General features: G+C 38.1%; 4 protein-coding genes across 4 annotated transcripts; 1 reads left to right on the plus strand and 3 right to left on the minus strand.

Annotated features, from left to right (window-relative positions):
• Nucleotides 1-15,171: 15,171 nt before the first annotated feature.
• Nucleotides 15,172-16,234, plus strand: LOC100770886 (olfactory receptor 8D1). The gene has a single exon (XM_027412295.2). It carries the CDS (start codon nt 15,172-15,174, stop codon nt 16,102-16,104), a length of 933 nt encoding a protein of 310 aa, XP_027268096.1. The 3' UTR covers nt 16,105-16,234.
• Nucleotides 16,235-28,529: 12,295 nt separating this feature from the next.
• LOC100770596 (putative olfactory receptor 10D4) lies at nt 28,530-29,489 on the minus strand. Its single transcript, XM_027412296.1, has one exon. The coding sequence runs from the start codon at nt 29,466-29,468 to the stop codon at nt 28,530-28,532; it is 939 nt and encodes a 312-aa protein (XP_027268097.1). The 5' UTR covers nt 29,469-29,489.
• A 6,932-nt stretch (nt 29,490-36,421) lies between these two features.
• LOC100769448 (olfactory receptor 958) lies at nt 36,422-37,354 on the minus strand. The gene has a single exon (XM_027412298.2). It carries the CDS (start codon nt 37,352-37,354, stop codon nt 36,422-36,424), a length of 933 nt encoding a protein of 310 aa, XP_027268099.1.
• Nucleotides 37,355-57,002: 19,648 nt separating this feature from the next.
• LOC100761918 (olfactory receptor 958) lies at nt 57,003-57,962 on the minus strand. Its single transcript, XM_027412299.1, has one exon. The coding sequence runs from the start codon at nt 57,945-57,947 to the stop codon at nt 57,003-57,005; it is 945 nt and encodes a 314-aa protein (XP_027268100.1). The 5' UTR covers nt 57,948-57,962.
• Nucleotides 57,963-60,948: the final 2,986 nt, after the last annotated feature.

A 60,948-nucleotide genomic window follows, 5' to 3' on the forward strand; every position in this document is an offset into this window, starting at 1 on the left:
ATCATTTGGAGCAGGTCCTAGGACCTCCCTTGTGTGTGTAGGCTGAGAGAGTATTCCTGTATGTGGAGTGGGCTTGCAAAGTCCATTCATGTACTAGGGATAAATACTGATCCACCACTAGAGGCCCCATAGATTAACTAGACCTCCAAACTGACATCCACATTCAGAAGGTCTGGAACACTCCTATGCTGGTTTCCCAGCTATCAGTCTGGAGTCCATGAGCTTCCCCCTTGTTGAGGTCAGATGTTTCTGTGGGTTTCTCCAGCCTGGCCTCGACTTATTTGCTCATCACTCTACCCTCTCTGCAACTGGATTCCAGAGTTCAGCTCAGTGTTTAGCTGTGGGTGTCTGCTTCTGCTTCCATCAGCTACTGGATGAAGGCTCTAGGATGGCATATAAGGTCGCATCAATATCATTAGCATAGAAGGGCATTTAAGGTAACCTCTTCACTATTACTTGGATTGTTAGTTAGTGTCATCCTTGTAGATCTCTGGACATTTCCCTAGTGCAAGATTTCTCTTTAATCCTATAATGGCTCCCTCTATTTTGGTATATCTGTTCTTTTTTTTTAGAAAAAAAAATTATTTTGCATGTCAATCCCAGGTCCCTCTCTCTCCCCTCCTCGCCTTCTCCCCCCACCCCAGAACTAATGCCCTACCCATCCTATACCCTTTAAGCTCCCCAGGGAGGGTGAGGCCTTCCATAGGAGGTCTTCAAAGTCTGTCATATTCTTTGGGATAGGGCCTAGGCCCACCCCCTTGTGTCTAGGCTCAGGGAGTGTCCCTCTTGTGGGGTGGTCTCCTAAAGTCCATTCCTATGGTAGCAATAAGTACTGATCCACTACAAGAGGCCCCATAGATTTCCAAGGTCTCCTCACTGACACCCACATTCAGGGGGTCTATATCAGTCCCCATGCTTGTTTTCCAGATATCAGTCTGAGGACCATGAGTTTTCCATTCTTCAGGTCAGCTGTTTCTGTGGGTTTCACCAACCTGGTATGGACCCTTTGCTCATCAGTCCTCCTTCTCTGCATCTGGATTTCAGTTCAGTTCAAGGTTTAGCTGTGGGTGTCTGCTTCTACTTCCACGAGCTGCTGGATGAAGGCTATATGATGCATATAAATTAGTCAGTCATCAATCTCATTATCGGAGAGGGCATTTAAGGTGGCCTTTCCTTTGTTGCTTAGATTGTTAGTTGGTGTCATCTTTGTAGCTCTCCAGACATTTCTCTAGTGCCTGATTTCTCTTTAAACCTATAATGTCTCCCTCTATTATATTATCTCTTATCTTGCTCTCTTCTATTCTTCCCCCAACTCCACCTCCCTGCCCCATCATGTCTTCCTCACCCCTCCTCTTCTCCCCTTCTCATTCTCCTAGTTCCCTCCTCCTTGCCCCCATGCTCCCATTTGCTCAGGAGGTCTTGTCCATTTTCCCCTTCTCCAGGGGACCATGTATGTCTCTCTTAGGGTCCTCCTTGTTTACCAGCCTCTCCAGCAGCCTGGGACGCAGGCTGTCAATCCTTTACTCTCTGTCTAAAATCCACATATGTGGCATCTCTTTTTTTGCTCTCCTCTATTCTTCCCCTGACTTGATTTTCTTGTTCCCTCATGTCCTCCCCTCCCCTCTTCTCACCTTCTCTTTCTCATGACTCCTCTCCCCTCTGCCCATGCTCCCAATTAGCTGAGGAGATTATGTCCCTTTCCCCTTCTCCAGGGGACCATGAATGTCTTTCTTGGGGTCCTCCTTGTTTCCCAGCCTCTCTGGCAGGGTGGTTTGCAGGCTGGTAATCCTTTACTCTATGTCTAAAATCCATATGCGAATGAGTACATATCACGTTTGTCTTTTTGTGACTGGGTTACCTCTCTCAGGATGTTTTTTTCTAGTTCCATCCACTTGCCTACAAATTTGAAGATTCATTGTTTTTTCCAGTGAGTGGTACTCCATTGTGTAAGTGTACCACATTTTCTTTATCCGTTCTTCATTTGAGGGGCATCTAGGTTGCTTCAACCTTCTGGCTATAACAAATAATGCATAATGCTGCAATGAACATGGTTGAACAGATGTCCTTGTTGTATGAATGTGTATCTTTTGGGTATATGCCTAAGTGGGATTGCTAGATCTTGTAGTAGACTGATTCCCAATTTTCTGAGGAACCCCCATACTGATTTCCAAAATGCACTCCCACCAACAGTGGAGAAGTGATCCCCTTTCTCCACATCTTCTCCAGCATAAATTATCATTGGTGTTTTTGATTTTAGGCATTCTGACAGGAGTAAGATGGTAACTCAGAGTTGTTTTGATTTGCATTTCCCTGATGCCTAAGGGTGTTGAGCACTTTCTTTACTATCTTTCAGCCATTTTAGATTCCTCTATTGAAAATTCTCTATTTAGTTCTGCACCCCACTTTGTAATTGGATTATTTGGTGTTTTGTGACTAACTTCTTGAGTTCTGTGTATATTTTGGAAATCAGCCCTTTGTCAGATGTGTGGTTAGTGAATATCTTTTCCCATTCTCTGGGCTGCTGTTTTTTCTAGAAACATCACCCTTTACAATAGCCACAAACAACATAAAATACCTTGGAGTAATGCTAACAAAACAAGGGAAAGACCTGTATAGCAAGAACCTTGAGTCTTTAAAGAAAGAAATTATAGGAGATACCAGAAAATGGAAAGTTCTCCCATGCTCTTGGATAGGTAGGATCAAAAGTGTAAAAATGACAATCATGACAAAAGCAATCTGCAAATCCAATGCAATCCCCATCAAAATACCCACACAATTCTTCACAGACCTTGAAAGAACAATTCTCAACTTTATATGGAAAAACAAAAGACTCATGATAGCCAAAACAACCCTGAACAATAAAGGAACTTTCCGAGGCATCACCATCCCTGACTTTAAGCTCTATTATAGAGCTATAGTCCTGAAAACAGCTTGGTACTGGCACAAAAATAAACAGGTAGACTAATGGAATTGAATTGAAAACCCTGATATTAACCCACACACTTACAAAGACCTGATTTTTGACAAAGAAGCTAAAACTATACAATGGAAAAAAGAAAGAATCTTCAATAAATGGTGCTGGCACAATTTGATGCTGGCATGTAGAAGACTGCAGATAGATCCATATCTATCACCATGCACAAAACTTAAGTCTATTTGGACCAAAAACCTCAACATAAATCCAACCACACTGAACCTCTTAGAAGAAAAAGTGGGAGGTACCCTTGAACAAATTGGTACTTGAGACTGCTTCATGAACATAACACCAGAAGCACAGACACTGAGATAGACAATTGATAAATGGGACCTCCTGAAACTGAGAAGCTTCTCTAAGGCAAAGGACACAGTTAATGAGCCATCACATTTGTAAGAAAAAGTATGTCTATAAGAAAACTATTGCCTTAGCACTATAAGAGGAGCAAAGTCACCCAGGACTGACACACAACCATGCACCAATAAGAACATTTTTCTGGCTGACCAAAATCTAGCATGGGGGTTGGTGATGACTTCCTTCTTATGTCATATGTTGAAAGTGGCCACTTGTGGACTTGAATGGGATAGGATCACGTATCATCTTCTTTATTTGCTGATGAGCCTTAAAAGGAATATGTGTCATCTATAAGGATTATTCTTATTTGAGGTCATTATGGTCCTCAGCATTTAATTTTTATATTGTAATCATTTATAATCAATATCAACAGCAAAGGTAACAGGGTTAATGGTTCAATTCAGTGAGTTTGGATTGCTGTATTGCCCTAAGAACCGAGGCAACTCCTTAATCCCAGAGCAGAGAGGCAATCTTAGCTCATGGGCCAACTCTAACTCAAAGTAAATTTGGTATTATTCATGAGCAAATATTTCTCTATATATTTCAAATGCTTTGAAAAGAAAAAACAAACATTAAATTCAAATTTCAATGTTCATAAATAGAATTTTACCCAACACAGCCACACACCTTCTTTGTAATAATTTGAAGCCATTGCCTCTACAGGTTGACAGTTGAGTGACTGCAACAAGAATCTGTGATCTATAAAACCTATATTCTCTAACTGGAACATAGTGAGCTAATTCTCTGTTTTTTCTCTAACTATATGTAGTTTATCTACAGAGACAAATGTTATGAATATCACTTTCATAAACAGTCGTTCTTTAAAAAATTTTCATCAAACAGTATGTGTCAATAGTTTTTCGGATGAGGCTAAGTCCTAATAAGACTTTCAAAGAGAAAAATTCTGTGTGTTGTAAATGCACTTAATATCCTTATATTACAGAATATCAGTAGCTAGCCTGACATACCTTAAATATGCTTCAAATTTTTCATTAGTTTATTCTCGGGAAAAATCATCTAACACTAAGATTATTTTATATTAAACTGCTAAATACGTCAAGGAAGTTATTCCACATCCACATGAAGCAGAGAACATAGCAAGATAAAATGTCAGCTATTTGCACTTGTGATCATGTGGTTGACTGGGAGCTTCGGCTAGCTGCTGTTGCCTAGCAACACAAAGAACATTGTGGCATTATTAGCCCTGGATGGTAAAAAATTCACTGTTTGAAATAAATTTTCCACTAAATGAACGTTGCCTTTGAAGCATAGAAAAGACAAATATCAGAGAACTTGTCTTATATGTATGTTCATTTGACAGACAAGAAGGCCAATGTCATTTATTGTCTGTCACTTTTTTCTGTTTCTTATTATTAATGAAATCACAACAGAGAAGCTTGAATTTTTATTCAACAGCCAGAATGGTTTTATACTCTGACACATAATACTTGAGAGGTGTCACTGTTGTAAAATTTCTCCACTATTTGTGGTTTTCATCTTCTTGGTGCATGCACAATGGTATCTCCTTGTGAAAAATAAATAAATAGCCTTTCCTCGTGACCACTGATGTAAAGAATAGTTTGTGACTCCTTATATATTCTTCATTTAAAACAGTATTTTATTCATTTTTATTTGTCTTTTGTAGTTCCTTGTATTAATTGCTTGCAATAAATGGCATGGTATTTATCAGGGATGCATGTTTTGTGTGTTCATAGTCTATCTTTTTTAGCCATATCACAGTTTGTCATTTAAAGCCGATGTCTTTTGATGGTTGGAAGTGTTAAATCTTAATAGATCGATCATGCTTATCATTTCCATTATATTCTGCTCAAGAAAAGTTTGTCTCCCTCCAAGACACAATAAAATGCTCTCCTAATTTTTATGCAATTGACTTCTAGTGTGGTTGTGGTAGTGGATGTCGTGTGTGTGTGTGTGTGTGTGTGTGTGTGTGTGTGTGTGTGTGTGTGTGTGTGTTATAAGAGAATGGGGTCAGGTTCAGCTTTAGGAGAGAGAAATCCATCCAAGCAGTTCCAAGTATTGCAATGTCACCTCACACTATGAATATGGTGTACTTATCCATTTATATATTTCCTTTAATTTTTCCTCAAGGATGTTCTGAAATTTTCAGTGAAGAGGTTTTATTTACATATTTGATAAAATTTATTTCTAGCTATTCTGTAGCTTTAATGCTATCTGGTTTCTTTTCACATTGATGTGATGGTATATTTAATCAAAATAATTTAATAGGGAAAAGACTTTTTTCATCTGACAGTTCAAGGGACAATTCATCATTGTGGTAGTCAAGTCAGCAGGAGCCCAGGGAAGCTGGTCAGATGATCATAGGGCATACATCACCAGAGACAGAGAGCAGCAAGGGAGTGCATGCTTATCCCCAGCTCACCTTCTCCACTGTACACAGTCAGGACACCCACCTGGAAAGGACTAGTCACAGACAAGATGTGTCTTCCCAAGTCAGTTGATATAATCAAGATAATCCCCCACAGGCATCCCCAGAGGCCCATTTCTCAGATGTTTCTAAAGTCTGTCAAGTTCAAAAGTGACACTAGCCTTCACAAATGCCTTTGTATTGTACTTAATTTCATTTCCTATACAATTTTGTTACATATTGGGCTTTGAATTTAGGTCTTGCTAAATTCATTAATTAATTTAAATGGATGTGAAAAATTACTTTCAATGTCTCACGTGTATAACAATGGTAACTATAAGACAGGATAATATTTATACTTGTTTTTCCTTTAGCTTTTTTTTTCTGACTTTTCTGAGACTGTGTTTCTCTGTGTAACCCTGGCTGTCCTGGAACTCACTCTGTAGACCAGGGTGGCCTTAAATTCAGAGATCCGCCTGCCTCTGCCTCCAGATTGCTGGGATTAAAGGTGTGTGTTACCACCACTACTTGGATCCTTCACTCTTCATCACCTAGAAATTCCTGATACAATATTTAATATGATTAGAAAAGTGTGTATGATTTTTCCCTTATACTTATAAAATACCCTCAGTGTTCCCACATTAAGCATATAGCTAGTAGCTGGCACTTTATATTCTTCCTTTAGTTGAATAAATGCATCCTTTATTTAGTTAATGTGGGGTCATGAAAAGGGGAAATGGTTTGGAAATTACTTAGACTGCTTCTATTAACACTCTTACTATTTTTTCACTCTGTTGATATCAGTACCTTTGATTAATTTCAGATTAAATTGAACTTTCAATACAAGGTACATCTTATATCATAGTGGCATACAGTTTCTTCTGAGCACTGCTGGATTCAGTTGATGTTATTTTGCTAAAGGTTTTTGCTTTTAAGTGCATAAGACACATCAAACTAGAATGATTGTTTTGGCAACATCCTTGTCTGCTTCTGAGTCTGGTTGTGTTATTCACCTAAATTCAACTGATTATTGATCTTCTTTCTTTGAAGAGTTAGCTTGATATTTAGCATTGTTGCTTCTTTCAATGATTAAAAGAATATGTAAAGCCACTTAGGGCAGGATATTATTTTAAGTATTATATACATTTTCAAATTATTTATGATACTGAGGATACAAATTCACCATTTATCACTCTGTCTGTTTTTTGTCATTTTTAATCAAGGAAATTGATAAATTTTATTTTAGCCTTGAAATAGTGAGTCCTAATTACAGAAAATACATACAATTATTATATGAAAGAATAAAATTAGAATAGGATTAATACTTTCACATAAATGATTACAACAACTTGGATGTCATCATTTTCAACAGTTTCTCAATAGTTTGATGTTTAAATATTGATACTTAGGAAACTGATAATTTATACTAAAATTCCTTCATAATCTACTTTTTTCTTTTTAAATTTAAATTAGAAACAAGCTTGTTTTATATGTCAATCCCAGTTCCCTCTCCCTTCCCTCTTCCCATGTCTCCCACCAATTCCCTATCCCTTCCCCTTTCTGCTCCCCAGGGAGGGTAGGGCATTCCACGGGAGATCTTCAAAATCTATCATATCATTTGGAGCAGGTCCAAGGCCCTCCCCTGTGTATCTAGGCTTAGAGAGTATCCCTCTACGTGGAATGGGCTCCTAAAGTCCATTCATATACGAGGGATAAATATTTATCCACTGCCAGAGGCCCACAGATTCCTCAGGCCTCCTAACTGACACCCTCATTCAGGGAGTCTGTGTCTGCCCTATGCTGGTTTCCCAGCTATCAGTCTGGGATCCATGAGCTCTGCCTTGTTCAGGTCAGCTGTTTCTGTGGGTTTCTCCAACCTGGTCTTGATTAATGTCATTATGGGAAATCACAATGGTCAGTCTCAAGAAGCACCAGAGTTGGAAGACAGTTAGACACACTAGAGGATTGTCAGATCGTGTCTTCCTTGTAGGTCTCTGGAGATCTCCCTGGTTCCAGATCTCTTCTTGGACCTATAGTGGCTCCCTCTGATATGGTATCTCTCATCCTGCTCTCTCTCCTCTATTCTTCCCCCAACTCAATATTTCTGCTCCTCCATTTCCTCTCCTCTACTCCTCTTCTCTTGCTCTTATTGTAGCAGCTCCCTCCCCCCTACCCTCATGCTCCCAATTAGTTCAGGAGTTCATGCCACTTCCCATTCCCTCATCCAGTGGCTGATGGAAGCAAAGACATCCACAGATATACACTGAGATGAAATCGGGAAAATAGTTGGAGAGAGGGAGGAATGAAGAGCGAAGGGGTCTGTACCCACAGGAAAGGAACAGTTGGCCTGAACAAGGGAAAGCACATCGACCCCAGATGCTGTCGGGGAGGCCAGTACAAGACTGATCCAGACTCCTGAACATGGATGTCAATAAGGAGGCCTCTGCACTGCAGGGAGCCTCTGGTGGTGGATTAGTATTTTTCCCTGGTGCAAGAAGGGACTTTGAGGGCCCATCCCACGAGAAGGGTTACACTCTGGCCCTGAACACATGGGGAAGGGCCCAGGACCAGCACAGGAAAATTTAGTGGACTTTGCAGAGCCCCTGTTGAGGGCCCTACCCTGTGCTGGGAGTGGTGGGTGGATGGGGTGGAGGGTAGGTTGGGGGTGTGGGAGGAGGGATGGGGGTGAGGAGATGGAGAGGGAGAAGAGACTTACATGTGAAATAAGCTTGTTCCCTAACTAGAACTAATAAATAAATTTTAAAAAACTAGAGGAAAACTCAGCTTTCTTAATTTTACAGCTTATTTACTGGAGGCTTAGCATTTGCCTGATCTTTGAAATTTCTCCTCACTTTTCCCTGTAACACAGGATAGAATGCGTATAATTGGGTATATATGCTAGACATATTCTCCAGTCTCCTCTGCTTTGCTGCAAGATGTCAGATATGTCTTGTGTGTGTGTGTGTGTGTGTGTGTGTGTGTGTGTGTGTGTGTGTGTGTGTGTGTTAAGCACCACCAAAAGATTGTGTATGTTGGAAGGAAGAAAACACTGTATTCAAATATGTGAGCTTTGTAGAGGAAAATGTGATGAAACATTTCTAGGACAGTCAGAAGCAAAAGTACACCTTGTATTCCTGTTGACATTATTTAAAAAGGATCACATTCCCACCAAATTAATTCATAAATTCATTGTATTGTCAATCAGACTCCTAGCAGACATTTTCGAGAATTCAATATCAAAAACTAAAACCCATTTTTGAAAATGCAAAAGGCCCATAAGAGGGAAAACTGATGAAGAGTTGGGCAAATGGCTAAGGAAAAGTGTTTGCCTCACAAGCATGAGGACCAGAGTTGGAGATGCTCAAAATCAACCCATAAAATCCAAGTGGATCTGATGGACAGCTTGTAAGAGCAGCTTGCTGGAAACAGAGATTGGAATCACCAAAGCAGGCTGGCTAGGTACACAAGCAAGCCCAAAATTCAGCCACAGACTCTGCCTCAACATATCAGGTGGAAAGAACTAGAGGAAGATATTGGATTTCAACCACAACCCTCCAGCTCATGGCACACACATGTATGTGCACCAATAGACACACACATACACATGTGCAATATGTATATATATATATATATATATATATATATATGTATATATATGTATATATATATATGAGCTGAATGATAGACATTAAGTAATTCAAAACATATAAAGTTACAGTTAACAAGACAGTGCCACATCAGAATCAAGATAAACAAAAATAGATCCCCATAGTCCTGCCAATTTACATTGACAAAGGTTCTAGTCAAGGCCCTCTGATAACAAAATACACACAGTACAAATGATGAAACTCAAAGTAATAAAGTTGAATAAAGAAGCCAAGAGAAAGTTACATGTTAAAATTACCTTACAATTCTTGAAAATTGAAACTAATTTACCAAGACAAAAGTGGATTCCACAATGCAGTGGACGCCAGTTGATATGAAGGATGGCAAGATACTTGATTAACATTGTTGACAAGGCAATATTTCTTTCTGTCTTTCTTTCTTTTTTTTGGAAAATTACTTCATGGGCAAATGGTACTTAAAATGTGCTATTTGTTGTCTAATAGTCACATGTTGGCAAAACTGTTAACATCTTGATGGAGAAATGAAAAATAACTCATAATGTTTTAAAGGATTGACAAGGAATAGCTCAGAAGTTTGCATTTAGGTGCGATTGGAAACCACATGTATATAGTCACATACATTTTAAAAAATGCTTTGAACCCCAGAATATATATATTTTAATCATAAAAAGAAAGTGGATAACTTGTTCTTTCCCACCACATATAATATTATAAAGTGCCAAATAGATTGAAAATTAAATAGGATACTCCTCATATGTGTAAATGTGAAGTGGGGCTTATATTTTAAAAAACAAAATACTAATAACTAATGCTTAACTTTAGCTTTGATAAAGAAACTTGATCATCCAAATGGCTTTAAAATTTTTATGTTTATATCGGTGGCAGTGAATATGCTTAAAATGCATGCTATACTTGAAAGAAATTGTCTACATTTAACTCAATACTATGTACAATGAATATACATTATAAAACATTGACAAAGTTGATATTTATTATTGAATCATCATTAATATCCCCAACACTCAAGGGAGAATGTCTTTTGTTTTGTACACTGCAGTGATTATGAGGATGTCTGCTTCTATATTGCTAGCAGGAATGAATTTGGTAATTGTTTTTCCTTTAGGGTCCAACTACTGATATGACAAGCCCCTAAGGAGAACAGTGATTCACAGTCATCTCCTTGGGTACAAACAGATATGAGTGGAATTTTCACATAATAATAGAAGTTTAGGAGGCCACAGAATCGCTCTTCTTGTTCTGCTTAGTTGAGTCCTCCTTTTCTTCAATCAAATCCATGAAAACTTATGCCAACTCAATTCCACTATATTTTTCAGGATCTGCATTGGACTCAAATTATCTGGTAATTGTATGTGTCTTCATGCATACACTTCATAAAATTAAAATCATATATAACCAGCTACACTTACTCTGTTGATAATATTCAGGTGAGACACAAAGTTCTGACAAGTTTTGGCAGTATATGGCAGTTGAAATTTAACTTTGGAAGATGGCTAAACAGTATTATTATCTATGCAGGTGGAACTATTGTTTATATCCTTCAGAGGAGGAGGCAGCACCATATGCTGCATGACAAAGAACACAAAATGCAGTGAATACCGAGCATGGCTCCCTCATATGCTGTGTATGTCCTAATCCCAACCTCTATGCTTTCTTCACCCATTATAAGCCTGTTTGTGTTAATATTTATTATCAGCAGTCAAGTTTACAGAGCATTCTCAGGTTCATTAGAACACATACAGCAGTGCTTGTTCAGGTCAGAAATAGCTTTGACTAAACAGACGCTGACATTAATGCACTTATCCTACATTTCCAAAGAAGAGCTTGGTCAATCTGTAAACTAATATGAATATTTCTAACTTTTAATAAACTGTGATACTCAAGGTTTGAAAGGACACCCTTCTCTACTTACAAAGAAAAATTGTGAGTTCTTTTTATAATTTATTTTTATTTTATGTACATTTGGTTTTTGCTGTGAGTGTTGGTTCCCCTGGAAGTGGAGTTACAGTTATGAGACGTGGATGCTGGGAATTGAAACCAGGTCCTCTAGAAGAGCAGTCAGTGCTCTCAACCACTGAGCCATCTCTCCAGTCTGGAACTTTAAAGATAATTTTTAAAAACTGGAAAGTTATTTCTGACATTGTCTAAGACTCCTTTACTCCATATCATTTTTCTTTAATCTGTACCTTTCTGCCTTGATTTCAATTCTAATACTAAATCATAAATGTTTAAGCAAAACTGTTAAAGCATTGTGAGCCTTGAAAATCATTGTGATCCTCATATTTCCTATTTCAAACACCTGTATTACACAGGACTACCATGATCAGTGCTCCAACTACATTGTAAATGCAAATGAGCTTTGTGTCTAATACCTTTTCAGGGAAAGAAAGTCTAAATCATGTTTGTCACATGGAAGCATATTTTTAATACTTACAGAAGTTTTAAACTGGGGATGTGGTGTTCATTCAAGCTTACTCTTTAAACTGATAAACTACTGCTTAAATTGGAAGTGTGTGGAATCCTGTACATAGAGAGACTCTGAAGGAAGAGGGAAAGAGAACAGTCAGTGCAGGACATCCTCCTCCTCTGTGCTGCATGCTGCTTTCTAGAGGCTGCCAGTTCTTTACAACAAATGCCCAGACAGCAATGAGGAGCAAGCCAAGATGATAAACATGTAAAAACGAATAGAAGAAAAGAAGGAAGAGGCTTGAAGCATCCTTACTGTCCATCAGAATTCCTGGCAACAGCAGCAAAAAGCACTGCCAAAACTTCATTAATAATTTAGTATCTATTTACTACTTCTGTAATGTCTCCAGCCAGTCCCTAAGCACCAAATTCAGAAATCCTAATACCAGGCAAACATCCCCCTTGGATTCTAAACTCATATGTAGTTTCCTACTCAACATATCTGTTTGGTTCTATAATTAGCATCAAGATATGTTCACAGCAGAGAAATTACCCCCTAGCCCTGCCCTCCAAAATCATATTTAATATCCTGAATGGCACATGTGTTTACTTCTTGAGCTCTCACAATCCAGGTATCCTCCATATCAAATGGTTCTCATTCCTTTTTCTAGTTTGTCTCTGCATTATCAGTGTACCTAAGCCATACCTTTCTACATGATAATACTTCTATGTGAGTCCCTAGATGTACTCTGAGCCCTTATTGAATATTCTTATCAAAATAAACAGACCCTAAGAAAACCTTGTGAAAATGTTACATGACGTGAAATGCATTACCACTGCAAACTTCTGCAATCAGTTCATCACAACTAGAGTAAGATTTAGCACTTTTGTTTGTTTGCTTTTGTTTTACCAAGGCCAGCTTCTGGGGCTCAGCCCCACTAATGCCATTCTCTCTTTTGCTGTCTCTCAAATTGTACCAGGAATGGCCTGGGGAAACATTTGAATCTGATGTGCTCTCCAAAGCAAACTATATCAGGAAACTCCCATGACTGCCTCCCTCACTTAATTTAGAATTCTATTCATCCTTAAGGCACTGTAAAGCTATAGTAACTGATAATGTCTTAGAGTTGGCAAGTAATGAGTGGGAAAGAACGTGTAACCAGAAATAAAACGACTTTATTTGAGCATTTGATTCTTCACATGTTCGCCAAAGCAGTCCAGAGAAGAATAGAGAACATTTTCCATAAATAGGAGCATAATAACTAATATGTGTTTAATATAAATGAATAACACCTCCAATCCTGAGACAATTAATTTGAGATGAGTCAGAAATCCAAATGTAACTATGAAACTATGATCATTAAATAAGAACATATGGAAGAATAATTTATGATTCACTAACATTCTAAACTTTTTTAGCACAAAGAAAGCTATAACTTTAAAGGAAAGAAGTGATAAATTACTTGCAATTAACATTAGACTTCTTATCACTTAATATAATTAAGAAACTGATGAAGGGCTGGGGGTGGGATTTGGTATAATGCTGTTCAGTTAGGTTACTTATTCGAAAGTCTTCTACTCATGCAATTAAATACATCATTGTTTTTAAATGGTTTGTCAGGTTTCAGACTTTGTTACCTCAGGACTAAAATATAATTTCTTAATTACTGAAAAAGATCTCTATTCCAATCCTACTTCTTACAGAATTGTTCCTCTGCTAACGTTCTTAGCTTTGTTTTATTTTTCTTACTGAGGTTAGGCTTTTTGACAACCTGAGTTTGCCTTATTTAATAGTGCAACTTTGGAATGTAGAAGACTCTCAAGAGTCTTGAGTGAACAAATGGGCCACTGTAAAATCCACAAATTGTAGGAATTACTCTTCCTTGTAGATAAATAAATTGAAGTTTATACAAGAAAAGTGACACCTTAAGCATCATAAAGGGGGAGGTGATCACAATGAAGGAAGGTGACCATTCCTGAAAGTGAATGCTGTTTCATTTGACTTAAATCAAGTCCATTACCAACAGCATGAACAAAGTATGATAGCACAAGAAAGTATACAATGGATGCTATTAAAGAGTTCATGGAAGACTTGAAATATGGAGGAATCAAAACAAAAGAAATTTCATGAAATCACAAATTACCTGGATGCTGGGATGTTGCTTGAGGAAAGGTAAACTATTGCCTGGTAACAGTATGGATATGAGAATAGGAATACTTTCATGAGTAGAAAAGAGGCACACTATAAAATATCAGTAAACCTTCTTTGCCAGAGAACAGTAGTTTAGAATTGATAAAGAATATAGTTATTCACTTAATCTCGTAGTGCTATTTCTCATGGACCTTCATTGCTTCAGTATTCCACTGATCCAGACGTAGTTTTGGTAATTCAGTTATATTTCATCCCAGCCTTTGTAACCAGGAGTCTGTTTTTACTTATATATCTCAAAGAAGAAATGCTTCATTTCATATAATGTCCTAAAACTGAAGATGTTTGCATGCTCTGTAACAAGTTCCTATTGTATGAACCAAGAGACTTCTTGCCATAGGTTGACTTCAGTTTGTAAATGTGTCCATGTGTCTTCTCAGCTACTTTTTTGGCTACCTTAAGATGATTTAAACGTCAATGCAATCTTATTTAAACAAACAAGAGGCCAAAATGTTTTTAGTATTTAGTTAAATATACTAAGTAGTGTCCAAGAGGTTAGCATAATTCTGTCAGAAATCACAAGAAAAACAATATTAGAGGAAATTGTTGAGAAGTTAGAAAATGCATATAATGTAGAAGTTACCATCCAGTCTGTTGTCAGACTCAAAAGGAAACTGTCATAGAATAGGTATATTGTTTTTTAAATAAAACAGACAAAGATATAAGAGCTGACCTTAGCATTCACTAGGGGATTTGGGAAAACTTATATTAATACAGGTAAAGTGGGAAAATATTGTTACATTCAAGTGACATCAGTACGACAAGCTCAAGGCCCAAGACTTCAGAGACAACAGCCAATGCAGAGTCAACCCACCAAATGGAAGAACATCTCTGAGCAGGTAGGTGCTCTTGAACAATGCTTAAATAACAGAGTTATTCTTCTTTTACAGGAAAATCTAGAGCTTCATTTGTAGAGACAACATGAGTTTCACATTTAAATGTCACATGAGGACAGTAAAACAGAAACCCAGTGAGTTTTGCTTCTCAATGCATGTAATAAAAATGAAGCCAAATCAAGTGTAATCTTGATGATAGGTGATACTCAAAGAAGTACTATTAGTTTGTTGAGTTTACATTTTAAAAAATGGTTCTGTTGAAAAAATATGCCATTTGTCAAACTGTAAACTGCTAAATACTACCAGTTGGTAGTGTTTGCCTCTCTCCATTGAACCACTCAAATTTTCACAGTGGGAGAAGAATGAGCCCAGGAAATCACTCTGCCTTATTTTTCCTTGAGGGGCTAACAGACCAGCCAGGGTTCCAGATCCCACTCTTTTCCCTGTTTCTATTGATCTATGTGGTCTCCATGGCAGGAAACGTGGGCCTAGTCTTTTTAATCAGGATTATCCCTCAGCTTCACACACCCATGTATTATTTTCTCAGTAACTTGTCCTTCATAGATCTCTGCTACTCCTCTGTTATAATTCCCAAGATGTTGGTGAACTTTGTATCTGAGAAGAATTCCACATCCTTTCCTGAGTGCATGACCCAGCTGTTTCTCTTCTCTTTCTTTGGTATTGATGACTCCTACATGCTAACAGTCATGGCATATGATCGCTATGTTGCCATTTGCAATCCCTTGCTCTACAATGTCATCATGTCTCGCAGAGTCTGTGTGCTACTATCCACTGCTGTATATGCTTTGGGGGCCTTTGGGGCCACGGTTCATACCAGCTACATATCCAGCCGTTCCTTCTGTGGAACTAATATCATTCACCATTATTTCTGTGACATCCTCCCTCTTCTAAACATAGCTTGCTCAAGAGACTATACCAAGGAGTTTTGGGTGATGATGCTGGTTGGATTTAATGTATTTGCAAGTGTGCTTGCTGTCTTCATCTCTTACGCCTTCATCCTTGCCAGCATCCTGAGAATACGTTCAGTGGATGGAAGATCCAAAGCCTTCAGTACTTGCAGTTCCCATCTTGCAGCTGTTGGAGTCTTCTACGGCTCCATCATCTTCATGTATTTTAAACCAGCTACAGGTGACACAACCCAGGAAAAAGTGGCTTCTGTCTTTTACACCACAGTGATTCCCATGCTTAATCCACTCATATACAGTCTTAGAAACAAAGACGTGAAAGAGGCCATAAGAAAACTGAGCAGTGGGCTACTCTCTCAGTCTGTGTAGAAAACAACATCTTTAAGCTAGCAATTTAAAAATTCATTCTGTCTTTCAAATTGCCTTGTGTATAAGAATACTGTTTCAAGTTGAAAGGACATCTTAAAATAAATTGTCTTTGTGGTTTATTTTTGGTCAACCTTGCTTCCCCATTGTGGTATCCCTACTCCCAACACTGTGCTTTTCACTCTCCTTAATCACTCCAGCCTACCTTCTTACCTACTGGTATACATTTAAGTACACATATAAATATATATGTATGAATATAAATATAATGTATGTGTGTATATGTATATTCTTACCAAATATCACTGAGAAAAATAAGACAAATAAAAACTTAGAGGTCTCATGTGAAAGAACAAGGTCTATTTTTATGTCTTAGTTATTGATTTGTAAAAGAAAGGAGTGTCCGAGATTAGATGAGAGAGTTGGATCTCTCCTTTTCCCATGTGGGTCCTGGAGATCATGTCTTCAGGCTTGGTGACAAGTGTTTTAACTCATTAAGCCACCTCAATGGCCTTCAGCTATATTTTAAATGACAAATCTACAAGCATATGAAGATGAGGAATAAGAATAGGAGAGTGAAAAGGAGAAGAAAAAGAAGTCAAAGGCAATGAGAGTAGACAGAATTTTGGCTATATGCTGAAGAAAACTTAATATGCACTGGTGGCTTACATGTGGATGGCGAGAAAAGGATCTCAATAGGAAACCATTTCAATGTTTTTAACCTTGTGACTGTAATGTTGCGGTGGCAATTTTCAATGACACAGAAAATTGTGAGTGAGCCTTTTTGTATGAGGACTGTGGTAGTTTGAATGTAATTGACCCCCATAATGTCATAGGGAATGGAACTATTAGGAACTTTAGCTTTGTTGGAATGGGTATGGCCTTTTTCAAGGGAGTCACTGTGATGGCAGGCTTTGAGGCTTACTATGCTCAGGATACTACCCAGGGTTTCAGTTGACTTCCTGTTGCCTGCAGTATGTAGAACTCTCAGCTACTCTGCCATCATCTTGTGTGATTATATCCTGCCATGCTCCCCTTCATGATGAGAATGGACTGAACCTCTGAAACTGTAAGCAAGCCACCCCAGTCAATTGTTTGTTTGTTTGTTTTTATAAGAGTTGTCCTGGTCATGGTGTCTCTTCACAGCAATAAAAACACTACGACAAGGACACATCCAGTTAACAACTATGGCCATATCTTCTTCACCAAAATTTCTGCTTTAAGGAATAGCATATATTTCACTTTTTATTTGTATTACAGCATCTACTATAAAGCAAATAATTTTCCAGGAAAGCTCATAGATACTTAATAGATTTCACCCAAAACTAGCTAGCAATAAGAAAACTACTGACAATGAGTGTGAGCAGAACATAGACAGACATTATTGAACTAACACCCACACATTTCTGAGGGGTATGTATTACCCAAGGAACTCCCTCGTTTCACATAGAGCCATTCCCAAGCGATGTGATTGGAATGAAAACTCAGATAAAAGTCAAGGAAATTAGCCATAGTTGGAAACTGCAGGAAGATATGAGGTCAAAATAATGTGCTGTCTCCTGCTTTTGTGCCATATCTGAAAGTATCAGAAGACAGTGATTTTACTGGGATTTGGGAAAATCCAAAGCAACATTTTCCAAAACTGACCCACCAACTTGGGCATGTTTCTACAGTTTCTTTGTGGCTATTTCTTTTTTATTTTAATTAGAAAGATTATTTTACATTTTAATCCCAGGTCCCTCTCCCTCCCCTCTTCCCCTGCCCCCCCCCCAACTAATACCCTACCTATCCTATACCCTATCTGCTCCCCAGGGAGGATGAGGCCTTCCATAGGGGATCTTCAAAGTCTGCCATATCCTTTGGGGTAGGGCCTAGTCCAACCCCTTGTGTCTAGGCTCAGGGAGTATCCCTCCATGTGGAATGGGCTCCCAGAGTCCATTCCTATGCTAGGGATAAATACTGATCCACTACAAGGGGCCCCATAGATTTCTGAAGTCTTCTCACTGACACACACATTCAGGGTGTCTGAATCTGTCCCATGCTGGTTTCCCAGCTATCAGTCTGAGAACCAAGAGCTCTCCCTTGTTCAGGTCAGCTGTTTCTGTGGGTTTCATCAGCCTGGTATGGACCCCTATGCTCATCAGTCCTCCTTCTCTGCAACTGTTATTTCAGTTCAGTTCAAGGTTTAGCTGTGGGTGTCTGCTTCTACTTCCACCAGCTGCTGGATGAAGGCTATATGATGGCATATAAGTTAGTCATCAATCTCTGTATCAGAAGAAGGCATTTAAGGTAACCTCTCCTCTGTTGCTTAGTTGGTGTCATCTTTGTAGCTCTCCAGACATTTCCCTAGTGCCTGATTTCTCTTTAAACCTATAATGTCTCCTCTATTATATTATCTCTTATCTTGCTCTCTTCTGTTCTTCCCCCAACTCAACCTGCCTGCCCCATCATGTCTTCCTCACCCCTCCTCTCCTCCCCTTCTCATTCTCCTAGTTCCCTCTCCACTCCCCCCATGCTCCCAATTTGCTCTCCTGTGGCCATTTCTTTAATTTGCAGAAATGTTTTCTTGTATGTAGGATCTTAGAAACAAAATAAATGAGGTCATACAGCATATACCTCCTTAATAGAGACCTAGATACCTCCTTCATGACACTCATTCTACCTGTAATATAACACTAGTACTGATAAGAGTTAAGCATATCTGTCTAGAAGGCAAGATCTCTGATAATCATGGGCATGTGTATCTTTTATATTCTATCACCAACACCTAGAACAATAAATGATGCAAAACTGCTCAAACACTGCCAGGTGAATGAATAAATTAATTTCTGTCAATAAAAATATAAACAAAAGTAAAATCAATAGAGGTGTTTGCAGGCAACTTCTTAAATACATTAAATTGCATTCCTTTGGGAATGAATCTGGGCTCTGGTTGTTTTTATAATTATCCAAATGGTTTTCTCTAGTTTCTTGAAGATTATTCAAGGCTACATGACAAAAAGGACACTAGAATAAAAGGGAAACTGTGTAACTCAGTTAGGCTCCATTAATATTAATAACTTTTTAATGAATAAAATAAAGTTTGCTTATGTCAACCTATAAAAGCCTTTTGATTAAAAATATCTTCACCTTCAACCATCTGAATAAAACTTTATTGTGTAAATGTGCCATATTTTCATTACCAATTCATCAGTTGTTGTATATCTAGATTGTTTCCAATTTTTGGCTATCATGATTTGCTGCTGATTAGAGCAGCAAAGAGTGGATACATGGACCTTAGTTCTTGCTCCACCAGGTTCCACAACCATTCCTCCAAATTCTATTCCCCTTTTTACTTCTCACTGACCCTAGACCCATAGTCTTTAAAATATTCCAAATACATTAAATGTTCAAAGTCCTTCACAATAAACAACATATCTAATCCTGGGTTCCCTAAAAATCAAAGACAACTCGGATATCTGCTTATCCAAAGTGATAACCATCAGGGCACAGTTACAATCAAATGCAAGACAACCAACATCCAGTAATATGAATCAAATCTTGTAGCTATCTTGGACTCACACATGCTGCTCTGGTCTTCAAAAGGCATGGGTGCATGCACACAACTTATCTCATAGAGTCCTGCTGACTCGACTCCACACTGGCCACTGACCCCACACTCCTGGGACATCCCCCAGTACTCTGAGTCTCTGATGCACCTTCAAGATGGGGTGTCTCTTCAGAAGCTCCAACACTGCCACATGGTGCCAAGCCTCTTCTCTCCATGAGCCCTTCATGCCTTCAATAGCAGTCTCAAGGGGAGACTTTTTCACAAAATTCTGTCCAGGTGCCAGGTTCACATGAAGTCTTAGCCTCATCCCTGATCACATGCTGTGTGCTGACAGCCAAGAAATATTTCTCAAAAAGAGTGTTCACTAAAGGTGCAGGTCTCTTTGTAACTGGAGATTTAGGTCTGTTTCCCAGAGTGGATCTAGTTAATCATTTTATCCATCTTGCAGTGGTGAAAGTAGTTTATATTTTTGTTTTATTTCATTGAGGTTTTCTTATGTATATTCAGTCTTGGTTCATTTCTTTTTATCTAATTTAATTGATTATTTTCTAGTTACTAAGTCATACTTCAGTTGTTTCTAGTCTGGTATTTATGATTTCCCCTTTCCTCCTTTATTGGCTGTTGTTTTCTCTTATTTTTCAGGTTTGCCATATGGATCTAACTAATTAATTTAAGGACTTTAATATCCTATAACACTGCACAAACATTTAAATAAAAACATTTCACAAGACTTCGGTATTTGCTAAGAAGGTTGTTAACATTTTGCTAAAAATACAACGCCAAGATGGCAAGTGGTACTTCCTTCCCACTTTGTCTTCCAAGAGGTGCAGTGTGGCTAGATTTATGTTGAGGTCTTTGATCCATTTGGACTTAAGTTTTGTGCCTGGCAATAGATATGGATCTATCTGCAGTTTTCTACATGTCAGCATCCAGTTAGGCCAGCACCATTTGTTGAAGATGCTTTCTTTTTTCCATTACATAATTTTAGTTTCTTTGTTAAAAATTGGGTGTTCATAGGTGTGTGGATTAATATCAGGGTTCCCAATTTGATTCCATTGGTCAGCTTGTCTATTCTTGTGCCAATACCAAGCTGTTTTCAGGACTATAGCTCTATAGTAGAGCTTGAAGTCAGGAATGGTGATACCCTGGATGTTCCTTTATTGTACAGGGTTGTTTTGGCTATCCTGGATTTTTTGTTTTTCCATATGAAGTTGTGTATTATTCTTTCAAGGTCTGTGAAGAATTGTGCTGGGATTTTGATGGGGATTTAATTGAGTATGTATATTGCTTTTGGCAAGATTGCCATTTTTACTATGTTGATCCTGCCTATCCAAGAACATGGAAGATCTTTGCATTTTCTGGTATCTTCTTTAATTTCTTTCTTTAAAGACTTAATTAAGGTTCTTGTCATACAGATCTTTCACTTGTTTGGTTAGAGTAACCCCAAGGTATTTTATGTTGTTTAGGGCTATTATGAAGGGTGATGTTTCTCTGATTTTTCAGCCCATTTATCATCTATAATTAGGAGGACCACTAAATTTTAGAGTTAACCTAGTATCCTGCCATTTTATTGAAAGTGTTTATATGCTGTAGGAATTACCTGGTAAAATTTTTGGGGTCACTAACAGAAATTATCATAGCATCTGCAAATAGTAAAAATTTGACTTCTTCCTTTCCAATTTGTATTGCCTTGATCTCCCTTTGTTGTCTTCTTGCACTAGCTAGTACTTCAAGTACAATATTGAATAGATAGGGAGAGAGTGGACAGTCTTGTCTTGTTCCTGATTTTAGAGGAATCACACTGAGTTTCTCTCCATTTAGTTTGGTGTTGGCTGTTGGCTTGCTATCTATTGCCTTTATTATGTTTAGATATGTTCTTTTTATTCTTGATCTCTCCAAGACTTTTATCATGAAAGGGTGCTGGATTTTGTCAAGGGCCTTTTCTGTATCTAATGAGACGTTCATGTGTTTTGTTTTGTTTTGTTTTCAATTTGTTTATATGGTGGATTAACTTGACAGATTTTCCTTTGTTGAACCATCTCTGCAATTCTGGGATGAAGCCTACTTGGTCATAGTGGATGTTTTTTTTTTTTGATGTGTTCTTGGATTCGGTTTGCCAGTGTTTTATTGAGTATTTTTGCATCAATGTTCATGAGGGAGATTGGTCTGTAATTCTATATTTGTGTGTTGTGTCTGTGTGGTTTGTACCAAGGTAATTGTAGCCTTGTAAAAGAGGTTTGGCAATGTCCCTTCTGTTTCTATTCTTTGGAACAATTTGAGGAGTATTGATATTGGCTCTTCTCTGAATTTCTTGTAGAAATCTACACTGAAACTCTCTGGCCCTGAGTTGTTTTTTTGTTTGTTTGTTTGTTTGTTTGTTTGTTAGACTTTTGATGACTGCTTCTGTTTCATTAGGGATTATAGGTATTTAAATTGTTTATCTGTCCTTGATTTAATTTTTGTATGTGATATCTATCCAGAAAACTGTCCATTTCCTTTAAATTTTCCAATTTTATGGAGTACAGAATTTTGAAGTATGACCTGATTCTCTGCATTTCCTCAGTGTCTGTTTTTATGTTCCTGTTTTCATTTTTGATTTTGTGAATTTGCATATTCTCTCTCTAGATAAAGATTTGTCTATCTTGTTGATTTTCTCAAAGAACCAGCTGTTTGTTTTATTGACTCTTTGTATTGTTTTCTTTGTTTAGATATTGTTGATTTCAGTCCTCAGTTTGATTATTTCTGGGCATATACTCCTCCTGGGTGAGTTTGCTTTACCTTATTCTAGAGCTTACAGGTGTGCTATTAAGTCATGAGTGTAGGAGTTCTCCAGTTTCTTTAAGTGGGCACTTAATATCACGAACTTTCCTCTTAACATAGATTTCATAGTGTCCCATAAATTTAGTATGTTGTACATTCATTTTCATTGAATTCTAGGAAGTCTTTAATTTCTTTCTTTCTTCCTTGACCTAGGAGTGATGCAAATGAGCATTGTTCAATTTCCATGAGTTTGTAGACTTTCAGCAATTTGCCTTGTTGTTGAATTCCAACTTTAAGCCATGGTGGTCTGATAAGATACAGGTGGTTATTTCAAATTTTTTGTATCTGTTTCAGTTTGCTTTGTTGCTGAGTATGTGGTCAATTTTAGAGAGATTCTATGTAGTGCTGAAAAGAAGATATATTCTTTTCTGTTTGGATGGAATTTTCTATAGATATCTGTTAAAACTAGTTGAGTCATAACTTCTGCTAGTTCTTTTATTTCTCTGTTAAGATTCTGTCTGGAAGTCCTATTCAGTGGTGAGAGTAGGGTGTTGAAGACTCCCACTATTAGTGTGTGGGGTTTTATGTGTGATTTAAATTTTAGTAATGTTTCTTTTGCAAATATTGGTGCCCTTGTATTTGGGGCAAAGCTGTTCAGAATTGAGACTTCATCTTGGTGGATTTTTTTTCCTGTGATGAATATGAAATGACCTTATTCATGTCTTTTGGTTAAGTTTGAAGTCTAATTTGTTAGACATTAGGATAACTACACCAGCTTGCTTCTTAGGTACATTTGATTGGAAAACCTTTTCCCAACCCTTTACTCTGAGGTAACGTCTGTCTTTGAAGTTGAGGTGAGTTTCTTATACGCAGCAGGAGGATGGATTCTGTCTTTGTGTCCATTCTGTTAGCCTGTGTCTTTTTATAGGCAAATTGAGAACTTTGATATTAAGAGATATCAAAGAGACAACCATTGATTGTTGATTCCTGTTATTTTTTGATTTGTTGGTGGTGATAAAATCATATGTGTGTTTTCTTTGGGGACTGGTAATGTGGAATTATCTATTGCCTATGTTTTTGTGAGTGTAGTTATCATCCTTGGGTTGGAGTTTGACTTCCAGTACTTTCTATATGGCTGGATTTGAGTATATGCATTGTTTATATCTGGTTTTGTCATGGAATATCTTGTTTCTCTGTCTATAATGATTGAAAGCTTTTCTAGGTATAGTAGTCTGGGCTAGCATCTGTGGTCTCTTAGTGTCTGCAAAACATCTATCCAGGACCATCTGGCTTTCAGAGTTTGCATTGAGAAGTCAGGCATAATTCTTATAGATCTGCTATTATATGTTACTTGGCCAATTTTCCTTTGCAAATCTTAATATTCTTTCTTTATTCTGTGTGTTTGGTGTTTTGATTATTATGTGGTGAGAGAACTTTTTTCTGGTTCAGTCTATTTGGTGTCTGTAAGCTTCTTGTACTTACATAGGTAAGTCCTTCTTTAGGTTGAGAAAGTTTTCTTCTGTGATTTTGTTGAATATGTCTTCTGTGCCCTTTAGCTGGACTTCTTCACCTTCTTCTATACCTGCTATTCTTAGATTTGGTGTTTTCATAATGTTTTAGATATCCTGGATATTTTGTGTTAATAATTTGTTGGATTTGACGTTTTCTTCGGTCAGTGAATCTATTTCCTCTAATGTATCTTCAACACCTGAGATTCTCTCTTCCATATCTTCTATTCTGCTGCTTATGCTTGCATCTGTAGTCCCTGGTTGTTTCCCCAGATTTTTCATTTCCAGAATTTCCTCAGTTTGTGTTTTCCTTATTGCCTCTATTTCAGTTTTCAAGCCTTGAACTGTTTGAACTGTTTCCTTCACCTGTTTGGTTGTTGTTTTTTTTTCTTGGCTTTCCTTGCTTTCTTTAAGGGATGTGTTGATTTCTTCTATTTTTTTGTTTGTCTTTTCTTCCATTTCTTTAAGGGAGTTTCTTATTTCCTGTTTAAGTGCCTCTATCATCTTTATAGAGTTATACAGTCCTTTATTTCTGCTTCATCTGCATTGGGATGTTCAGGCCTTCCTGGTTAAGAAACCCTAGTCTCTGGTGGTGTCATATTACCCTTTATGAGATTGAATGGATTCTTATACTGATGTCTACCCATGTCTTTCTCCAGTGGGTGCAGGTGGGGGCCTGTAATTCAGGGGGTCTCTCTTCCTCCAATTGGTGTTGGTGGGGCTTTTGTGGTAATTCTTTCTCTTCTTGTGGAGGAGGGGCCAAGGCTTCAATGATGGCAGATGCAGTGATATATCATTTGGAGTCTGGGGAGGCTGCCTCCATGTCTCTGGGGCTTTGGTGGACAGGGTTGGGTAGTTTGATGTTCCCCAAGTGATTAGGGCCTAGGAGTTAGAGGATTCCAGCCTGGAGGGGAAGGCACTCACTATTTCCACTGGGGGTGGACTCAAATGTATGTATCTTACTCTAAGTGTTTCAGTGGAAAATCTTGATAATACAACTAGATAATTCTAATCATGAAATAATTTGAGTAAAAGTTAAAAGAATAAATTCTGAAATATTACAAAATAAATAGTAATTTTTATGTTTCATATCTATTAATTATATTCTATTACATTTAAGGAATGATGAGTGGTTATAAATAATAGCAAATTCTAGCTCTATAAAAATCTTTCACAGCAATTTTTAAAAACTTATTCTCCCAGTTTACAGACATAAAGTGATGGTTATCTTCTTTTATAACACATAAGTAATGAATCTCAGTGGAGTTGTCATCTAAAGCCAAAGGACAAAATCATCAGTCTTGGGAGCCATACAGTTTGGCATGAACCTTTAGGCCAAACTTGGCAAACCACAGGGTTATAGAACTGTCTTTTAATTATAAATGGTGTCTAGAAGCATGAGCACTCAAAAGGAACAACATGACCCAGACATCAATCCCGTGTTTCAACCACAGACCCACTTACCTAGGCAACCCTCCCTCTCCCCACCACACATGAACTTTTTACTCTGCCAATATCCTTCTATAGTTTTCTAATATCCTGCTTGAACTAACATCCTGCTTGAACTAACACCTGGCTCTTGGCCTCTTCTCCCCCTCCCCTTTACCCCATACTACTAACTATATAAGCTAGCCTGGAAAAAATAAAATTTGCCACTTGATCAGAATCCTGCCTTATGGTCATTCTCTTGTGTCTCTTGTCTCCATTCCCTTCCCTGGACTTCTTGCTCTAGGTTGCTGTCCTGCAGGTCAGGACAACTACAACAGGCACCCAATGTCTGGCTTGACTGTTTCAGTAAAAACAACATTCCTCTCTGAGGGTGGCACAGAAGCCCATTTGTTGGAGGAAGAATAAATCTAGGCCTCTTCTGTTTTGTGGAACTGCTTCAGCTAGAGATTGTAGGGATTCTTCTAAGTAGCCTGTCTGGTTTTGAAGTTCCTTAACATCTTGGTCTACAGTGCCAATGAGCTCAGTATAGCTGGATTGGCCACTATAGACCATTCAGGAGTCATTAAAGATAGTATGGCTAGAGTCAGAGAGGGCTTAGAAAAACACCAAAAGGCAAGAGAACAACAGGAAGCCTGGTATACCAAAACTGGTTCTCCACTTCCCCATGGCTTAGCACCCTCCTACCTTCCCTCCTGGGACCCCTTGTGGGACTTGCTATTGGTATCCTTTGGCCCTTGGACCTTCAACTGACTAGTGGCCTTTATCAAACAGCAGGTAGAGTCTGCCACTAGGCCTATTCAGGTTCATTTTCATAAACTCTCCTCCAAGGAGGATGACGTTGGCTACCCCAACACCACTAGCCTTGGGCTGTTCCCCAAAAAATGGAACTAGCCTCATGACCCCCATTGCCAGCTTCAGAGGTGCAGACCTGATGGTACCGCAGAAAGATTATGATCACATCTTTTGAGGGAAATGCCTGCGTGCATGGAGTAAATGTTCCATCTCCCCACCCCCACAAAAGAACATCCCCAGGATATTCTATCAAACCCCCAGGATGGATCTGAGTACCTGTCCTGAGGGGCACAAGAGTCTATCCTGCCCAATCTGCTAGGGGGGCAGGCCTCTATCCCCCTCTGCTGCAAAACTTGGCCTTTTCCTTTAATACAAGGAAGGGGAAATATGTTGGGAGCCATCCAGCTTTGCATGAACCTTTAGGCCAAACTTGGCAAGCCACAGGGTTATAGAACTGTCTTTTAATTATGAATGGCTTCTAGAAGCATGAGCACCCAGAAGGAACAACATGACCCAGATGTCAATCCTTTGTTTCAACCACATGCCCACTTACCTAGGCAACCCTTCCTCACCCCACCACTTACCTAGGTAACCTCTCTCTCCCCACCAATATCCTCCTTCTATAGTTTTCTAACATCCTGCTTGAACTAACACCTGACTCTTGGCCTCCTCTCCCCTCCCCTTTACCCCATACTACTGACTATATAAGCTAGTCTGTAAAAAATAAAATTTGCCACTTGATCAGAATCCTGTCTTGTGGTCATTCTCTCATGTCTGTTGTCTCAATTCCCATCCTGGACTTCTTGCTCTAGGTTGCTGTCCTGCGGGTCAGGACAACTACACATCGGTGCACACATTTTGGAAGGAGAAGAAACACACAGTGAAGGAATTTACCAGCAGAGTGTTGTCAAATGAAAAAAAAATCCAGAATGCAATAGTATTAGCTCAGAGCATTGAGATGGATTCCAGTGGCCTTTAAAACAAGACAATAGACACTAAGATTTTCAAGTAAACCTATGTATAGACTTCCCCAGACACATGCTGGTTTTGGAGGCTGAATCGGTCTCTGAATTTTGGTCTGAATTTAATTAGCTGTTGTAACTGTGGGTGAAGTCATACAGCAAGCATAACATGAGCAACATCTCACACTAGCACATTTTCAGATTAACTCCTCTGTAAATCATTTCTTAGATGGTTGTCACATTTGTCATGTTGCAATTTTTAAAATGACCTTTGAATGGTTAAAATACTGTGACATGGACTCAATTATCTGAAGAAAAGGAAGCAGATGGATGCCAAGACTGCTTAATCAATAAACGACTTTTAGTTTTAAAAATCCGAAGAATATTGATAGTCTTTAGACAACCACAGGACTTGCTAACTTCTTCAGTTAAAGATAAAATAATATTTAACAGGCTAGAAAACAATGTCTTCACATAAAGAATTAAAGGGAATGACATGGGATGGAAAACTGATTATTATCCATAAATTTTCTCTAGAAAAAAAAGGAAACATACTGACATAGGATAATAAAACCACACTACAGTGTAGCCTTTGCACAAGATCCCACTGTCGCTGTTTTGCATGAATAAATCAACCAACCTGAGGTCCCTGAGTTAATATTTGGGAAAATAAGCCCTATTCAACTTCACAGGGTCTGGCTTCAGTATTATATTGATTTCTTTAACCTCAACATTTGTGTCATGTTATTAGATTTTGAGTGGCAATTAGTCATACCAGGATCCTGTATTAATTTCCAGTGCTTCACGGGAGTGCCTGAGCACTTTCTTATGCTTATTTTAATTTTTACACTACAAATCACAATTCATAACAAGCAAATAAACACCTTGGGCTTGAAACAAAAGACAGCATCTTAGACGACAATAGAGAACATTCTTCAGAATATTTGAATTTGGAGTCTCCTAAACAGGAATCTTTTTTTGTTCTAAATTTGGTGATTTGCATCGTAATTGACAGGACAAAGATGCATCTACTAATTTCAGCCTTTAAAATTCTATACCTTATTAATGGTGACTAGCTTAATGGGGTGGCCAAAGTGAAACTTAGAAAAATATAGAAAGGTAATATTTAAAAGGAGTGATAAGAGGAATTGAAGGGAGTGATCCATGGCTCTTAGAAAGGTCCAGCTTCTTATAAACCAGTCCACTGAATTGCACACATATAGGTTACAGAGCAGAAAGATTCATTTTTGGCAAATTACAATTAAAAACACTGAATTAATTTGAAAAGTCTTCTCTATAAGGTGAAACCCACATAGAAGCCCAAATTAACCATGAGGGCAGCTCACTAATTTGGCAACAGTACTGAATAAAAGAAAACCTGAAACAACATCAAAAGAATGATTGCTTCTATTCCTTATACCCTAAAGGTTGCATTGATTGACTTAGCACCTTTCTTAGGGCTAATTTCACTTCCTTGTTTCTCAAAGAATAAATCAGAGGATTCAAGGAGGGGGTGACAACATTATTGAACACCTGGACAACAGAATCCAGCCAGGGACTAGAAGCAGGTCTGAGATAAACAAGAATCACAGGACCATAGAACAATAGAATAGATGTGAAGTGGGCACTGCAGGTGGAGAAGGCTCGGCGCCTGCCTTCTGAGGAACGGATTTTCAAGATGGAGATAACAATACGAGTGTAAGAAGTGAGAACAAGGAGAAAGCACGTGAGTGCAACAATGCCAACATTGGTAAAACTTACGGTCTGTGCTAGAGATGTGTCTGCACATGCCAGGGACAGCACCACTGGAATGTCACAGAAGAAACTGTTCACCTCATTGGGGCCACAGTAGGGTAACTTAAAGATAAGAAATGTGAGAATGCTCCCATGTACAAAGCCCCCCAACCAAGTGCCAACTGTAAAGCAGGTACACACCATGTAGTTCATGATGACTGTGTATCTCATAGGGTAACAAATAGCCACAAAGCGATCATAGGCCATGACTGTATACAGGAAACACTCAGTACATCCCAGCGTGTGATAGAAAAAAATCTGTGAGGCACAGCCCTGGTATGAGATGGTGCAACTCTGCCCCACTAGGCAGTCCATCATCTTAGGAGAATTCACAGAAGGGAAGAATATGTCAAACATTGCCAGGTTCCCCAAGAAGAAATACATGGGGGTGTGGAGGTTGGGGGAAGCCAGGATGGTGAGGAAGATGAGCAGGTTTCCCAGCAAGGCAAAGACATAGAAGACCAGGAACAGGACAAAGAGCATGTTCTCTAATCCTTCACTGTTAGAAATTCCCAGCAGGATGAACTCTGTCACAGAGGTGTAGTTCCTCATGTTCTTGACACAGGCAACCCTGGAGAAGTAAAGCGATGTTGTTCATGAGTAACTGAGAACAGCTTCCTGACCAAACGACTCCTATCTAAGGCAGTTGCTGAAATCAAAATAAAGCCAAGAGGGAAAACAGAACCAGCAATGAATCTGCTCTTGGCATTCAGTTAAGTGATGTGCCTCATTTGGTCTCTATTTCGTTGCATGTTAGGTGGAGGAAAAGAATATAAATGGCAGTGGTTGCTTCTTGCCACTAACCTGCTTTATTTTCTTTATTTCTGGGTAATAATAAGAATAAAGAAAATCTGGCACATTTAAGGTTACACATTTTTCTAATGGATTATCAAATGACAACCTCATTTTGGATGAACAAGCTATGCTTGAATTACACATAAGCCAATTGCCCCATTATGTACATGTAAAAAAGGGAAAAGGGGAAAGAAATTCAGACTCTTCTTTTTAATGTTGCTGCCAAAAATATGCTTTCCACTCTTCATCACACATAGTTAGAAGAATTGTGTGTTGTTTATACTGAGAACCTATGAACCGCATGCGCCATACACACACACACACACACACACACACACACACACACACACACTGCACACCTGCAGGCAGAATGTGGACTGGGCCCAGAGGTGGAATCTGTAAAATGATAGAAATAATTTCTATAATCTCATGTTCTATCTGCTCAAGGAGATTTTATTTCTATGCTGAAAATTCTCACAAATGCAAATTTTAATATTACTAGTGCATCAGCATCATTAATTAGAATCCTAATCAGTGAATAATAATTCCAAGAACTTATTCTCTTCTGTGTTTCCCTTATCTTAACCTTCCACATGCAGCCAGTAGGTAATTTTGCTCTGCTGTAATTAATATTTTTTCATGGAAATAGTCTCATAAATCCATTCACACTTCTTAATAGATTGAGAATGTGTGCTATTTGTGTTTACCAAGGTACAATCCTTGCTATACTCAGAAAGCATAATTAATGCCAAGAATGAAGACAAAGAAAACACAGGTTTCTTTCTTGTACTGTGTGATTAGATTAAAATCCCAGCAAAAAAAAAAAAAAAAAAAAAAAAAAAAAAAAAAAAAAAAAAAAAAAAAAAAAAACAGGCAGGAAGTAAAATGTCTCTGTTCTAGCTATGTAGACATTGACTCTGGACCTTAACAATTAATGCAATTTCACACACTCACTTTCTATCATCTTGCGAGAATTATAAAGATAAATGGAAGTTCCATGCCTTAAATACACAGAGAAATGTAAAGGTGGTAACTGACCATTACCTTCCTCCACCGATGTGTATCTCTGGGCCCTGAGCAACTTCCTGACTCAGAACCTCACCTACTCTGAGGGAAATGGATGTTTTCTGCCTCTTATAATTGTGAGTATTGCATGAGATAAAACTATAAGGTTGTGATTTTTGCTGGTTCTTTAGTAGCAAATATATTATGAAGTTAGTCTAACAAGGTAACTTCGAGTAAATGATCCTGAGGTAAGAATGATCATACAATAACAACTAAAGCCTTCCAGGAAGGATAAAAACCTAATTTAAAACAGCTTGTAAAGAAGCTGTTAGACATTTAAATATTATTCCATTTGTTTATATATTTATGTAACCCCACATACTAATAGAGCCTTATTTTGAAGACAAAATAAAATAACATTTATCTGGGAAATATTATTTTCCTCTCACTTAAAAAGTTTGTTTTGGGAAGGAATATTTAGTAAGTTAGAAGTGTTCAGATGCTCTCTTACTCATAGACTTCCTGTGTGTGATTCAGAAACCAGATGCATACCACAGAGCTGCACAGCTGTCTGGCTCTCACCCACCCCAGGCAAAGTACAGAGTTCATAGCTGTTATACACGCATTCAGAACCCTTCTACCTGGTTTTGTGAATTCAGAACTCAATACCATACTTCATGTATGAATGTCCTAAAAAAAAAAAATATGATACCAGGAAAGCTAACTGGAATTGTGTCTCACTTAACCATGGAAACTCCAAATTCCTACCATACAAGATTTCAGGTTAGAAGCTACCTGGCCACCTCCCAGCGAGGCAGAAGAGGAAATCAGTCTTCTGAGAGGGGTGTGAAATTGATCTTTGCTTCGAAGAAAAGCAAATTGTAAAATTTCACACAAATGCTTCTGAATATCCCAGTTTCTCTTTCAGGGCATTCACTTATATTTAGGTATTGGTGATAAAACGTCGTGTGACAGAATAAACATATTTCTGCTAAAGGAAGTACAAATGGATGAGGTGAAGAAAGATAGCAATAGGGATTGTTTACGATGTAGGGATAATTTCTAGTATCTATGCTAAGTGACAAATAGGACCCTATCTCCCTGATGTTACTCATTTCCTCCCTAGGGCCTTCTGACAAATGTACACACACACACACACACACACAGAGAGAGAGAGAGAGAGAGAGAGAGAGAGAGAGAGAGAGAGAGAGAGAAATACATATACACACAACCTGTACTCCTCCCTTTCATTGCTTTCTCATTGTTGATTTAATAATGGACAATTAACTCAAACCTTTGCAATGGGCACCAGCTTTAGCACTGTGTCAGCTGAGGTAGAAAGATTACTTAATTTCAGAAGTTGGTAGACAACCTAAGCAATCAGACTTCTCATTTTAAAAATAATTAAAATGAAATATACTTTCTCTTTAGTTCTATGATTCTATTATTCTCCCCTTCTTGTTTTAGAAAATATTCTGATCCACACAGAAGAATGGAAGACAGAAAGGTATGCCCAGGAGTGAATAGAAGCAGTCCAAACATCACACACATACCAGCAGACAGGAAACACATCTAATGTGGGTAGAGAGATGTTTGTAAAGTCAATAGTCAAAAAGTTTCTAACAGCCGGGCGTTGCTGGCCCACGCCTTTAATCCCAGCACTCGGGAGGCAGAGGCAGGCGGATCTCTGTGAGTTCCAGGCCAGTCTGGTCTCCAGAGTGAGTGCCAGGATAGGCTCCAAAGCTACACAGAGAAACCCTGTCTCAGAAAAAAAAAAAAAAGTTTCTAACAAAAGACTCTACTGTGCAGAAAGTGTCCTGGAATAGAGACAAGATGTTTTACCTTCTCTTCTTGAATCTATAATGTAGATTGGACACTCAGTCCTGCTAATAATTTGACCTTGAAATAATGAATTTATAATGTTTTCAAACCAGAAAGTGATCATGAAACTGGTTTCTTTGGGGACAATATCCCCAGAGATCCAATCTCTAGACATAAGATGCCTGGATATGCAAAGGGAATAATTAAAGGCTCTCATCTCTTTCCTTGTGCCCTTCACCTTTCTTAGTCCCTCCCTTATTAATATACTCCATTGTAGAAGTAATATGACAATTTGTAATTTATTTAGTAAATAAGTAAAACCCAAGGAAAACTTCATTTTCTCTTTCTTATCAATTTTGGGACATTAGTCATTTTCACAATCATCCTATCACAGTTTGGATGTATTCTTAAATATTATTAATTATACTACATATGTATGTAGTTTTGTCTTTTATTTAACCTAGTTTTAATTCAAGTTTTTCAAAGTACTTTCAAAATCATCCCAATGTTATAACGCATTTTTAGCAGTTGCATTTAATCTACATGGTATACATATGTTCTTAACTATCTTCATCTTCTGGACAGTTAGTTTTGTTTTGTTTTTTGAATATGATTATCATATTTGCTAAAGTAAAGAAATAAAAAACAGAAAGATACATGGATACAGACACATGTGTATGTACATGAAATATCTTTTCATTACTGTGAGTCGCCTTCTTTTAAGACTATATTACAGATGAGTTTGCCGAAGTAGAAATTCTATAAAATTAATGAATACTACAATTTAGAGGACCATTATCAAACTACTTTCTTAGCACTAGTGCCTATGAGAGAAAATTTGACAAATACTATATATAAATTTATCAAAAATTTTAAAAGGTTTTATAATAATTTGAAAAAAAATATTTTAATATTCATTTTTAGAGACCTAGAGTTAATTATATTATGATCTACTTTTGAATATTTTCTTTGTAGAAACAAAGACAGGTGTACCATTATAAATAGCATCAACATAGAAAATAATGATAAAACTGGGCTGGACTTGAACACTGACATTATATATCTTGAAAGAAAAAATGTGCATACGCTATCCATGAAGGAGACTTTAGAGTCATAATGTGAGTGTACTCATGAATGATATGTGGGTTGAATAAAATCCTAATAAAAACTCTAGCAAGTTTACTGTAGAAAATAGCAAACTATTTCTAAATTCATATAGAAATCCAAAGGACTTTGAATGACAAAAACCTTGCAAAAAATAAAGTTTTGAAACAGTTCCTGGAAGGAGCAACAAAATCACATGAAAACTCACTCCTCTCTACTGGTTGGTAGTGTTAATAGAGTCACCAGGACACTGGGTGGGCTCTCATGTGCCTTTCCCAACAATACAAGCAAAATAGTGACTACTAATACAGAATCCTCAATGATTTCTGAAGTCCTGGCTTGTTCATCACACAAGTGTAACTGTATTTTAGTGAATTATACCCCTGTAAGATGAATGGTTCTTTCATTATCCTTGGTTTGTTCTTGTTTTTTGTTTGTTTTGTTTTGTTTTCAGAGATAAAATTTCTCTCTGTGTGGCGTTGGCTGTTTTAGAACTCACTCTGTAGACCAGACTGGCCTCAAACCTGCCTCTGCCTCTGCCTCTGCCTCTGCCTCTGCCTCTGCCTCTGCCTCTGCCTCTGCCTCTGCCTCTGCCTCTGCCTCTGCCTCTGCCTCTGCCTCTGCCTCTGCCTCTGCCTCTGCCTCCCAAGTGCTGGGATTACAAGTGTATGTCACCAATGCCCAGCTAGAAGATGAATATTTATAAATTAAAATTTATTTTGTTGGTGTACCATACCTTATTTAAATATTATTGTGAGTCTGTAGACCTAGATAAATAGTATTCTCTTATATCTAAGCATTTGTACAGATTCCAAAGTCTTACTACACAAACAACCCAATATGAATTTTCATATATTTTGAGCAACAACTTCTGGATAACACTAGTAATAAACTTCGACATCAAAAAGGATGGGGTGGGGGGTAGGTTGGAGGTGGGGGAGAAGGAATGGGGGTAAGGGGAGGGAGAGGGAGAGGGAGAGGGGAATTACATGTGAAACAAGCCTGTTCCCTAACTTGAATTAATATTAATAAAAAGAGAGAAAAAAAGTACTTAATAAGGCTAGAGAAACAGACCTGCAGATAAGGATACTTATCTCTAATGCTAACAACATGAAGTCAATGCCTGGAACCACAACCTAGAATCCATGTGGTTTGGAAAGGACCAACTCACTCAAGATATCTTCTGATCTCCACTGATACTCATAAACACACACACACACACACACACACACACACACACACACACTAACAAATGTAAATATTTTAAAGGTGACCATAGACGCTTTTATTATATACTGCTGAATTCCTCTATGTCACTTGTAACAATTTCTGTTCTCAAAAAACCATTGTGAATAAGGGCATTTTCTCATAGTCTTCTTAATGTTTTATTTGTTGTGCACAATGAAATACCTGGGATACTTTTTTTCTACTGAATCCAAATATAAACTCTGAAGAGAATATATGGCACAGCATTTGAAGACTCTTTACAGAGTCTTCAGAAAGCAGAAAGGGAAGAAAAGTACAAGGGATCACTGGAGATCAGAGTTACATCAAGTGCTTATGTTACAGCTGTTACTGTTTTATCTTAATAATTAATTAAATAGATAAGCTTTTTTTAATGTTCTGAAATACAGTGCAGTCTCATCAGAACTCTACACCACAGTCAGTTATAGATAACCCCCTCATTTTTTGACATCTCTTGTTTGCTAATTTGTTTAGTCCCTTTTTTAGTCTTAGTGTGGAAGCATGTTTTTGTGTGTACTGTGGTTACAGACTCCATTTATTCTTCTTTTTCAAACAACAATCAGACTGGTAGTCTCCTTTATTAAAAGACACTATATTTTCATAGATATTTTAGATGCTGTTTAGATATTTCAATTCTATATAACTTGATTCTAATTTTGGATGATCTATTCCACTACACATGCTGTATTTGATGACTTTTCTAAAATTTTGGAATGCATGTATTTTAGTATCAGTTAATTTTTATTTCTCCTGTATTTTTTCTACCTTCAAGTATTTTCTAGCTACTTTGGCCTTAAAAAAATAAGTCCGACCATTAAATATCCTCAGTGTAATGCAATTCTGCTATCGCAACATAAGCTCGATATAAACTGCCCTTCTCAGTAATTTTGAGCAGAAATCTGGACAATATACAAGGTAATCCTATCACATCAGGACCATGGAAGTAAATTAAAGTAGAATACCAGTTTTTTGGAGGTATCTAAACACACCTTATCAATATTAGTCCAATACTAAAAACAAACCTGTAATGTATGCAAATATTAATATGTACTTAAAAACAAGAAAGGAATACAAAAGAGGGTAAGAGTGGGTGTTAAACATGGAAGAGGGCAACTCAAGAGGTCTTTCAGGAGAGGGTGCATCAATTACTTGGTCATTGACAAAAGGTCAGTCCTGAAGCATACATACAATAACTTTATATGAATTGAACAGTTGTATTTTTAAAAAACATATACAAATATGTATAAGACTATATACATATACAAATATAAATATATATGCAATAAAATTAGTGGAAAAAGAGACCATTATGTTGAAGGACAGCAGGAAGATTTGGAGGGAGGAAAGGGAAGAGATAACTGTTGTAATTATTTTATAATTTTGAAAATTAAAAAATATAAATACAGGCTTCAATTAGACTAATATCTACTCAATACCAAGTATGCCACAAGTACCTTTTAAAATCATACAAAAGTAAGAGCAACTTCTGTCAGAAAATGAAGATAAAACTGTGAAGATAGATTATGTCATAAAACTTATTCTCCAGGGCTGTGCATTCCTTGTGTCAACACCTTTCTCAAAGCCACCTTTACCTCCTTGTTTCTCAGGGAATATATCAAAGGATTAAGGGAAGGAGTAACTATATTATTCAACACTTGAACCACTGAATCCAGCCAAGGACTGGAGGCAGGTCTGAGGTAAATGAGGACCACGGGGCCATAAAAGAGCAGAATGGATGTCAGGTGGGCACTGCAGGTGGAGAAGGCTCTGCGCCTGCCTTCAGAAGAATGGATTTTCAAGATGGAGATAACTATACGAGAGTACGAAGTGAGAATAAGGAGGAAGCACAGCAGTGCAACAAGACCTACATTGATGAAACTCACAGCCTGCGCCAGAGACGTGTCTCCACAAGCCAGGGGCAACACCACAGGGATGTCACAGAAAAAGTTGTCCACTTCATTGGGTCCACAGTAGGGTAACTTGAAAATTAAACATGTGAGAACAGATGCGTGCAGACAGCTCCCCATCCAGGTGGCCACTGCCATGGAGGCACACACCCACGAACTCATGATGACTGTGTACCTCAAAGGGTGACAGATAGCTGCAAAGCGGTCATAGGCCATCACAGTATACAGGAAGCATTCAGCACAGCCCAGGAAATGGTAGAAGAAAAGCTGGGAGACACACCCCTGGTAAGAGATGGTGTGGCTGTGTCCGGTGAGGTAGAGCATCATTTTGGGGGAACTCACTGAAGGGAAAAATATATCAAGCACTGACAGGTTCCCCAAGAAGAAGTACATGGGTGTATGTAGGTTGGAAGAGGTGAGGATGGCCAGGAGAATGAGTAGGTTTCCTGGAAGAGTAAGCAAATAGAAAGCCAGAAAGAGGACGAAGAGCACCTTTTCCAGCCCAGCGGTGTGTGGGATTCCCATCAGGAGGAACTCGGTTACTGAAGTGCAATTCCTCATTTTCAAGTTTACTTACTCCTGGAAGATGAAAGGGTGAGCCACTTAGCTGACATTTCCAAAGAAATTAAAGCCATTGCAGAACTCACTGGAAACCTATCTATTGGAAAGAACATTCGAAATGAGATTTCATCTAATTCTGCCACTAGTTAATATTTGGTAGTGAATTAGTTATTTACTTACTTTCAGCTCTTCCCTAAAAAGTAAAGAGGTGAACTTAAATTTAGAATTTAGCATCAAATAGATAGTATAGAGCAGTATCTCTCAACCTTCCTAATGCTGTGACCCTTTAACACAGTTCCTCATGTGCAGTGACCCCCAACCATGAAATTATATTCTTTACTATTTCATAACTGCAATTGGGATATTGTTATGAATCATAATGTAAATATCTGATTGCAGGATATCTGAAATGTGACCCCTGTGGAAGGGTTGGTTGACTTTTTTTCAGATTGAGAACCATTGGTACAGAGTAACACATCAACACCTTATTCCGAATCCAGTCAGTTTTATCAAATATCTCTGAATTCAATTTCATTCTCTGTGAGGTAAAGTAGTAACTTAAGTTTCTTATCAGGCATAAAGTTTTAATATGCATAAATTATCTATGCAATTTTGTCCAGATACATCTTATTTTTAATATTTAATATCTTATTTTTTAAGTAATTCAAGGGTCTAATATTCTGAATAATGGGCCTTCAGCCCATGGTCACACAGTGAGTAGGAGTTATTTAAGTATTCTACTAGGTGGGTGATTCATAAAACCTTTTTTTTTTTGTTTTCTTCAGAGTCAGTCCAACTGAAAACTGAAATCTATGTGGTAGATGCATAAGAGAACAGAAGACCAAACACAATACTCCATATAGGGAAAAGCCTGTGTTGTGAACTGCTTCAATACAGAGTTTATGTTCTCAAAAGCCATGGTCCAAACTATGATTGTATACTATCCTTATGAGTGTAAGGCACATTGTCATCAATCATATCATAAATGGTACATAAAGTGGCATGAATATGCAAACTCAAGTAGAGCTAAGTAAGCACAGCTCTTACTCCTTCTAGGAGACATACACTGCAAAGAGAAGATGCTAAGAGAAGAACACATTCCAGAAAACAGGCACTTACACATTGAAGCAGATTACAGTAGAATGGGGCTAAAACCCCTGCCCACATCCACCATCTGTTGTTGGAAGGGATGAAAAAGAAAAACTTGGCAATGAAGCTGGTGTAGGGGGGTGGGAGTGGAATCTTCTTAACCTAAGACCCAACTGGTTAGGCCTAGAATCTGTGATCTAGCAGGACGCATGCCCTGAGTGAAAGAGCAGCCCCTCGCCAACCACTAAGGAGGAATATATGTTGTTTACTTTGGGTCTCCTTTGGGAATTTCTTCGCTGTGATCATGACTGGAAAGTGCAAAACACAGGGAAAAATTACCTATAAAGATACCTGCTTTTGTTCCTTCTCTCCTTCCTATCTCCGCATTGCTTCCCATGCTCCCTAGAGTAGGATGTACTCACCTAGTGGTTTTCAAGCCAGCTATTCATGTAAATCTCCTTTATTGCAAATCGAGTTTTCCCTGGAGGAATGCCTTCCCTTGGGTTCAGATGTTTGCAATTACTAAGTTCTTTGGAGGATCCAGATTACAGAAAAGTGAAAAACACCTAAAATTTTACTGATTTCAAGAAGGAAAAAAGCCTACAACCTATTGTGTGACATTTTGTTGTGGGTTCAATGAGAAATATTCCCATGAACTCATACATTTGCATAGTGGGTCTCTGCTTTGTGGTTTGTGTGGGGAGATTGTGGAATCTTTAGAAGGTTCAGACTATCTGAAAATAGTGTTTCACTGGGAGAGGACTTTGAATTTGTATAGCCTCAACCTACTTCCTGTTCTCTCTCTGCTGCTTTCTGTGTGGGAATGAAATGTGATCAGCCTGCTTCCTGCTCCTTCTATCATGCTTCCAGAGCCATTATGGACTCTATCCCTTTGGAACTGTAAGGCAAAATAAAGCCTTTTCATCCCTAATTTACTTTTACCAGAGTATTTTATTACCATATCAAAAAAGTGACTCGTACACTTTATTCTACAAAAACTTTTATATAATATCCCATTACTATTTCTTTAAATCCTTCAATTCATATATCATTTCTTGCCTTAAAGCATTTCATTTGCCATTAAGACAAATATAAATGCTTATCCAGGCATATTTTAACCATTTTAATGGACTTTATGGATACTTTGATCAAACTATGAAATAGGTGTATAGCTGTTATGGGGGTAACTAGCTGCCTTCTGATTGAATATGAGCCCTACTTTAAAAGCAGGAATTCATTCCTGCTATCTTAAACCTAGTCAATAACTCATGGTTAAGGAAAACATAATCCCAAAGTAGGAACCTCTTGTAGTTCTTTGCTAACATGGTCAAATTGCCTTCTAAATATTTATGTTGCTGTCCACAGATTTCTACTACTTTTAGCCTTGGTCAGACTTCTTTTTGCAGTAGACAGTAGTTAATGCAAAAATGTATAGCTGGTCAAAAAAGAGAACAATTGACTGTGAATGCTCAAACATAGTAGGACCATAGTTTTCAATCTCCCCCAACTCATCAGATTCAGGGCACATTATGGAAGAAGAGGCAGAATGAATGTAGTAGACAGTGGATGTCAAAGCATACTGAAATTCAGTCTTCTGGATATTACATAGATATTCAACATGTGAACTAAGAGCAGCTTGATACCTACATAAAACTTACTCAGATAAAACCACTTAAAACTCTAGCATGAATAGGAAGAGGGTCCCAACTCCACATAACTAGCTAAGAAGCTATCAGGAGCAATTGAGGACTGTTACAGAAGGAGATACATGCTTCAAATCTCATTGTCAGTATATGCAAAATGGTTAGAAGAGCAAGAACATATGTATGGCTCTCATAGGTCTGTGTCTTATTCTAGATATTTCTGTAGTAAATCATGATAATCGAACTAGACAATTATAATCACAAATTATGTGAATAAAGGTTAAAAGAATAAATTCTGAAATATTACAAAAATAAACAGTAAAGGTTGTTCATGTTTTAATGTCTATTAATTTAGTTCTATTACATTTAAGTAATGATGAGTGGTTATAAATAATAGGAACTCTAGCTTTATAACATTCTTTTTTAATATTTACATTTTTATTCAGATTAGAAACAAGATTGTTTTACATGACAATCCCAGTTCCCTTCTCCCTCCCGTCCTCCCCTACAAACACCCCTCCCCAACTAAAGCCCTACCTAGCACACATCCTTTTTGCTCCTCCTGGATGGTGAGGCCTTCCATAGAGTGTCATCAGAGTCTTTCATATCCTTTGGGATAGGGCCTAGGCCCATCCCTGTGGTGTTTTGGCTCAGACAGTATTCCTCTAAGTGGAATGGGGTCCCAAAGTCCACACCTATGCTAGGGATAAGTACTGAACAACTACAAGAGGTCCTATAGATTTCCAAGGTTTCCTCAATGAAATCCATGTTCCTGGGGTCTGGATCAGTCCCAGGCTAGTATCCCAGCTATTAGTCTGGAGAGCAAGTGTTCCCAGATGTTCAGGTCCATTGTTTCTGTGGGTTTCACCAGCCTGGTCTGGACTCCTTTGCTCTTCACTCATCCTTCTCTGAATCTGGATTCCAGTTCAGTTCAGTGATAAGTTGTGGGTGTTGGCTTCTAATTCCACCATCGGCTGGATGAAGGGTATAGGATGACCTATAAGTCAGTCATCGATCTCATTATCAGGGGAAGGCATTTAAGGTAGCCTCTCCTCTGTTGCTTGGATTGTTAGTTGAATCCAATTAAATTCAAATAAATTCAATAAATTCAATAAATTCAAAGTTGAATTGCTTTGAAGATCTCCAGACATTTCCCTAGTGCCTGATTTCTCCATAAACCTAAAATGTCTCCCTCTATTATGGTATCTCCATTCTTGTTATCTTCTATTCTTCCACTGACTCAAACTTTCTGCTCCCTCATGACCTCTGCATCTCTCCTCTTGTTCCCTTCTCATTCTCCTAGCTCCCCCGCTCTTCCCATGCTCTCAATTTGCTCAGGGGTTCTTGACCCTTTCCCCTTCTCCAGGGGATTATGTATGTCTCACTTAGGGTCCTCCTTGTTTGCTAGCTTCTCTGGCAGTGTGGATTGTAGGCTGGTAATCCTTTACTCTATGTCTAACATTCACATATGAGTGAGTACATATCATGTTTGTCTTTTTGTTATTGGGTTACCTCGCTCAGAATGGTTTCTTCGAGTTCCATCCATTTTCCTACAAATTTCAAAATTCCATTGTTTTTTTTTCCCACTGAGTAGTACTTCATTGTGTAAATGTACCACATTTTCTTTATCCATTCTTCAGTTGAGGGACATCTAGGTTGCTTGAGTTAATCTTGTATCCTGCCACTTTGCTGAATGTGTTTATCAGCTGTAGGAGTTCCCTGGTTGAGTTTTTTAGGTCACTTATGTAGACAATCATATTATCTTCAAATAGTGAGAGTTTGACTTCTTCCTTTCCGTTTTGTATTCCTGTGATCTCCTTTTGTTATCTTATTGCTCTAGCTAGAACTTCAAGGACAATATTGAAGAGGTATGGAGAGAGTGGAAAGCCTTGTCTTGTCCCCGATTTTAGAGCAATTGCATTGAGTTTCTCTCCATTTAATTTGATGTTGGCTGTCGGCTTGCTGTATATTGCTTTTATTATGTTGAGGTATGTTCCTGTTATCCCTGATTTCTCCAAGACCTTTATCATGAAGGGGTGTTGGATTTTTTCAAAGGCTTTTTTGGCATCTAGTGAGATGATCATGTGTTTTTTTCTCAGTCTGTTTATTTGGTGGATTACATTGATGGATTTTTGTATGTTGAACCATCCTAGTATCCCTGGGATGAAGCCTGCTTGATCATGGTGAATCATTTCTCTGATGTGTTCCTGGATTCAATTTGCCAGTATTTTATTGAGAATTTTTGCATCAATATTCATTTTTTGCATCAATATTCATGAGGGATAGTGATCTGTATTTCTCTTTCTTAGTTGTGTTTTTGTGTGGCCTAGGTATCAAGGTTATTGAAGCCTCATAAAAAGAGTTTGGTAAGGACCCTTCTGTTTCTATTGTGTGGAATACTTTCAGGAGAATTGGTATTAGCTGTACTGTGAATTTCTGGTAGAATTCTGCACTGAAGCCATCTGACCCTGGGCTTTTTGTTGTTGTTGTTTTTTGGTTGGGAGACTTCTGATGACTGCTTCTATTCTCTGGATTTCCTCTGTGTCTGTTGTTATGTCCCCCTTTTCATTTTTGACTTTATTAATTTGCATGTTCACTCTCTGCTGTTTGGTAAGTTTAGATAAAGGTTTGTCTATCTTGTTGATTTTCTCCAAGAACCAACTCTTCGTTATATTTATTCTTTATATTGTTCTCCTAGTTTCGATTTTATTGATTTTAGCCCTCCAGTTGATTATTTCCTGGTGTCTGCTTCTCCAGGTTGTATTGGCTTCTTGGTGTTCTAAAGCTTTCAGTTGTGCTATTAATTCTCTAGTGTGATTATTCTCCTGTTTCTTCAAATGGGCACTTAGCGCTATGAGCTTTCCTCTTATCACTGCTTTCAAAGTACCCCATAGGTTTGGGTATGTTGTGTCTGCATTCTCAATAAATTCTAGGGGATCTTTAATTTCTTTTTTATTTCTTCCTCTACCCAGGAATTGTGCAATTGGGTGTTACTTAATTTCCTTGAGTTTGTAGGTTTTCTGTAATTCGTGTTGTTGTTGAATTCTAACTTTAAAATATAGTGGTCTAATAAGATACGGGGGTTATTTCAATTTTTTGTACCTGTTGAGGTTTGCTATGTTGCCAAGTATGTGGTCGATTTTAGAGAAGGTTCCATGTGGCTCTGAGAAGAAGGTAAATTGTTTTGTATTTGGATGGAATGTTCTATAGATATCAGTTAAGTCCAGTTGTGCCATAACTTCTATTAGTTTCTTTGTTTCTTTGTTAAGTTTATGTCGGGTGTTCCTATCCATGGTGAGAGTGGGGTTTTGAAGTCTCCCCCTATAAGTGTGTGTGGTTTTATGTGTGATTTGAGTTTTAGTAATGTTTGTTTTACAAACGTGGATGCCTTTGTACTTGGGGCATAAATGTTCAGAATTGTGATTTCATCCTGATGGATTTCTCCTGTGATGAGTACGAAGTGACCTCCTTCATCTCTTTTGATTGATTTTAGTTTAATGTCCAATTTGTTGGATATTAGGATTGCTACCTTCACTTGTTTCTTGGGACCATTTGATTGGAAAATCTTTCCCCAACCTTTAATTCTTAGGTCTGTCTTTGAAGTTGAGGTGTGTTTCTTGTATGCAGCAGAAGGATGGATTCTGTCTTCTTATCCGTTCTGTTAATCTGTGTCTTTTTATAATCGAGTTAAGACCATTAATGTTGATGGATATTAATGACCATTGATTGTTCATTCCTGTTTGTTTTTGATTTGGTGTTGGTGGTGAAATTACGTGTGGGATTCCATCCCTTTTTCCTTTTGGCTGTTGGTAAAGTGGGATTATCTATTGCCTATATTCTTGTGGTTGTAGTTAACTTCCCTGGGTTGCAGTTTTCCTTCCAGAAGTTTCTGTAGGGCTGGATTGGTGGATATGTATTTTTTGAATCTGGTTTTTGTCATGGACTATCTTGATTTCTCCATCTATATTGATTGAAAGCTTTGCTGGGTATAGTAGTCTGGGCTGGCATCCATGGTCTTTTAGTGTAGGTAGAATATCGATCCAGGACCTTCTGGCTTTCAGAGTTTCCATGGAAAAGTCAGGTATAATTCTGATAGGTTTGCCTTTATAAGTTACTTGGCCTTTTTTCCTTTGCTGCTCTTAATATTTTCTCTTTATTCTGTATGTTTGGTGTTTAGAATATTATGTCGCAAGGAGACCTTTTTTTGGTTCAGTCTATTTGGTGTTCTGTAGGCTTCTTGTATTTTCATTGGCATGTATTTCTTTAGGTTGGGAAAGTTTTCTTCTATGATTTGTTGAATATGTTCTCTGCACCTTTGAGTTGGATTTCTTCACCTTCTTCTATACCTATTATTCTTAGGTTTGGTCTTTTCATGGCATCCCGTATTTCCTGGATATTTTGTGTTAGGGATTTGTTGGACTTAAGATTTTCTTTGGTTGATGATGAGTCTATTTCTCATAGTGTATCTTCAACTCCTGAGATTCTCTTTTCCATCTCTTGTATTCTGCTGGTTATGCTTACATCTGTAGTTCCTGATCATTTACCCAGCTTTTCTATTTCCTGCATTCTTTCAGACTGTGCTTTCTTTATTGTATGTATTTCAGTTTTTAGTCTTGTACTGTTTCTTTGAGAAATTTGTTGATATCTTATATTTTTGGTTTGTTTTTCTTCCATTTCTTTAAGGGATTTTCTCATGTCCTCTTGGAGGTCCTCTATCATTTTTATGAAGATGTTTTTAAGATCATTCTCTTCTAGTTCATCTGCATTGTGATGTTCTGGTCTTGCTGGTGTATGGTTCCTAGTCTCTGGTGGTGTCATCTTGTGTTTTCTGTTGTTGAATATGCTTTTACATTGTCCTCTTCTCATCCTTTCTTCTGGTGGGTTTACCAGGAATCTCTTCTTCTCCTGTTGGGTATGGGACCAAGGTTCCCTTCCAGCAGATGCAAACAGATCCAATACTCTGATGTCTGTCCTCTTCTTGTGGATGGAGGTGGCACTGTTACAGGGGCCTTGGCAGTTTCCTGGTGTGTTGGGTCCCACTGCAGAGTTCGGATCCAGTGAGCAAATCCCTGGCATTAGATATCTCTCGCTTTATAACATTCTTTACACTACAATTTTAAAAAATGTATTCTCCCTGGTTACAGAAATAGATTGATGATTATCATCTTTTATAATATTTAAGGAAAGAATCCCAGCAGAAGCTGTCATTAATGGCCAAAGGACAAAATCGTGAACACAAATTTTTTGTAAGGAGGAGAAAGACACAGTGAAGGAATTTACCAGCAGAGTATTTGTCAGGTTAAAAAAAATCCAGGTTGGAATAGCATTGGCTCAGAGCACTGAGACTGAATATCAGTGGCCTTTTAAAACAGGGTAATAGACACCTGGGATTTTCAAATGAGCATTCTGTACAGACTTCCCAAGGCAGATGCTGGCCTTGGTGGTTGAAATGCTCTAAATTTTGATCTGAAATTAATTAGCTGTTGTAACCATTCCATGAAGCCATTCAAAAGAATGACAGGAGTAATTTCTCATACTATCACATTTCACTGTAACTGCTCTGTAAATTGTTTCTTATCTGATTGTCATTTCTGTTCTTTCTTTTTAACAAGTATTATAATCTGTAAAAATCACCTTTGAATGATTAAACTGTGGCATGGATGCAAATATTTCAAGAAAAAGAAAAAGATGGATGTCAAGGCTGCTCTAGTTTTATAAATCCCAAGAATATTTATTGTCTTTAAACAACCAAAGGACTGGCTAATGTCTTCAGTTAAAAGTAAAATAATATTTAACTGGCCGGAAAACAATGTGCCCATCTGAAGAATTAAGGGAATGGAGTAGGATGAAAAATAGATCATTATCCATGAAATTTCCAGTAGTAAAAACATGAAACTCAGAAAGATAGGATGGCAAAACCACACTATTATGTAGCCTTTTCACATGGTCCCACTGTTGCTGTTTTACATGAATTCATGGGCACACCTGTGGTCCCTGAGGTGGACTATTGAATTATACCCCTGCAAGATGCATGTTTTTTTCTTATTCTTAACAAAGACAAAATTCATCAAAAGGAACTGTTGATCTCTTCTTACTGAGGAAAGTTTCCAACTGCTTCTGCATTCCCTGAGTGATCTTACTAATCTGTGGACAGCAAACAGATAGGTAGCAATAAAGGCAGCAGGATGGAAAAGAACAGTCATGATTAACAGTCACCTTTCAAAAGCCCAATCATTTTATATATACTTAATTTCACAACTGCATGACTTAGAAGAACCAAATGGAATGATTAGCAGGCATAAATGTATGTAACGAAGGATGGGGGTTAATTTTTTAATATTTTATTTATTTATTATGTATACAACATTCTGCTTCCATGTATATCTGCACACTAGAAAAGGGCACCAGATCTCATAACGGATGGTTGTGAGCCACCATGTGGTTGCTGGGAATTGAACTCAGGACCTCTGGAAGAGCAGTCAGTGCTCTTAACCTCTGAGCCATCTCTCCAGCCCGTGGGGGAGGGGGGTTAAATTTTAATGATTAATAATAACACAGAGTTTGAAAATTATTAAGTGGGAGCTAAATTTTGAATAATGACTAAGTTAGCCTTTCAAGAGAGTAGGGTGATGGGTTACTAATTTGGCAAACATGAAACTAGTAAATGCAATTCAAAGAGAAAGAGTGAGGAAAGTATGGAAATCACAGGGTAAGACTTCAAGTGCAGAGTAGAGTCTGTCTGAACACAGGAGGTAAGAGGGTTTTACAGATGAGATTCATGTATTCGCATGAGACCGAAATGTCATTATCAGCACTGATGTCAAGGAATGGCCCTAATATTTGGGAGCAAGGAGACATTTTTGTTGAATCTAAAACTTAAATCACAAAATCTATTAAACTGAAATAATTCCTAGGGCTTCTTGATAAAGAAAACAAGTTCTTTTTCTTGATAGAAAGAAAAAGAGAGAGCGAGGGAGGGAGTTCTATTCCCTTCCTTCCTGCCTAAAAGAGGAATAAAGGAGAGTATTGCTGCAGCTGACCCGAGCTGCAGCATAAAGTCATTATTTTTCAATATTCAAGCATAATATGGGATATGAGGCCAGCAGCTATCTCCTCACACTGTCTTGTGTCTGATCTCTGCTACCAAAGAAGTGTCTGCGACAGGGTTCAAAAGTATACACTGAAGCCACTGAGTCAGTAATTGAAGACTGTTCCTTGGAAAGATGTCAGCCTATGGTTGCCAGCAGCAATCATGAGCATTTGTTAACCACTCCCACAGGGCTATCATCATCATCATCGTAATAGTAGTAGTCGGCATCATCATCATGACCATCATCACCACCACCATCGTTATCAACATCATCAATATCCATTGCAACTGTTTTGGATCCTCTCAAATCGCCGCCCCCGCCCCCCATACTCTGTTTTTAGGACTGCAAGGGGTAAGATGGCCGCTGGGAGGTGTAACCAGTTTCTTATGGCTCAATAGCACCCTCTCCTGGACACAGCTTCACTTGGATGAGGAGACCAAACTGAAAAGCAAGATTTGACAAGAATGGAAATCATTTTCCCAACAACACAAGAAATTAGAAGCCCTCTGGACACTTTTCCTATTCAAAGTCATGAACTGATCCTTATAAAAATTATTCATGAGAATTGGATAAGTGACTCCACATTCCATAGTTAAGAAGATTCCTCAGTGGGTTCCCAACTGTCCATAACTCCAGCTGTAGGGGATCTCACATCTTCTGGCCTCTAAGAGTCGCATCCACACACATACAAGCGCATGCACACGCACACGCACATGCACACGCACACACACACACACACACACACTCATGCATAATTTTTTTTATTTTAATTTTTATGTGTATTGGTCTTATTCCTGCATGTATGCCTAACCATAACATCCATGATGTGGCCACAGAGGTTAGAAAAGGACATCAGACCCCCTGAACTGAATTACAGATGGTTGTTAGATGTCATGTACATGCTGGGAATCCAACCCAGGTCCTCTGGAAGAGCAACTAGTGCTCTTAACCACAGGGCCATCTTACCACTCCCATTTTAAAAAATTAAATTAAAAATATGTCTTATTAGGTCTGGGTTACTTCCCTGAGGAAAATTTCCTCTAGTTCTATCCATGTGCCTTCAAATTTAATGATATCATTTTTTAATGGCTGAGTAATAATCCATTATGTAAACATACCATATTTTCTTTTTTCATTCTTTGGTTGAGGGGCATCTAGGCTTTTCCAGGTCTAGCTATTATGAATAAAACTGCTGTGAATATAGTTAAGCAAATTTCCTTGCCATATGATTGAGTATCCTTTGGCTATATGCCTTACAGTGATATGGGTCTTGAGATAGATTGATTCCTGATTGTCTGAGAAATCACCTTAGTGATTTCCAAAGTGGCTGTACAAGTTTGTACTCCACCAGCAATGGAAAGGGGTTCCCCTTGCCCCACATCCTCTCCAGCATGAGCTTCGGGGTGTGTGTGTGTGTGTGTGTGTGTGTGTGTGTGTGTGTGTGTGTGTGTGTGTTTGCTTCCTTAGCCAATCTGACAGGTGTAAGATGGAATCTCAGAGGCCTTTTGATTTGCATTTTCCTTAGGGCTGAGGATGTCGAATGTTTCTTTAAATGATTCTCAACCATTTGAGATTCTTTCTGTCTAGAATTCTCTGTTTAGATCTATAACCTGTTTTTAATTGGATTGTTTGATATTTTAGTTGTCTAGTTTCTTGAATTCTTTATATATTTTGAAGATCAGCCCTCTGTTGAATAAGGGGTTGATAAAGATCCTTTCCCATTCTGTAGGCTACTGTTTTGTCCTATTGATAGTGTCTTGTGCCTTACAGAAGCTTATCAGTTTCATGAGGTCCCATTTATTAGTTGTCAATCTTAGTGTCTGTGCTACTGGTGTTATGTTCAGGAAGTTGTCTCCTGTGCCAATGCATTTAAGACTATTTCCCAATACTGAGTCGTAAGTGGATGCTAGCTGTAGAGTAGAGTGTAACGATGGTATACTTCACAGACCCAAAGGAGCTAGCTAAGAATGAGGGCACAAGGGGGGGTGCATGCATCTTCCTGAGGAAGGGAAATAGAAGAGATCTCCTGGAAGAACTGGGGGCAGGTGGGGATGGGAACTTGAGGGATCAGGTTGGGAGTGGATGGAAGGAGAGGGTACTGAAAAAGATGAGTAGAAAGTGGAGAACATTTCGGGGTCAGTTAGAAACCTGATGCAAAGGAACTCCTACAAATCTAAAAGGATGACCCCAGCTAACACTCCGAGCAATAGCGAATATGTAGCCTGAACTGGCCATCTCCTGTGACCAGATTGGTGACTACCCCAACTGTCATCAGAGAGCTTTCATCCAGTAACTGGTGGAAACAAATGTAGAAACACACAGTCAAACATTAGGCTAAGTTCAGGGAATCCTGCTGAAGAGTGGGAGAAAGGAATGTAGGAGCAAGAGGGATCAAGCACACCACAAGAAAATGCACTTAATAACTAATCTGGTTCATAGGCACTCACAGAGTCTGAAGCAACAGCCAGGGAGCCTGCAAGGAACCAACCTAGGCCCTCTACAAGTTGTATAGCTTGGTCTACATGTGGAATTCATTACAATGGGAGCAGGGGCTGTCCCTAATCTTTGGCTGGTTCTTGGGAACCTGCTCCTCATACTGGATTGCATTGCCCAGCCTTAATACAAGGAGAGGTGTTTAGTCTTATTGCAACTTGATTGCCACGCTTTGTTGCTTTGTTGACATCCATGGGAGGTCTGCCTTTTCTGAACAGAAAAAGAGTAGTAGATTGGGGTGGGGGATTAGAGGAAAGGCAGAAGGAATGGGAGGAGACAAGAGAGAGGAAGTTGTAGTCAGGATATAAAATAAATAAATAATACATTTAAAAATAAATCTTTTTAAGTGTTTGTAATGATTATACAGAAACAATTCTTTAAGGTAGCAAGTTCAGTCTCTTAGTGTTCAGTGTGAGGAACCAAAGCCATATAGGTAAGCAGCTTATTCATGAAGGTACAGTCTTATAAGGAGTGCCACCCCAGAAACACTGGGGTTTTGATGATTCTTAAACCAGGTTTTCTTATGTTGTACTGAATGGGCTAATGACAAATCTATTTTTTCCTTCCCCTCAATTTTCCCTATGTATAGAATTTGAGAGTCAGTAGAAATATTCCATATGTGTATGTGGAGTTCTGCATGTTTTCAAAGGATTCAGCATTTCTTCCACACTAAGAGTTTTTGTCATCCAAGAATGAATAAACCAAAATAATACCGAGACACGTTACTTACACTAGTCACTAGGGGGAGCTCTGCTTGTAGTGAGCTATCTATTTGAAGTAAGAATTCATCTTTGTGAATTAATCTCCTGAGCAAATTGGGAGCATGGTGGGAGGGGAGAGGGAACTAGGAGAATGAGAAGGGGAGAAGAGGAGGGGTGAGGAAGACATGATGGGGCAGGGAGGTTGAGTTGGGGGAAGAACAGAAGAGAGCAAGATAAGAGATAATATAATAGAGGGAGACATTATAGGTTTAAAGAGAAATTAGGCACTAGGGAAATGTCTGGAGAGCTACAAAGATGACACCAACTAAGCAACAGAGGAGAGGTTACCTTAAATGCCTTCTTCTGATACAGAGATTGATATACCATCCTATAGCCTTCATGCAGCAGCTGGTGGAAGTAGAAGCAGACACCCACAGCTAAACCTTGAACTGAACTGAAATACAGTTGCAGAGAAGGAGGACTGATGAGCATAGGAGTCCATACCAGGCTGATGAAACCCACAGAAACGGCTGACTTGGTCCCTAGACTGATAGCAGGGAAGCCAGCATGGGACTGATACAGACCCCCTGATTGAGGGTGTCAGTGAGGAGACCTTGGAAATCTATGGGGCCTCCTGTAGTGGATCAGTACTTATCCCTAGCATAGGGATGGACTCTGGGAGCCCATCCCACATGGAGGGATACTCTCTGAGCCTAGACACAAGGGGGTTGGCCTAGGCCCTATCCCCAAGGATATGATGAAGACCCCCTATGGAAGGCCTCACCCTGCCTGAGGAGCAGATAGGGTATGGGATAGGTAGGGTATTAGTTGGGGGACAGGGGAGGAGAGGAGGGAGAGGGACCTGGGATTAGCATGTAAAATAATCTTCTTTCTAATTAAAATTAAAAAAGAAAAGTCCTTGAAGGACATAAAAATAAGAAAAGAAAATCTAGACAAAATTATTAAAAACCGATAGTTGTCCTTTTTCAACCTTTTCCATTCTTTTAATAAAAGCAATCTAAAATCTCAAGCAAAGATCTCAACAACTGAACAGGGTACAAGAAAGAGAGAGAGAAACTCAAATCAACTAGTAAATAAAATTTCAATGTTCTAAGACAAAGAAAGAAACGTGCTGTAAGAGGTGGATATGCTAATGGCACTGGCTTGGCCATTAACACAATGCAACTGTGTGTTTTGAATGTGACTGTCCTCCAAAGGTCCATGCATTTGAACACTTGGTTCACAGTTGATACTGCTGTCTGTGGAAGTTTAGGAGTTGTGGTATACCACTAAAGGAAGGGTTGGGAGTTTCAGGGCTCATTCTATTTCTAGCTTGCTCTTTCTGCTTTGTACTTGTGGCTCAAACTAGGAAATCTCAACCTCTGCTCCTGCTGCCATCCCTCCCCACAATGACACACTCATCCCTCTGGAACCATATACAAATAAATTCTTTCTTTCCTAAACTACATTTGTCATGGTGTTTAATCACAAGAACATAAAAACAATACAGCATCTATATTCATATTGTCTTGACCCCATAGACATGCACAATCATTTACAATAAACTAAAAAAAGCTGTAAAAATAATTATGCCTTATTCTTTGTATAATCATATCTATTCACTCAATGTTCCTTTTGTTTCACAATTGAAATTTGGTGTTGTTTATTTAAGGTTTTTATTTTTTTTACTAATGTATCAATATAGTAAAGTTGCCTCAGTAGAGATATCTCCATTCCCAGACAGTAAGATCTCTCAACATGAAGCCATTGCAATATACTGCAATAATATTCAAGAAGCCACAGTGACATACTCCAAGCATTCTGGAGCTGCTACTTGACAAAGATCACCGTGATCAGATGACTTGAACTGACCCTTTACTTCGGCCACCATTTGAATTCTGATTATACAGATGGTGATGTCAAGTGTCCTGGAGCTGCTGCTTGACAAAGATCACAGTGCTTGGACATCTTGCACTGACCCTTCACCACCCTTGCTGGAAGTTGCTTCACAACTCTTGTTAAGGGCCCCTTATGGAAGCTTTGTACTGGAACAATGTGACAATTCTTGTGAAAGGTAATGTTAAGAATAAAACTTATGGTGACTTCCTGGGAGAATTAGCTGTATAAGAAATTGAGTCTTCTATGTAAATTATTACGTAAGTGGTACTAATGAGCATGAGATATAGAATCTGCAACAAATCATTTAAGAAAAACACTTAGAGAAATTTAAGAAGCTAACAAATTATGGCTGTATCATTAGGTTTCTGTGTTTTGCCTCAGAAACATAGAATTAGTATGAACAAGGAAAAGATTCTTTATCACAAAGTTAATGACAGGCCTTGGTATCCTCCTGAAGGCAAATAAAACAGTTTTAGGAAGCTTGGTGTTCTTCTACTCTTTGTAGAATTGTAATAACAATAGAGACCATATTAAAACAAAAGTTTATGGCAGAAATATGAAAGAGAAACATCTTGGCTCAGTCATCTACCTGGCTTCCTGAGCAGACTTGTCAGATCAGGATTCCTTGGATTTCGGAAAGAATAAAGAGCAGAACAATGTTGCATACTTGGGATACTTTTAATATTTGTACAATTTGGGGAAATCAGATTGATAGGAAATTTCTTATGAATCATTTATGCCTTCTCCCAGGAATGCTATCCATAAGCTTCCCAGCATACTCCTGAACATACTATTCCCCCCACCACTTTAGGGAGATATCCTTATCTACTTGAAGGTATTCCTTAAGTCTTGGAGGTTTTGACATATACAAAGAAGCCAGAGGTCGCTTATTAGGCTATGAAACACTCTTAAAATATCTGACCCTGTACTTACTTATGCAACAACAAGATATCCAAAACAAAGTAACTCAAAAAGGTCAACAAGATTTGGTAAGCTAGAGAATGGGCTGCAGTTCAGATTACAAGTCTCTTCCCACTATACACTCAGAAAATTATGTGTCGTATACAACAACAAGGTTAGACTAGCTAAAGTTACCTCTGCCCTACACAGAACAAAGAATGAAGTGGGAAGACAGTAAAAGAATAATGTGTTAGTACCTCCTTTTCTTAGAAAAGTTGGCACAAGTAGAACCACTGTGGTGTCCTAAGATATGGAACAACAGAATGCCAGGATTAGACATATAAACAAAATCTATAAAGACATAAAATGTAAACATTGTATTATGCCAGAATTTGAATAATAACTGCAGCATCTTTGGACTGGGGATATTTCTTGGGCGCTCTGACAATTAAGAGTTAATAATGCACTGCTCAGGACATGGAAGTATACCAAGGATGTCCTGAAGATTGTTTTGGTCTAGTGCCGTTGTACCTACAAAAGTGACCAACATGAGAACAGGCTGTAATATGCCTTTAGATTTTTAAAAATTGGGTTATAGAGTTGAGTAAAAATGCTTACAAAAGATAACTGTTTATTGATTATGTCAAAATTTGAAGGAAAATGATTGGAAATGATAACTCTGTTATGTCATAGTTTATTAATGATGACTAAAATATGAACAAACACATGTCCAAAAACAAAAATGATATGATCTATGTTTTGGAACAACATGAATGTAACCTCACTTACTAAATTTTGTATAAGTAAAGAAACAGCTAGTCAGTCAGGCAGCAAGATTCTCCTGACCACCATGGCCTGGCTCATTTCCTTCCCTCACCTATTCCTTACATCCCATGCTGGGACCTGTAACTCTACAGGGGATGTGCTTCTCTGTCCTTCTCTCCTAAACTAAATCTAAGAAGTGACCATGTCTTATTCCTCCCATCGACACTCTTGCATACACATATCTTTAGACCCTGCCTTCATACAGATCTGAACTCCAGAAACATATTACAACAATACTCAAAAAGCTTTTACTTTCAACCTCTGGGAGGTGGCCAAAGACAAGGGCATATAATGACTGGGGAGTTGCTTGAACTCACCTGAACAATAACTTGAAAGAAATGGTACAGGGATTCATATAGTTCTTCATGGGAACAAGCAATCTCTCTCTTAATTAGTAACCCATAACTATTAATCTAATCTACATATCTGCATGTGGACTTATTTTACCAGAGAATACCCGGTATACTTTATTTATTGATCTCTAGGTTGTACAGCATTTATGCTACATTTTTATCCTACATGTTTGTTTTGGCTTTTGCTACATGCCGGAATCAGGCCTAAATTATATTTTGTCCTCTCTCACAAATGCTGTGTATGTCTTATAAACAGTAAACTTCCAATAAATCTCTGGATACTCTAATGGCTGACCTTTGATTTAAATTTCATCTTAGCTACTCATAAACGTTTGAATAAAAATCTACAAAGTGGTTAATATTCTGAGTAATGACTTGAAAAGCATCACAATTTTTATATTTTAATGGCAAAGGTGATTCATAAATAATAAAAAATACTTTGGAATGGTAGGTAGCAAATTTTCTATGCTAATGATAAAGACTGATAAAATCTAAAAGATGTGAATTTTCACAAAGCAATAATACTATATTTATTTATTTTCTTTGATAAGTCTAATGGATCCCAGGGTGGCTTCAAACTCAATATGTAGACAGGAATGACCTTGAATGTCTCATCTTCTTGCCTACACTACCTATGTCTTGGAATTTACATGTCTGGTAAAGAAAAGTGTAACTTTTAAATCAAAAAATTCATTTAAAACATGTATTAACATAACAAAAACTCTAAATAGAATTATTTTCAATAGGGGAGCATTTGCATAAAGCATATCTGTGGTGATTAGAAATGTGGCTATATTTTTGGACATCATTCACAATATGAGACCTAGTTTCTCTCCACCTGAGTATGAATTATATCTCATGTCTCTACTCTTTAGGACAACAGGAGTGACTATATATTACCCTGAAGACAAGGTAATAAAGGCTTCTGCTTAAACCTTCCTTGGACATCCTCTGTGGGGAAAGCAGGGTTTAGGTTGTGAGTGTGAGTAGATGCAGGTGGGTAAATACAAATGCCCATGTAGTGGGTGAAAGACTGAGGCCTCCTCACAAGTGGCCTACAATGAGCCATGGTGCAAACACAAGCCCCACCAATGGACTGCTGTGCACATTACAATGTAACAGCAATACCCTATTAGATCGTGGGCTAAGAACCCCATATAAGCCACCTCCAATCTTCCTGACCTCATTTGGCCATCAAAAACTATAAATTCTGTTATAAGCTGCCAATTTCCATAGTAAGTTGTTGGAGTACAATAAACATCAAATATTATACTATAGATAGAACAGAGAACCTAAGGACTCACAAATGATGGAAATTAAGATACCCATGGCAGACAATGTAGTGACATATGTAAGGGGGTTAGGAAACCAGTTGACTTATATTTGCTTGTTTCATATCATGGGCAGTCAGATATTGTACTCCTACATAACACCCTGTTTCGTCCTGATAAGTCATTGAGTAAGTATGCTACCTAATTCTTCATTAAACCAGTTGGGTGAAGGTTTTAAGTAAATCGGTCAGTTTACATCAGAGTGAATAAATGGATATTACTTCAGAGTGGCAACAACCTGAAGTTGTGGTCTGGAGATTGCCTGTCTCTGTAGATATTACCTAGAGTCCTGCCTTCCCCTACTTTCCATGGTGCCACTACTATGCCAATTGCCCTGTGCTCAGCTCTCTTGAAAATATAGACATAAAGTGAAGATTGTACTAGACACCACACAAAAGTAATGAAGAAAATGCTATATAGAGAAAGCTTAACTTAGAACTTCCAGCGAACTGGTCATTATACAAACTAATCCTGCAGTTTTCCTAAAGATACTGGATATCATAAGAGATGGTGAGGTTCTAGTTACACGTCCAAAATTGCCAGTAGTGAATAGTTCCTTGATCACATCTCTCCCATTGTAAAATTGGTGTACAAAAATCTATCTCTTATGACACCATGATTAATTTAGTCAATAAATAAAATACTTCAAACACTGTCATGTACAAATTAAGAAGGATTTCAATGTCAATTGTTATGCTAACTATTTCAGTAAATGTATCTAAAATAAGAGCTGTATTTTTGAAATTATGTAATGTGAAACTCTAAATGATGAAGCAACCCCAAAATAAAGAATAAATACTGTCACTGCTTTAATTAGTTACACATATAGCGTTTTTTTCAAAACAAAGAATATTTAAAATGTGTAGAAAATTCTGGCTCAAAATCATTTTATGAATTTATAGTTTTCATTCTGACACTTTGAAACATAGCTCAATGGCTACTTTCTCTCTTGAGAAATGAAGAGCCGAGAACAAAACACACTTTCTCTGGATGCAAAGGAAAGGAGGGAATAAAGCTAGAAAGAAAAGCACAATGTGTAGGCTTCATTAAATACATGAAGTAGAAACAGGCCATCTCACGATAACTAATTGAGATGGTTCAAACAGGCACAGAGTACATGGAGCAGAAAAGATATATCAATTTAGCAAACCAAAAATGGAGAAAGCACAGGCATAATCTAAAGAGCACTGATGAAGATACAAATCTGAAAGTCAGTACATTCACACAAATTCAATAACATAACCATTAAGTCTCTTCTGAAGAAAGACAGATACAGGCAGTGGGGCTGAAGCAACTGCAAAAAAAATCAGAAAGGAATTTCTCCTATTCCTTACACCCTGAAGGCTGTGCCACAGCAGCCAGCACTTTCTTCAAGGCTAATTTCACATCTTTGTTTCTCAAAGTATAAATCAGAGGATTCAAGGAGGGAGTGATAACGTTGTTAAAGACCTGGATAACAGAATCCAGCCAGGGACTAGAAGCAGGTCTGAGATAAACAAGAATCACAGGACCATAGACCAAGGTGATGGATGTCAGGTGGGCACTGCAGGTGGAGAAGGCTCGGCGCCTGCCTTCTGAGGAACGGATTTTCAAGATGGCGATGACAATACGAGTGTAAGAAGTGATAATGAGGAGAAAGCACGTGAGTGCAACAATGCCAACGTTGGTAAAACTCACAGTCTGTGCTAGAGATGTGTCTGCACATGCCAGGGACAGCACCACAGGAATGTCACAGAAGAAACTGTCCACCTCATTGGGCCCACAGTAGGGTAATTTAAAGATAAGAAATGTGAGGATACTTCCATGTACAAAGCCCCCCAACCAAGTGCCAACTGTGAGGTAGGTACACACCCTGTGGTTCATGATGACTGTGTATCTCATAGGGTGGCAAATAGCCACAAAGCGGTCATAGGCCATAACTGTATACAGGAAGCATTCAGTGCCACCCAGAGTGTGGTAAAAGAAGACCTGAGAGACACAGCCCTGGTATGAAATGGTGCAACTCTGCCCCACTAGGCAGTCCATCATCTTAGGAGAATTCACAGAAGGGAAGAATATGTCAAACATTGCCAGGTTCCCCAGGAAGAAATACATGGGGGTGTGGAGGTTGGGGGAAGCCAGGATGGTGAGGAAGATGAGCAGGTTTCCCAGCAAGGCAAAGACATAGAAGACCAGGAACAGGACAAAGAGCATGTTCTCTAATCCTTCACTGTTAGAAATTCCCAGCAGGATGAACTCTGTCACAGAGGTGTAGTTCCTCATTTTCATGACACAGGCAGCCCTGGAGAAGTAAAGCGATGTTGTTCATGAGTAACTGAGAACAGCTTCCTGACCAAGGTACTCCTATCTAAGGCAGTGGCTGAAATAAAAATAAAACTGAATGAAAAGGGACCAGTGTTGAATCTGCCCTTGACATCCAGCTAAGTGTTGTGACACATTTGCCCTCAGTATCCTCATGTGTTAAGTTATATGAGAGAATAGCTCATCTTTATGTTTTCAAACATCTTAAAGGAATCAACACTTGTCACCAATTCTATTTATTGTCTTCCAATCTGGCCTAACAGCAAATAAACTGGAATAATTCAGATTGTACTGTCTTATCAATAAAACTTTGCTCCAAGAGATAATCACATATTAACATCAGCCAACTCAATCTGCAATTAGACTATCTAGTCAAATATATGTGCATAAAACTTTTGAGTTCAAATATAAATCCACACTTTCCTTCTGAAAATAGTTTATGTTTTTATTTGAGGATCCCATACTTTAGCATCTTACATACATCATTTCCAGTTCTTATCTCCCCCTCTGGTTCTTCCTGTGTTCCCCCCACTATTTTGTTATTTTGCTTTTAGCTATTCCATTCTTCATTTATAAATGAAATAAAAACCTACAATTCACATTCCAACTCACTAGTATACAGATAAGAAGTGAACTGAATCAAAAGTATTACATGATGCAAGAAATCCCTATGTCCTAATAGATAGTCTCTCCCCTCAGGGTTTCTTTCTATAGGACACAGAATAATTCCTATTATGTTGCTTTATTGATGGAAATATGTACTTCCTAAGCCTAAACAACAAATTTCATTGCATTTTTCTGAAGTCTTACTTACTTTTATGTTCCCAATTAGATCTTAACCTTCAATATGTTGGACAAAAACAACTTCTTATATCTGCTACAAAAAGTATCATTTAGAAGAAGTAACCAACTAAACCACCCATGTTGCTTCATAGTGCTATAACAGCACTATAACAGCATTATTACAAGTTTAACCTTGGTAAAAAGTGCTTGTGTTATGTGGTATGCAGAAATCTCAATAACTCTAATGACTGTCAATAATGAAGAAGGCTGATCTTTGGACCACAACTGATCTCAGTGTGGAACCAGGCCCCAAATGAAGCTAGTATTTACCAATGTGTAGGAATAAACTGAGACTGTAGCAACGACACAGACAGTTATTACACAGAATTCTTTCCCAAACAAAATGCTATTCACATGAACTCTGGCAAACATTAGCCTTCAGAATGGGACCAAGTCTTTTACAACTACCCACCTGAGAGGTATTTAAAATCGAGGATATATAATGTATAATACAAACAAACTATACAATAAATAGACATTAAAATACATGAATTAAACAGACAGCTATCAGAATAACAAAAATGAACAATAAATGAATAAGTAACCAACCTCTTCAGCTATCAAGGACATGCCAGTCAAAACTACATTGAGATTCCCACTCAGCATGGCCATAGAATACAAACGACAAAGAATGCTAGTGAAGATATGCAGGAAGAGGACCCTTATACCCTGCTGCAGGAAATGTAAACCAGCTTGGCCACTATGGAGGCTCCGCAATAGACTGAAAATAATCTACAATACAAAATAAAAGCAAATGTGGAACTGTTTGTGCAGATGAACAAGACCAGTGGGAAGGGTAAGAGGTGAGAATGAGAGGAGACAAAGATGAGAAGTGTATAATTGTGGAAGGGTGATATGGTGTGTGTGTGTGTGTGTGTGTGTGAGAGAGAGAGAGAGAGAGAGAGAAAGAGAGAGAGAGAGAGAATCATCATATAACAAAGCTAATTATACAATAAAATATATTTGACTCTGGAGCCCAATAATCAATTCAATTTCACACATATCATGTCTTCCTACTAGAAAAAAATTGCATATCTTCTTTTGAAGAACACAAATGGATATTTGGTTTGACATCATAGGCCCTCACCTGTAATCCCAGCCCTCAGGATGTTGAAACAAGAAAATGGAAAGTTTGGAGTCAGCCAGAGGTACATAGTAACACCCTTGGAGTCAGCCTGAACTACATAATAACACCCTGTTTCAAATAAATAAAAAACAAATCCATTATTGGCCATCCAGCCTTGACCTGGAAGCGATCTGCTAGCTCTGGAACTTTAAGCTCCTTCCTCTTGTCAAAAGAAAATGGATTTTTTAAACTATAAGCTCCTTTATGAAGACTGGGAATGAGATGCTTGCATTAGTCTTTTCTCACTAATAATCATATACACAAGAAAGTTACTTTTAACAACTAAATCTTTTGCATGCAATACTGAGTAATATGGTATAAACAGAAAAGCTGTAGATGTGATAAAATGTAAATGTAATTAGAAATGTATATTTAAGTGTTTGTAGCATTCAAAACTATTTATGTAAGTGGGTTGGTTCATGAGTCTTATTTCAAAATAGGTTTTGTTATGTCCTCAAGCCTTCCCCTGAATTCATCGTTCTGTGTTAGCCTCCCTAGTAGCTGGGGCAACAGGCATGTACTCCCTAGGAACCCAGTCTACTTATATGTTGTTTGACTGGCACATCAAAACTGTGTGTTTATTGGACCTGATTATCATTAAAGGTGATAGAGTAAGACACACAAATTCAGGAAAAATGTTATTTCCTTCAGACTCTAAACATATGCTATTAATATGCCAGAAGAAATAAAAGGCCACTGTGCATGCTAAAAGTTAATAAACCCTCCCTTCAATCTGAGCCTTCCTGTTTTTAATTCAAGAGCCAAATACACAATGGGGAATGGCACAGGTATCTCCTGCATATTGCATTGTATAGGTGCAATATCACATCAAACATCCCATCACCTCTCTAAATCCTCACCTCTTCTAGTCTGACTTAATATTGCATCTCCATGCACATCCTTCTCAAGAGAGAATCTGATGTCCACCCACTAGAAACATAGCCCAGACCAGCTCTCCCTTGGCTTGGGACAGACACTTGAGAAAGTACTGGTTATCAA

Source organism: Cricetulus griseus, chromosome 4 (assembly GCF_003668045.3).
Source record: "Cricetulus griseus strain 17A/GY chromosome 4, alternate assembly CriGri-PICRH-1.0, whole genome shotgun sequence".
Taxonomy (NCBI): Eukaryota; Metazoa; Chordata; class Mammalia; order Rodentia; family Cricetidae; genus Cricetulus; species Cricetulus griseus.

Coding starts and splice junctions, on each gene's coding strand:
- LOC100770886 (XM_027412295.2), top strand. CDS start 15,172: ATGAGCCCAGGAAATCACTCTGCCTTATTTTTCCTTGAGGGGCTAACA.
- LOC100770596 (XM_027412296.1), bottom strand. CDS start 29,468: ATGAGGAACTACACCTCTGTGACAGAGTTCATCCTGCTGGGAATTTCT.
- LOC100769448 (XM_027412298.2), bottom strand. CDS start 37,354: ATGAGGAATTGCACTTCAGTAACCGAGTTCCTCCTGATGGGAATCCCA.
- LOC100761918 (XM_027412299.1), bottom strand. CDS start 57,947: ATGAAAATGAGGAACTACACCTCTGTGACAGAGTTCATCCTGCTGGGA.